The following is a 66,536-nucleotide window of genomic DNA, read 5'->3' as shown; positions in this document are numbered from 1 at the left end:
CGTCGTCACATGCTTCAGGTAGACAAGAGGGCAAATGACTCACTATTTATAGTAGAAAAATTTAGAGACCCTAAAATTCTTACAAGCCTTAAAGGTTTGAAGAGTTATTAAAATAGTTGAGCACGCTTTTCAAGTAGTTGAGCACGCTTTTCAAGTATAAGAAGGCATTAAGTTTACTGTGGCTTGGTTTGGGAAGTAGGTTGGCTTTTTGGCTTTTTGACTTTTTTAGCTATTTTAGCCTGGGTTAAAAAGTTTGGTTTGGGAAGGGCTTTTTGGCTTTTTGGCTTTTTTGACTTTTTTTGTGAGAGAAGAATGTAATGATTATAGGTTGGATGTGATGTTTTGTTTGTTATGGCTAAAATAGCCTATTTTGTTTTTTGTGGCTAAAATAGCCAAAAAAGCCTGAAAATCAACTTGCCAAACAGAGGCTGTGTATCTTTGTTTTCACTTATAAGTTTTTATTTATTTATTTATTTATTACATTCTATCTTATGTTAGTTAGGTAAGAAAAGTTTCACTTCATTCCTATCACATTTGAAAACCATGAGAGTTTAGTTCAAGATGAACAATATTGTTACTTATAGCCAACCTAGGATATAGACTCCAAATTGAACACCAAGTTAATGAAGTCATACACATGACCTTAATTTTATTGTTTAATGACATGTTTAAGACTAAGGCCAAGTTTGGAAAGACTAAAAAAGTGTACTTTTTGTCTTTTTGGACTAAAAAATTGAGGTTAAAAATATGGATGTTTGGGTTAACTTTTTGAATTTTTATTGAAAAATGTGTAATAAAAAATTGTAAAAATTGATTTGTATGGAAAAATTTGAATTGGGAGTTGTGCAGCCGTAATTGTTGACTTTTGGTGAATAGTGTTAACTTTTTAGCTTTTTGAGTAACTTTTTGGCTTTTTAGCTTTTTTGGATCTTCCCAAACTTAGCCTAAATGCAATTATATGTATTGCTAATTGAACTCTTAGCAGTAGTTACTAGTGTCATATATGTGGCCCATATGACCTAGAGACTGGGACCTTGAGTAGGCCAAGAGGGTGAAATTGACCCCCATTGAATTATCTTGAATTGCCTTTTCTGTTTTGTATCTTTGTTTTTGGTTTCACAAAATTGTATATATCTTGTTCTTCTCAGAATTTGTTTAGCAGTGAATGTATGATTTCCAATTTTATGGGTATGAATATACATACATGTGAAAGGTATGTAATCTTTTTACTTTAAATTTCTGTCTCATTACATTCATAATCGTTAGATTATGTTTCAAATTTTTTGTAACTTATGACGCATCATCCTATAATTAGAAATGTATTAGAACAAAGAAATAAAAAAGTTTAGAAATAAAGAATCTTGACCCATGTGGAAAGCCTAACAATGCTGAAATAGTCGAGGTGCGCGTAAGTTGGTCCGGACACCCTGAGTTATAAAAAAAAAAATAGAATGCAATACTTTTTTCATTTCATTTCATTTCATTTTATTTTTATTCTTATTTTTATTTTTACAAATTTAAAATCCAAACATAATATTAACAGCTCAACTAATTTTAATCAACAGTGCCTTCCCAAAAAAATAAAAATAAATATAGAACTCAAGTTATTCTTCACTTCCTCTTTTTTAATTTTGTGCTCCCAATTGTTGTCATTTCCACTTGTCGCCATTTGTAATTCTCTTCTTCTTCTTCTTCTTTTTTTTTTTTTTTGATTTGAAAAATAAATATGTAAATAGGCTACTCAACATGCCCGTTAGAAAGTATTGTTTCTTAGCACTCACAGCACATTTGCAGAGAATTTCACCGCACTTACGTTGAGGCTGAAACTAAGGCCCCCACCCCCGCGTGTTCTGAATACTAAGAAGTATGTTTAATCCCAACAAAAAATTATGAAAACTCAAACCTAGGTTTTGAGTGAGAAATTTGAAGGCTTTACCACTAGACCAACTCCCTATTGGTTCTTTTTTTTTTTTTGTCATTTGGCAGTAGACCAAAAAAAAAAAAACCCCTAAACCTCTAATTCGGGTTGACAATTTAGATTTGGCAGTAGACCAAAAAAAAAAAAACCCCTAAACCTCTAATTCGGGTTGACAATTTAGGGCCTAGCCATAATTAATCAGGATAATTCAATAGATCACTTTTGAAGACTCCTATTTAAGATTTCAAACAAAGAATTATGAAAACTCAAACCCAGGTTTTAAGCGAGAAATTTAAAGGTTTTACCACTGAACCAACTTCTTACTGGTTCTTTTTTTTTTTTTGGTCATTTGGCAGGAGACCCAAAAAAAAAAAAAAAAACCCTAAACCTCTAATTCGGGTTGACAATTTAGGGCCTAGCCATAATTAATCAGGATAATTCAATAGATCACTTTTGAAGACTCCTATTTAAGATTTAAAATTTTTAATTCTTTTCTCTCCATTATAACTTTTTTAAATATTTATTTCCTCCCTTTATAGACTATTTCTTATAAATTGACAAAAAGAAATTGTAATTATGATTTTTTTTTAATATTTATTTCTTTCCTTTATGTACTATTTCTTATAAATTGACAAAAAAAAAACTTGTAATTAAGAATGTAAAGAGTGTCCAATTAAACTAATCCAATTAATTTACTATAATTCTCTCGATTTGAAATTTTATTTATTTATTTAATTGATATTTCACTATCAATCATCCTCATTATTCTTGCAAGGTTTCCTAGAATTCACATTGCCACCAAAAGAAAAATAAATAAATGTTGTTTTTTTCCTTTTCCTTTTTTTTTTTCTAGAAGTTTGAAAAATCAATTTAATCTTTTGAATTGATTGTTGTCGTATTTGTCTCTTGCTCAACGAATGCCAGCCTAGTACATTTGGTTGACTCTTTGTTTAATTGGCTCCAAATATTAAAACAATACTATTGACTTTTAATCAGTTTACTTCCTTACAGTTCACTACCCATAATGACCCTACCTACTATCTAAATATTAATCTGATTTGAACTTGAGTACTATTTTTTTAGATAAATATAATAAAATAAAAAATTATAATTATTAAATTAATTTAAATTTTTTCATAACTAATATATATGTATAACCTTATATAAGATAAATTGTTCGAATCAATGAAAACAAAACTCAAATAACCTTCTCTAATCCAGATTTTGAATTGAAAACAAGGCTAATATTCCTATTAATTAAAGTTGAAGTGGAGTGCTCACTTGAGACAATTATTAATGAATTAAATCAAAATCGATTCATCAAAAATCATTGTTGCATGCTGAAGAGGTCTTTTTCTGTCATAATTTATCTTATTTCAATAGAACTAAATAAATAATAATTATACTGAATGTTAAATAAACTACATCATTATTATTTTTAAAAATAAAATCTCTCAAATTAAGAGAGGAAAAATCATTTTTGTCTTTATTGATTTTTTTTTTACTTTTTTGATATATTTGGACTAGCCAATCTTAAAAATAAAATAAAATAAAAATTCAAAAAATATTATTATCATCTAGTCCGAAATAGACAATCTTATAAGTATTTTTTAAAAATAATATGGCTTATTATTGTCTTTATGGAATTTTTTCAAAATTAATTTAATTTTTTTTAAAATTTAATTCGTTTGGAAAAAGCTAAATAAGTCCAAAAAAAAAAAAAATCAACCTTTTAATTTTAGCCAAATGAAAACTCACCGCAACTAAAAAGATTTAAATCTCTAAACTTTGTATGTCACAAAAAATAAAAATAAAAATTCTCAATAACCTACTAAGTGCTGTTTTGGAAAGAGCACAAAAACGCAATGTTTTTGTTGATGTAAAAAAACGCTGAGTCAGCCGAAAACACAATTGTTGCATTTGGGATGTGATAAAAACGTTGCCCTGTCAAATTACGTAAATACCCTTCATGTTAACAAATTACGTAAAATTCCAAAGTTTGACAAGGATATTTTGATCATTTTATTTTGATTTGACGTCATAAACAAATATTAACCCAAAAATCAAATGTCAACTTTTTACCAACTTCCCAAATCACTTTCTAAAAAAATCAAAAAATTTAATAAAAAATCAAAAATCAACTTTTTACCAACTTTCTAAAGTAGCCTGACCTTATTACTTGTATAGTGGAGAGCTTAAAATTACTCCACTAACTTTTTCTTTTTCTTTTTTTCCTTCTTATTTTAATATAATTTTAGTGACACTCCTTTTATCTCAAAAGTACACGCGGAAATTGACTGTGATTTTCCTAGAGGAAAAAAAAATGCATATATACTATTTCAATTGGTATTTTTCATTATTAAAATTGCATTATTATATGATATATCATGTAAATAAATAAAATTTAAAAACTATATTAATATAAGATGATGAGAAAAACCGGGGGTCTCAATCTCGTTCATCACGAGTCCCAACGGTACCTCACCCAACACACACCCCACCACCCTGGACTATCAACGTTTTGGGCGTGCTACAAGGTCAGTTTTCATCATTTAAATTATTTATTTTATCAAATTATTTATATATATTATTCATGAAAAAAATTAAATTTATTTGTTAATTCTAACATTTTTATTTTATTATATTTTTTTCTAAAAAAATGGATGGTACATATTCAAAAACATACATATTGTTCATTTTTTTAGAAATAAATATAATAAAATGAAAAAAAGTACGATTAAATATAATTTATTTTTTTCATGAATGATATATATGGAAGGCTCTATAAAATGAATGATTTAAATTTTCAAAACGAGACTCGTGGTAAATCATATGCAGGGCTGGCCCTAGGCTAAGGCCAGTGAGGCCTGTGCCTAGGGCCCAAAAAATTAGGCCCAAAAAAGGCCCCCAAATTCATTATCTTGTACTATATTAAAAATTCAAAATGACTCAATTTTGTTTAATTAATTTAGGCTATTTTAAAATGCCTCAAAAGTTTTATTTGGCCCAATTGATAAAAGGCCCAGTTAAAAAATATTTATAAGTGTTAGTTGTTAGCCCAATTAAAAAAATAAAATATAAAATATATGTATATGGGCCCTATTTTTTTTCCTTCTCTTTTTATGGCCTATTTATGTGTTTTTTAGTGTTTTTTCAAATATTTTACGCAATTTTATTTATTTATTTTGTAAATACATCTAACTTAGATACACTTAAAAACTATAATATTTATATTTTTAAAAAAAAAAACAAAAAAAGTTGCCAAATACAAAACATATAAAAAAAACGAATTGCAAACTCAGATAATTATTTTTGAAAATTCTAAACCAAACAGGGTTATTTTTATTTTTATTTTTTATGAATATTTAAAAGGTCTTAAAAAATTATTTTACCTTAGGCTCCCGAAAACTCAGGGCCGGCCCTAATCATACGAGCCCTAACATGATGATCATATTCAGATTTTGAACCTGTGAGAAATCTTAACCTATTTTAATTATCACTTCCTTTTAATAGTTATATATGTAGAATATAGAGAAAATCATTTTATGGACTTCTTCAACATCGGCTATTTAAGTTATGTTTAAATTTTAAATTATAAATAAATTTATGAAAGTAAATTAATGTTACATTCAATTTTTTCTTTTCCTTTTTTTTATGAATTTAATATTTGAAACAATCTTATTGTCCACCACCTTAGTATAACAAGATCCAAAATTTATATTTTTACTTTATCAAAAGTGTAGATTTCAAGCTGACGAAATGGCCAAGCATAAATAAACATGATCAAAATCGAAGAATATATTTTCTAAAGAAAGAATTAAAAGAGTAATAATTAGAAAAATTATAGTCAATAAAAATAATTATAAAAATATGAAAGTGAGAGATTTTACATGCAATTTTATATTTGCCATTATTTATTTATTTATACTTAAAATATATCATCATCATATATATTATTAAAAGTAGTGTTTACTTTCATCTTTTTTTAATGAAAATGTCACATCAATATATCATTTTACCAATTTTTTTTTAAAAATTTAATATTTAAAAAATGTCTACTTAATCTAAATTACCCATAAACAAAACCTAATAGAATTATATATATTAAAAATACTTTACCAATTAATTTTATTATACTTTTTTTAAATAAAATATTAAAATTATTTCTTATTTTTATGTGTATCTTATTTATAATATTAATATTAATTATAATGAATTTCTTAAATAATTAGAATCATTTTTAATTGTATAGCAATTATTTCTAATATCAAGTTATAATTTAATATCATATATATTTATTTAAGTTACATTTTTTAAGTATGAAAGGTTTATCAAATGAATGTTTCTTTTATTGTGCTTATAATATAATTTAAAATTATTATATATATATATATATATATATATATATATATTTAATTTATGTTTTTATAGTACGATAGAGCTAAAATTATTAAAATGTATACAAATAATTTATTTAAAATTATTATATGTGTTGATTTAAATAATATTTTTATAAAACAATAGGATTAAGATTATCAAAATAAATAAAAAATATTATTTACCTTTAACTTTTTTCTCTCTCCTATGTAGCTCATCCTCATTTTTTTTTTTCTTTTTATTAAAATTTCAGATCAATATAACCTTTTCAATTTTTTTCCTAAAATTTAATATTTAAAATACTTCTACTTAATCTAAATTACCCATAAACAAAACTTAATATAATTATGCATACTAAAAAAATATTTACCAATTAATTTTATTCTACTTTTTTCACATTTTTAAAAATTAAATATTAAAAATATTTATTTTTATGAAATTTATTATATATATTTATATAAGTTATATTTTTATAACATGATAAAGCTAAAATTATTAAAATACATATAAATAATTTATTTAAAATTAGTATATGTGTTGATTTAAGAAATACTTTTATAGAACGATACAATTAAAATTATTAAAATAAATAATTTAAATTATTATTTAAAATTTAAATTATTTTTTTCTCCAATTTAATAATTATTTTAAATATTTTATATATTCAAAAATATAAATAATTTAATTAAATTTTATAAAAAAATATATTTTAAAACAAAGTCAAACTATATAAGTGCATTTTTTTGCATAACTACACTTATTTGAATCACATCAATTAATATTTTCTCATTACTTTTATATATATTATTTTATAAAAAATTAAAAAATATAATTATTTAAAATATCTCAAACCAACGCTATATGCAAGTACTAATCACTTTCGGATAATCGCCACGTCATTGAGTAGTTGTAGACGGTGGTTGAAAGAAGGTACGTATGTGTCTCAACTCGTGGCAGCATCTGTTTTTTTAAAGTCAAAATTTGATTTTGTTTTTTTGTTTTTTTGTTTTGTTTTTTTCCCGTAAAACTTCAAAAAAAAAAAAAAAAAAAAGACAAAGTAAAACAGTCGGCACCAAAAATTGAGTTATTTTAGGCTGGCATAACTCTCCCACGTGTCATTCTTTCCGATTTGCCGGGAAAAGATGAGTAATGCTAGAGATATTTATAAATGGAGTATCTACAAAAGTATAGAGTTTATATTTATGTAAGATATTTGATCATTTATTTAATAAAAAAATATAAGATCTATAACATTTTTAGGGAAGATCTCCTCTCTATATCACTATTTTTTAAGGTAAATTTACTGGTTTAATTGGGGTGCGGATTACCTCGTATGTTTCTTTATAATTTGTGAATTGAAATATATAGTTAGAACCGTTAATAATTTAAAAAAAAATTTAAAATATTCCTTTGTATAAATAATTTAAATATTTGAATTATAAATTTTTTCATCATTTTTTTAGAAGTAAAATGTATTTTTACTTTTTATACTTTATTTTACATGTGATTTATCCTTTAAATTTTGAAAATAAGTACACATAACTCTCTTATGTTTAACATGTGTTTTACAGTTACCGTTAAGTTTGACAAATATTTAATACAAGAGGGTTATATGATTATTTCTAAATAAGAGAGTATAATCCGCACATAGATTAAACCATAAGGAGATAAAGTGAAATTTGTCCAATTTTTTATTATCCTCCATACTCCTTCATAATTTATTTTATAGGCTCCACTCTGAATCTATACCGATAATTCAAATCATTCATTTCGTAAATCTTGTAGTGAAAATTATTTATGCAAAAAAATAATTCTATCAAATATTGATTAATAAATGAATAAATCACATTTTATTTTATAAAATGAGCTATTTAAGTTTAAATTCATAATTGATATTTAAGGGTTGTTTGGGATAAACTAAATAAGTGCACTTTTTGTCTTTTTATAAAAAGATGTACAGAAAAATAGAGAGGTGATGTGATGTGATGTGATGAAAAAAAGATAAAAAAATAAAAAGATTGATTATTTTTGAGTTGCCAAACTTGGCCTTAGTTGATTGGCAATATTTTTGGCAAGACACATGTTCATAAAATTTTATTGATAATTTAAACTATTATTTACAAAAGAACAAACCAATAAATTCACGCTCACAGCTAAAAATAAAAAATCATTACACTGATTTGAATTGTGAGGGAAACAAAATAAAGGGTAAATTATAAATAAGTTTTCTGAGATTTACTTAAAATATGAACTTTCTCTGTAATTTTAAAAATTACATCTCATCTCTTAAAATTTCTAATTTCATAACAAATTACACATTTTATTAATAAATTATCAAGTTAATTAACAGTTTTTAATTATGTCAGAAATTTATTTTAATTAATAATTCAAGTAATTTTATTATTGCATAGGAGAGCAGTAGAAAAAAAAAATTCAATTAATTCTGATAAATAAAAATTTCTGATAAGAAGTATTTATAATTTTTCAAATTATAAGAAAATAATTTGTATTTTAAAAAAATTTCAATGGGTGTATTTGTAATTTGTCTTAAAATAAAATATGGGTGTTGAGTATTTTAAGGATACTAACTAACAAAATTCCAAAAAAAAAAAAATAATAATAATTAAACACGCTTTCAATAGGTGGATTTGGATTTTATTTTTCATAGTAGAAAACGATACCGATTACCTTTTAAATGAGTACTTGTTTTGTGGGAAAAGTGAAAATGATCAATTGGATGATTTTTTTTTTTATTTTTTGATTAATAGTAGAAAATGATATCTACTAAGACCATCTCTAACGGTGAATCAAAGTTGATATCAGATTCAAATTTTGATGAAAAAGGCACTTTTTTATGCTCTAACTGTTGCACCAGATTGATATCAAAATGAGATTTCAGCAAAAAAAGTATCAAATTGAGAACGAGACACAAATTTTACCAAATCACTGTTACTGACCGTTGAAAGAGGTACACCGGTCAACCAGCCGGTTGCCTGGCCGGTTGACCAACCGGTCAACCAGTAAAAGATTCAAACAGTTCAGGAAAAAAAGTTCAAACCGTTAAAAAAAAAAAAAAAAAAAATTTGCCTAACCGGTCAACCGGCCGGTCGACCACCTCGGTCGTCCCGAAAAAAGTTCAGAAAGTTCAAAAAAAAGTTTAGACAATTCGCGAAAAAAAAAAAAAAAAAATTTTGCCTAACCGGTTGACCACCCGGTTGTCCCGGGATAGATTTGGTGAAAGGTGAACCGTTGGAGCGAGTAGTATCAAATTTGGTGAAATAAGTCATTTTTGACTCAGATTTGGTGAAAATTTTGAGTCACCGTTGGAGATGCTCTAACTTCTTCTTCTTCTTCTTTTTTTTTTATTTATTTATTTATTATTATTATTTTTTTTTTGGTAGAAATATCGTTTTGACACAGATTAGTCCACCTTTTCAACTTGTTGGTTTTTCGTTTGCCGCAACCTTGTTCACCCGTGTTAACTATGGTGTCACACTTGCATTCTTGACTCAAGTGAAAAAAATGCCGACTTGTGTTAAATATTTATTTTGCAAGTTTTATTTATGTATTTTATTGTGGTTAATAATTAGGGAGAATTGCAAATAAATGAGAAGGTCAAAAAGTAAAAGAATAAATTATCAATAAGCCCTAATAGTTGAACTTAATTTTTATTAAGTTTTATTGAAAATAAGTCTTGGTAAAATTGTAGCTAAAAATAATTTTTTTGTGATATTTTTATATGTCGCTAAAAATTGACAATTAGTGACTTTTTTTTGTCATGATTTTTTTAAATTATCGCTAAAACTTACAAATAGTGACGTTTTTTATAACAAATTTTTCTCATAGGACCTATTAGACAATAAGTTCACTTATTAGGATCTACACATAACTACCCCAAAGTAAAAAAAGTTGGGAGTCAAAAAATAATTGCAATATACCTAGAAGGATGCAAATAATTACAAAATTGTTTTAAAATAATTATAAAATTACTAAAATACCCTCTATTTTGTCCCTCTAATCTTCTTTTTGCTCTCTTCCTCACATACTTGCGAACTCAAGTTAATCCACTACTAGCCAATGCCTCCCTCACCTTTCTTCGCTCTCCCAGCCTCTACCCCAACCATCTCTTCTTGTAAATCCATCTCCTCTCCAGATCGTAAGATTGCAATTCGATTTAAGATATGTAGATTTCATGAACGATTTAATTTAGGATTTGTAGATCTTGTAATATGAAAATGATATGTATAGAAAAATGGGTGAGAGAAATGCAACCGAACAATTTTATCAACTGTAAAATAGTTTTTATGAATTTTAAATTCTTTTTAAAATTTTTAAAAAATAAAGTAAATTACTTTTCACCTTGCTATAAGGACATTTTGCAGGTTTTTCTATGTACGTTACTAAGGCTTGGTTTGACAAATTTTAAAAAAATTAAAAAGTTAAAAAGTCACTATCCTATTTAAGTCACATTATCTTATTTAAATCATATCATTTATCTAACACATCACTTTAAATCCAACCCAAATTCAACTCATATTTCATAAAAAGTCAAAAAATACACTTATTTAGATCATTCCAAACAACCCTTAAAGGTTAATAATTGTTTTCTAAAAATAAATAAATAAAAGTTGAATAACCACGTCACAATAAATTATGCGGTGAATGACGTAAGCATGAGACCAATGCTTATGTGCCCACTGTTGTTGATCAAAACAATGCTTATGTGCCCCCCTTGGCGGGTTTTCCCCCTCTATATATATCTCCTCTCTCTCCTTTTATGCTCTCAAAATTCCTAAAGCAAATACTTATCATCCTCCCCCTACTCTCTCTCTCTCTCATCACCTCCAAAACTCTCTCTCTCTCTAAAAATGGAATGCAGTGACAGGACAACCACCATCACAGTGTCCACAAGCTCTTTCTTCACATCATCATCATCCCCTCCTCGTTCAACATCTTCCTCTCCAACCCAGTCTAGTGGTGGTGGTGGTGGTGGTGCTCCTCCCTCTCCTCCTCCGCCGGCGGTGGTTGTTATGAGCCCATGTGCAGCATGCAAAATTCTCCGACGCCGCTGCGCAGAGAAATGTGTTCTGGCGCCATACTTTCCGCCTACTGATCCACTCCGGTTCACCATTGCTCATAGAGTTTTTGGAGCTAGCAATATCATCAAATTGTTGCAGGTAAAAATAAATAAATAAAGAATAAAAAATTGTATTTGTATGCTCATTGAGCTTTCTTGGAGCCTTCATTGAGTTCAATGTAAACATATTAAGTTAGATTCTTGGGTCGTGTTTGGATTGGAAGTCACTTCTAGGAAAAAATGAATGTAGTTGGTTTTGTCATGGTTGACTTCCACATAAAAAATAAAAATAAAAAATAAAAAAAAGGGAAAGAAAAAGAAAGAAAATACTATTCACTTACTGGGTTAGTTTTTAAAATTTTTTTTTGGGCTCCATCTTTTTAAAAATAATTTGGTGAAAAAAAATTACTTTGTTGTTTACTTTCTTTAAAATTGGTGTTTTTTTTTTTGGAAGAAAAAATAATTTTTAGAAATTTGAAAATACTTTGTTGTTACTTTCATTAAACTGGTTTAAATTTTTAAAAAAAGAAAACATATTTTAAAACCTCAACCAATTATTTTATAGGATCACATTTCTACAATTAAATGTCGCTTTAATAGATATTTTATTTTCAAGTGATAAATTTCAATATAACTATATCCTTTTATATACAAATTATGTATTCTTTTTATATTTATATGTCATTGTCAAAATTTATATATATATAATTGGGTTTTCTTCTTTTTTTTTTTTTTTCTTCTTTAGATTATCACCTTCAATAAAGCAGGTAATACTTTTAATTAATTTCAAAAACAGTTTTGAACTTGATTAGCCAAGCACTTCTTTATTCGGTGAATGGGGCTCCACGTCTTGTCATGTATGGCTTCAAAAAGTTGACATTGTCATTCTCTCTCACAAGAAATTTTTTTTTAAATAAATTTTACATGTGGTCCCTATATTTTATTTCTTGTATTATTTTAAGCCATACACTTTTCAGTGACTCAATTTTAATTCTTAATTTTAGATTTTATTTTAATTTGGTCCAATTAATAATATCATTAGTATTTTTTAAGAAAAATTATCCCTAAATTGGTTGAGATTAATTAACTGAGCTAAATAAATTTATAATTTTGCCCTTAAAAATATCATACGTGACACTTAAGTATGTATTTTCATAAAAAAAATAATAAGAGTTGTAATTAATTAGACCAAATTAAGATAAAATTATAAATTTACTGTCAAAATCGAGTCAGTTAAAAATATAAGGGCTAAAATAACATAAGAAGTATAGTTCAGGGATCACCATTATAATTTGTTTATATTTTTTTGAACTAGAAGGCGAGGAGGAGTTGTTGCTCTCAACTTGAGTCAAGTCTTATTTAACAAATTTTAAATTCATCAATTACCTACTAGAAGTCATTGCATGCTTCAAATTTCAAAGCATGTTTGAGGTTTTCTATCAACCATTCATTCCAATCAATCACCATTGAATACATTTCTCAATAGGGTACTCTTGTAAATTATTCTAAGGTTATGTTTGATTCATAAGATTGATAATGAAATATTAATAATTCTATTAAATTAGTGTGGTATTCATTATTCAATGGGATTAATAATCCCACCCCTACCCCATTACTAATAATCCTACAAATTTGTTGGATTAATTATCTATTGGATTAATAATCCTAAACTAAAGTGTTAAAACAAATATAGGATAATTGGACCCACGGATTAATAATTCTAATTCCATACTCTAATCCACTCAATCAAACATGTCCTAATTATATTGCGATCAGTAATGCTATATGCATACAAAAGTGTAGACGAAAAAGTACATAAAAATCAATGTACCTTTCAGATCTGTTATTTTTTTCCCGCGTAGCATTATTGAACTATTCAATTTTCATTTCAAAATGGCCATGCACTTGGACTTAGTGGAATGAAGATGCCATTTTTTTCAACTTCAAACATTGACATAAACCAAACTAGTAATACTAATTATGCTGTATGTCGGAATTCTTTATAGGAACTTCCCGAGTCTCAGAGAGCAGATGCAGTGAGCAGCATGGTTTACGAAGCGAATGCTAGGATTAGGGACCCGGTTTATGGTTGCGCTGGCGCAATTTTCCAGCTTCAAAAGCAAGTTAGTGAGCTCCAAGCAGAATTGGCTAAGACACAAGCAGAGGTTGTTAACATGCAGTGTCAACAAGCTAATTTGGTGGCTTTGCTTTGCATGGAAATGTCACAATCTGAAGAACCTATCTTCCAACATGAACAAGCATTGTATGATGATAATGCAAGCTTGTCTCTTGATGATGGAAGTTTTGCCCCAGCTTGGGAAACTCTTTGGGCATGAACTTGAAGAAAGTTTGAGGCTTAAATGTCTTATGACATTGATGAATGACAATAACCTAGAAGAAAAAAAAAGGTGTAATAAAGAGATCAATTGTAGTATTGCAGCTTCAATATACTAGGCAAAAGAAAATACTCCAGTCTTTGGGACTTTCCTACCTTGTAATTTTCAGAAGAAGCACGTAAGATTACACGCAATTTAGTTCCTACTAGACAGGGAATAAGTCTATAAAGACAAAATCAATTACAGAATATAAATGGATATATAAGATTTTTCAAAATTTGTCAACTTTTGTCCAAGTCATATTTATTTTGTGTCATTTCTCTGATCAATTTTTATATTTATAATAGAACTAATTCGATGCTTTCTTTGAAGTAAAGAGAATAAAAATACACATAAAATTGCAAGCAGTTTACTTTAAACACAAAATCAGTCACAGATCTAAATACAGAATATAAATAGATATATAAAATTTTTCAATACTTAGTCATATTTATTTTGTGTCATGTTCTACGATCAATGTTTGTATTTTTAACGGAATTAATTCGATGCTTTCTTTGAGGAAGCAAATGCAACAAAAAAGAAAAAAGAACATAAGGGAGCTATCACTAGTGTACCGAATTTGTGCTTATTCTTGCATTAATCCAATTTATGGGTGACCTAATTTTATCTTTCTAAAGTGATTTTACATGGGTTCCTTGTCAAACTTGCCCTTTGACTAGTTTTCTCTTTTATGTTTCACTTTTCTTTGATATTAGATTTTCTAGTTAGTGAGATAAGGACTATTTAAGTGTTTTAGTGGGATGCTTTTTTCCTTTTTTATTCAAAATATGAGGCAGCTTTCTTGAGGAAGTGCAAGTATTATTCACACAAAGCACTTTAATTAAGGGCATTGAGTCACATCATTAGGCTCCAAAAGCCACTGATAATTGTGTGCCACTTATGCTAATAATCTGAAATAAAGATCAGGATTCCATGTGAGATTTGCTTGAATGTTAGGGGACACGCTTGTGGAAAAATTGAATTTAACAATGATATCGCTGATACGTTGTATTTTCATCTATTGATAAATCATTATGTGGATACAACAAATTTTTTGTAGACATACAGTAATATCATATATAAATGGTGTGTACCATTCTTATATTTAATTTTTACTTGCACTTTTAAATTTTTTATTTAATATGCGAAGGTTAGCCCAAATTTACAAAAATAACTAATTATAAATCAAATTTTCTAACTCAACATATAATCTTTTGTATGTATCAAGTTCATCAATATTTTTCTCAATTAATTTATATAATATCTTATAATTAGTTCAGTTAAGAAAACAATATCCTTTTTGACAATTTCAACCGACATTCCCCCCTCCCCCTCCCATTTGACCTCTAGAACTTGATCATTCATCTTCAAACTAACATATTGCTTGAATTTTATTATTCACATATAGAAATTTCAAAAAATAAATAAAATTCTTAAAAAAAAATTAAAAGATTACATGCTTTTATCGGCTAGACAGATAAATTAATTAATTAGATACCCTATCAATTATTGGAACAATAATCAAACCAATAATGAGTTATCCTTAAATTGATTTGCATTTATGTGTACTTGTAGATATATGGAGAAGGGAATGGTGCTGTCACAGCACCTCAGGCTTGTATCGATTTTATTTTGATAATCCGTTTATGTTATAGAATTCGTTAAGTATATCATTCATATAAAAAATAAAGTTAATTAAACATGTGTAGTCCCATGATCGGACCATAATCGTTTTAAAAAAATTATTAAAATTATGCTAACCGTTTATTTATTTTAAATGTAAATGTGATCTTGTTATTCATTACAGATATTTAATTAATTTGATTTTTTTCATGAATAAGTTACGCGACGAATCCTATAATATGAACAGATCGAATCAACAAAATATATTTGAAAATAAACCCCACGAGCTCACAACATAGTGGAGCACCCTCACAGATTCCATAGATACGTAGACAGAAATTTGGTTATTCTTTTTTAGGAATGATTAGGAAACTTTTCAAATGAAATGAGTAAAGAAAGATATGTAATGATTGAGACAATGAAGATTATGAAGAGACATAACACCCATATACTATCAAGATATATAATGGTTGAGCTTTCTTAGTTTATTGAGAAGCATGTTTGGCCTTGACGCAAGGATAATGATGTATTATTGGCCTGTTTGGTAGGGTTTATTTCTACTTTATTTCAGTTTTTAGCTTAATTTAAGCTATTTTGATGTGTTTGGTTCAGCTTAACAATACAGCTTATACCTTTTTGTAAGTAAAAAATCAACTTATTCTTTCAGTGGGGGAGGAGAAACTTAATTTAGAAGTAAAAAATCAGCTTATGTTCACAGTTATAAGCTATAAACTGTTAAGGTATAAGTTATAATCACTTTTTCAAAATTTTACCAAACGAGGCTATTGTAATAGTTACAAGTACTTATTCAAAAAAAATATCGATTGAGAAACATGTTTGGCTTTAGTGCAACGATAGTAATACTCTATTGTATCATCTTGTTAATTTTATTATCTGGTTTGACTTCAATATATGATTAATTTGGTATTTATGCCGACTAATTAGTAGATAAATTTTTCATCGCCATCGTACTTTTTTGCTACTATCTTTGTTTTATTCGTATTTCCTATTGTACTGGTTCTCAACTTCAAAATAATAAAAATAAAATAAAATAAAATAAAAAATAAAAGAATTTGCCTATCAAAATAATTTGATAATGATGCTCTATTGTAGTATGGTATGGATGTCTCATGGGTTAGGAAAATAGTTTCCTCGCACGTGGGATCAAGTTGCATTTGTTGTCATTAGGAAATTCTATAAATTAGGAAAACAAACTTAGGAGATGTTCGGAATCTCAGATCTATCAAATTTATGGTGTATATTTAGGACAGAGTTATGCTACAGACCCCCACTTGGGATGGCCTCACCACCCCCCACATACACGTGGGGGTCAAAGAGGGGAGAACAAAAAAAAAAAAAAAAAAAAAAAGAAGAAAAGGACTAATCAGCATTCACTGGGGTATTGGGGGTCTCACTCATTTTTTATGTAGGACATGGTTTGCTTGTTTAATGGTACAAACGTGATTGAGACCCCCCCCTTTCTCCTACCCCCACACATATGTGGAGGTTGGCGATTGAAGAAGAAAAAAAAAAAAAAAAATTCTGGCCAATCACACCCCACTAGGGGTCTTGGGGTTCTGAAACATTTTTCTTTGTGGTATGGGTTCGAATGGAGATTTGTTTTGGATTTATTTTACTAATTTGAGCTATTCATATTACAAAATTCGTTGAATATATCATTTATAAACAAAAAAATCAAGAGAATTAGACATGTGTAATCTAATGATCAAGTCTTAACTGTTTTGTAATAAATTATCAAAATTATTTTAATCATATATTTTTTAAAAACAAATGTAGTTGTATCTTGAAATTATAGATATTCAATTAATTTAATTTTTTTTATAAATAATTTATTTGATAAACCTTGCACTACGAACGATTTGATCAACAACATAGGCCGAAGATAAAACTCACAGGCCCTCGTAGCCCTGTGCTATAGCACGTTCCCAAGTTATACATTTAAAGTTGTTATTGTGGGCACCTCATTAATAAAATCTTTGTTATTGATTTCAAATTTTGGACCGTTTTCTAGTTCTTAGAACTGCTCCTCATTATATTTTCACACAAAAAAGTTAAACCACTATAATTTAAAAAATATATATTCTTTCAAAATGATGGGACAATGATACACAAAAAAAAAAAAAAAAAAAAAAAGTTAAACCACTATAATTTAAAAAAAATATATTCTTTCAAAATGATGGGACAATGATACACAAAAAAAAAAAAAAAAAGTTAAACCACTATAATTTAAAAAAAAATATATTCTTTCAAAATGATGGGACAATGATACACACAAAAAAAAAAAAAAATTAACTTTTTAATTTTTTTTTAAATGTACAAAAAAAAAAGAAAAAAGAAAGAAAGATAGAAGTGATATGACGTAAATAAATCAATAAACCAATAAATTAGTTTTTTTTTTAATTATCAAAACAAGCCTTAAGACTCATTGTGACAAGTTCATGTTTTTACATGAAAGGACCGTTTTCAATACTTCATATCATTTTGTATAATCATTTTTGGGTAAATTACACTAACGCCCTTGAGATTTAATCTGATTACATCCCATTTTCTGATGTTAGAAAAAATATATTCTCACCCTTGTAGTTTTTTTGAACTGAAAAAAAAACTACAAGGGTGAGAATATAAAAGGATTAATAGTCTTATTTCACAAACTCTCCTACTTGTATAAAAGGTAACAACTCTTAGTAAAAAAAAATATATATTGGAAAAAAAAACCCCAGAAAAAGTGAAGCAAAGCAAGAAAAGAGAAAATGCATGAATTTAATTTCTTTTTGATACCAACGTTAATTCCGTCTAGATAATTACATTGATGGGGGGTTAGTGTAATTTTGCAAACATCAGGAGATAATATGTATTAAATCTAAACTTCAGAAGATATAAATGTAATTTACCCATGATTTTTTTTTCCTTTTTCTTTTTTTAACACTGCACTTTTTCATAATCTTAAAAAATGGATCAAAAACTTGACATAAATGAATGTTATATAGCTAGTTTATTTATTTATTTTTATTTTTTATGATCAGGTGTTTGGATCAATTTATACGCATTTTGACTAATTTCATGACTCATGCAAAATATCCCTTCCATATGAATCGGACAAATCTCAAGCGGAAATTAATTTTAGTTATTGGAAATTTGTAGTCCTTCGCAACACACTTTCAAAACGGGTTAAGAAATTACTTTTTTTTAAACATTTTTCTTTTACTTCTTCGTCTTTAATAAATTTATTTTTTTTAATTCAAATAAAAATTTACTTTTTACTCCTACCAGAATAAACAAACAGACACACACAAAAATCCTCTTAGAGGAAAAAAGAAACTTTTTTATTTCTTTTTCTTTAGTAATTTTATTTATTTTTTAGGGATTTTTCAAAAAAAAATTACATTTGAGATCTTTTTTAAGCTAGACAGACATAAAAAAATACTAAAAATGAACAAAAATCACAACTGCAAATATGTGTATATATGTTAGCTTTTGTTCAGGCATATGTTAAGAAGACATTAAATGATCAAATTTCTTCTTAACATATGTCTTACATAGGTGTGGGGTCTATAATTTTGTGGACCCCAAATATTAAGTCATTTGTTTGGTAAAAAATTTGAGACCTATAGCATTTTCCTTAAAAGTTAGCTAAAATTTTTTGAGTAATGTTACGCACTCCAAATGTTTTACCAAATGTCTCACATGGGTGTGAGATTCACATGATGTAGATCTCATACCCATGTGAGACATTTAGTAAAATATTTGAGATCCTTAACATTTTTAAAATTTTTTTTATATTTATAATGAGACCAAAATATCCTTTTTTTGCTTTGCTACCTTCTCATCCCGTATTTTTTTTAGTCTCTTCGCTTTCCTTCAAATTTGATGTTTTATATTATTTTTCTTTAAAAAAATAAAATTTATTTGGGTGAAATTTTTTTTAAAAAATCAAATACTAATTATTTTCATATGATTTTTTTTGGAACATAAAATAATATTTAAAATTCACATATATATTTATATTCATTTTTTCCAAACTAATTTATAATTTTTTAAAAATAAATTCTAAATACAAATTTTAAAAATTTTGTCTTGTAAAAACAAGGATACTTATGAAAAAAAAAAAAACTCTACAAAAAATCATAATTAATTTTCCTTCTACTCTTACATTTTCCATGCAACTGGAGATTATTAAAAGTCATTTATTATTTTTTTAATATGTGTTTTTATGACACGTTTTAACATGACCTATATATATTAGGCATACAAGTGAACCTTAAAATACCGTATAAGTCAGGAAAACTAAAAAAAACTTTTGTAAGCCTAACTTTGTTGAGTTGTCGATTTTTTCTTATTAATTTCAACATCGACGTGTCATGAATAATAACTGCATTAGAAGCCAGGAAAACTAGAAAACCTTTTGTAAGCCTAACTTTGTTGAGCTGCCAATTTTTTCTCATTAATTTCAACATCGATGTATCATGAATAATAACTGCATTATATTTTGTTAGTAGATTTTTTAATATTATATGTGTTATAGGTTTAATTTTCTTTTCTTTCCCTCCCAGTTTTCATTATCTTTCTCTATAAGTCTCCAAGTCTTTCAAGGAAGTTGCTTACCAATTTCCTTTCCTATTCTTATCCTCCAAGTCTTTGCCTAGTCAAGTCTCCTTCAAGTCTTCCAAGAGTCAAGTCTTCATACTTATTCTCCAAGCAACTTCCAAGAAGGATCCTCCAAGAAACTTGTCCACCAAGTTTCATCTTCTATAAATTGAGCTAATCTCCTATCTTGGAACATACGAGAAGAAGCTTTTGTTGCTTTGTCGTGCTTTGTGTGAGATTATCAGGCAAATAAAAAAAGGTGTATGTGATAAAGCTTTGGGTTCAACCAATTGTGCAGTATTGGTTAACCATACGACTTAGTCGGGCTGTTGTATCCTAAGGGGGGACAAATCAAGATTTTTTCTACTGTATCGGTGTGAGACTTTGCCTAACCGCAGAGGGTTTGAATCTCCTTAAAAAGAGCGAATTTCCCGCGCTTCAGCCCTTACAATAGTTATTGTAATTTTTATTATTTGTATTTTCTGATGTTTTATTTGTAATTATCACCAACATATTCCAAACTATTGAATACAATTTTATAATGTTAGAGACCTAAATATATATATATATATATTTTTTTTTATAATCGGGTGTCTGGCCCAACTTAAGTGCATCTCGATTAATCCTGGAGACCAATCCCACCCCCCACTTACGGAGTCCCATTTAAAGTCAAGGTGAATGCTCTGTATGGACATGGCCCGCCTAACTTACGCATACCTTGACTAATTTTGAGGGACCAATCCTCAATCCCACTGTCCACTTGCGGGAACCCATGTAAAGCCAAGGCAAATGCCCTGTACGGACATGGCCCCAAGGAGTTTATTGCTATTAGTGGATATTAAACCTAAAACCTATATAAAGCACTCATATCCAAGTTCATTTTATCTACTAAGCTGTTACGACCTAAACCCGCCCCTATGGGTTTAGCACCGTAACCGGCCAATAATCCAAGATTACCGAAGGCCTGCTTAACAGTAATACAGTAATACAGAGTACAGGGGCATGGCGGAAGCCAAAACAGTAAGTCAACAGTGTCCAATGAGCTGTGACAGTCTGTATGTAAAAAGACTTTTCATACATATATACAATCAGTGCAAAACAGTTTGTACAACATTTACAATCATCCAGGTCAGGGACTTAATCCCTATTAAGACAGTACAATACAGTGTTATCAGTCTATACAACATTACAAAACAGATACAGAGACAGACAGGGGAAATTAAAACACCCCTAAGCCATAGCTTGGTAGGCTCGAAACCTCGCAGTGAGGCACATAGGTTGGCTTGACAAAACTGGAGTATACCTCGACGCTTCTAGCAACGGTCCGGTGCCTGTACACCTACATATATATATATATGAGCAGTGAGCTAAAGCCCAGTGAATAACATAATGCGCAGAGAGGTTAAGAATGAATGTCCTTACAGTACTGAAAACAATCATTTCAATCAGTATATCAGTTATTCAGTCATTACAGTCATATGTGGTACATCCAGTAGCAAAATAGTACAATAGGTCTTATCAGACCGAACAGTCAGTTGATGGCCATCATATCAGTGAACAATAGTGGTTCCAACATGAGAACCGACAGAGATCTCTGTAACAGTAGCAGTAGCAGTAACAGTAATAGTAACAGTAACAGTAGTTGCTAAGGATGCCACAATACAGTTCACAATTAGGACATCATTCATTTAGTAACAGTATCATTTCAGAAAACAGTACAGTTCAATTGTTCAGAAGATAATCATATTTGAACATATCTTTACACAGTTGTTACTCACAGAGTTCTAGGCTACAGTTAAGCTAGAGCGCGTCCTCAAATGCCAACCCTACATAGTTACAGTGATACCCCTATTCCGTAATATGCTAATTGGTCCTTAATTTGAATATGATTATGTGTTTAACATGATTTTGTATGCCATTATGTGAATGTATGTGATTTTGGGTTTCTATCTGTTCACTGTAGGAATATCTGTCTGAATAATCTGCTTTAGAAATTAAATTGAAGGCCTTATCGGCCACGGAACCCAAAATTGATTACGCCATTGTGAATAGCGTAAATTTTAGGGCCTACAGTGAAGTTTAATTGAAAAATTGATTCGGACCAGATTAAGCTGATTAAATTGATGAATTAGTGCCCAATTACTCTATATTATTTATATTATGATTTAGTGGGGCACTATACACTCAAATACCCTCTTTGTTATTCTTCTTGGTTGAATTAAACTCAAGAAATAGAGAAGGAAGTCGGCTAGAGAGAGGAAAAAGAGGAGAGTTGGGTGTTTGGCTCAAATTTGTGAAGAATTAGAGGATTAAACTCAAGAAATTGCTATAGTTTGGAAGATTGAGCCTCTAGGTAAGCAATTGGTCTTGAATTCATAAGTTTGAAATTGTGATCTTGTAAGTTCAAGGGTTGTTTGTGATCAAGAGCATGCAATGAGTTGATTTTGTTAAGTTTGAAGTCTTAGAACTCATGCATGTAGGAAATTACTTTGAATTTGCATGTTTGAGCTTGAAATACATGATTTATGTAGAGTTTTGGTTGAAACTCATGTTTTGATCACCATTTGTGTTGTCTAAGTTGAGAATGTGGCAATTCATCACATGCATGTACAATTTATGAAGATATGAACTTGAATGTATGAATTTGTTATGTTAGAATGAGTTTGATGGGAGATTGGGGCATGCTTGTGAATTATTTGTGAATTGAGCTCCATTGGGTTGTGATTTGGGGTTTACATCATGTTAGTATGATTATATTTGAGAATTGGGCCATAACATGCATGATTTGTTGGCTAAAAATCGAATTGGAGCTCAAGAACTTAATCTGGAAAACCCAGATTTTTTATGTCCGCTCGAGCGGGGTGACTGCCGCTCGAGCGGGAAAATCGTGCTCCCAGCACTTTTTGCAGAGTTGGATGTCTGCTCGAGCGGGATATTTCACGTTCGAGCGGGGAGCTTTTGTAGACAGGCCTTCCGCTCGAGCGCCCTAAATCACGCTCGAGCGTAATTTTGAAGTAACCAGTACTTTTGCAGGCCTCTTGGGTCCGCTCGAGCGGGGAAGTCCACGCTCGAGCGGGGACCCTATTTTCTGAAATTTTGTATGCTCATTCTGTGTTTCGTTTTCGTTCTCTTTCACTTGTAAGCACTCTTAGGCATGTGTTAAACATTGTAAATGAGTTAATGAGATAAGAATAAAGCCTAAAGAGGAATATGTGAATTAAAGAACGGATTGAACTGTTAGTGACCCTTTTGTATTCATGAAATGTGTAGGGTCAAGCTCCAGGGCAAATCTGCAAGCCGATCACTGTGAGTAATATCAATATTCCAAAGCTTGTCAATGTCCAATTGTTTATTCCCTTATAAACTTTATGAGTTGCTAATTGGGATTGTGGACAAAAGTCTGACATAAATAAATGAATGGACCGAAGGTTGTTTTGACAGAAATGAATGGACTGAAGGTCGTTTTGATAGAAATGAATGGACCGAAGGTCGTTTTGACAGAAATAAATGGACCGAAGGTCGTTTTGATAGAAATGAGTGGACCGAAGGTCGTTTTGACATATATGAATGGACCTAAGGTCGTTTTGACATGAATGAGTGGGCTGAAGGCCGTTTTGACGTGAACGAGTGGGCCAAAGTCCGTTTTGACATAAATGAATGGGCCGAAGGCCATTTTGACAGAAATGAGTGAGCCGAAGGCCATTTTGACATAAGTGAATGGGCCGAAGGCCGTTTTGTCATGAATGAAAATCCGAATGGGCCAAAGGCCAGAATGTTTGGAACTACAGTCACTTGATTTGAATTTCGTATAGTTATATATTTGTTAAATAGAAGTATGAATTAGGCCCAAGGCTGTTTGGAGCATGTTGTTCTACATATTATTACGTAACTTCTGTATTTGATATTATTCACCGGGCTATCGCTCACGCTCATTCATGTGTTTGTAGGTGAGCCAAGAGAAGTCTAAACCCAGCCCCAGTGAAGTCTGTCAGGAACAACAAAAGTTTTGGAGGGTCAGCCCTTGTGTCTCACGCACGAGACCCATCCTTGCCACTTTGTTATGTATTTATATTTTGTCTTGTTGGCAAGGACTTTGTGTATATCTGTATATGGTTTTGTTATGGGTTGACTCGGTTTGGATGATCCTGTCTGTAAAGGATTTTGTGGTAATGTATTTTGATGTGGGTTATTAACATACATGTGTATGATTTGTTTTAAAGTGCATATAAGCGCGGCTCTATGGACAAAGGTTTTAATTATTGCTTCCGTTTGGCCCCTTTACTCTGTTGAGTTATGTCTGATTTTGGTTTGAGGCCGTAGGTAATCTCAGGATTACTGGCCGGTTTGTCCTTAACCCATAGGGGCGGATTCGGGTCATGATAGAGTGATATCAGAGCACGAGTTAATAACTCACACACTTATCCAAAAAGAGCAATAAGCGTCTAGAAAAGATCTACGATACTTCATGTGATAAATATGAATTAGGAAGCATTGATTATATGCTTAAATGTTTTGATATGAACAATTATATGTGTAAGTTGTGAACTACTTGCATTGCAAATTATCTGGAAATATGTGCTTCTTAGTGTATGCATACTTGTGTACCTTTTGTATGAAATATAATGCAAGTTTAATCAGATGATGAGAACCAGAGGTGATGAGATAGAGGAATCTTCTACTGCCAGACTGGACAGAATGGAAAGACTGATTTAGGAAATGGCAGAGGCTTTGAGACAGCAACAGGAGTGGCAACAACAGTGGCAGCAACCACACCCGCCACCTCCACCCTCGGCACCACTCGTGCCAGATAATCAAAATGATGACCGGATAATAGCTCACACTAAGGAATTCAAGAAAATGAAACCACCACAGTTACATGGGGGATTAGATCCGTTGAAAGCCGAAGCGTGGGTCCTCGACATTGAGAAATTATTTGAAGTGTTCCCCTGTTCAGAGACACAAAAGGTGCTTCTAGCCACTTTTATGCTAGAAGAGGAGGCCCGAAAATGGTGGATGCTAATGCGTGAGAATCATAAAGAGGTGGACTGGGTAAAATTTCTGGAGATCTTTTATGACAAGTACTTCCCGCAATGTGTTCGGGATAGGAAGGTAGCCGAGTTCATAGAACTCAAGCAAGACAGCATGACTGTAGCTGAGTATGAGGCCAAATTCACTAAATTGGCCAGGTTTGCACCACATGTAATTGACACTGATTATAAGAAGGCAAGACATTTTAAGGGTGGGCTCCGAAGTGACATCCTAGAGAGAGTGAATGTCCTGAAGTTGGAGACCTACATTGGGGTGCTTGACAGGGCCGTTATATCAGAGGCTAACATAGCTAGACAAGCTAAGCCAACAACAGAATGAAAAGGCAACAAAAGGCAAGGCTTCTTTTCGAAGAAGAAATTTCTGAAAAAGTAAAACACGGGCTCCTCAACTACTTCAAGTTCTTCCCGAGACACAGCTCCCATGTGCAACATTTGTAGCAAAAGGCACCGTGGAGTCTGTTACCGTGCATCAGGAGCCTGTTTCAAATGTGGAAAGCAAGGGCACATAGCCCGAGAATGTAATCAGAACAGTGGGAAACTAGCAGCTAGTTCAACTGCATCAGTTCCAAAGTCAGAAAATACTTTGAGATCTGCTACTACTAGGGATACAGTGAGACAGGGGAGAGTTTTTGCGCTTGTTCCGGGCGATACACGGAATGCCAATGCCGTTGTCTCAGGTACTATTTCAATATGTAATCAGGATGCCTTTGTTTTAATTGACTCTAGATCAACACACTCATTTGTGACATGTACATTTGCATCTAGACTAAATAGATCCCTAGAATTATTGCCATATTTGCTATGTGTATCCGCTCTATCGGGGGAATCTGTGTTGTGTGAATCCATATACCGGTTTTGTGAAATACGTGTTGAGGATGCTATCTTGTATGTAGATTTGTTACCCTTGAATTTTAGACATTTTGATGTAATTTTGGACATGGATTGGTTAACCAAGTATTGTGCCACCATTGATTGTGTAACAAAACGGGTCGTGTTTAAACCACCAGAACATAAGGAGATTGTGTTTGTGGGCAATGGGGTAGTGCCTCCACCTTATTTGATATCTGCAATGAAAGCATGTAAACTGATTAGGAAAGGGTGCCAGGGTTATTTGTGTTATGTGTTGTCTGAACAATGTGAGAATGTTGAATTGAATAATATTCCTATTGGTAGAGAATTTCCGGATGTGTTCCCAAAGGATTTACCAGGGGAATTGGTAGACATGGAGATAGAGTTTACCATTGAAATTGTGTTGGGCACCCAGCCTATTTCTAAAAGCCCCTACAGAATGGCTACTGCTGAAATGAAGGAATTGAAAGAACAGTTACAAGACCTGCTTGATAAGGGGTTTATCCGACCTATCACTTCGCCTTGGGGTGCACCAGTACTATTTGTGAAAAGAATGATGGTACTTTGCGCTTGTGCATCGATTATCGGGAATTGAATAAGGTAACAGTAAAGAACAAATACCCCATACCCCGTATTGATGATTTATTTGACCAGTTACAGGGATCACAGGTGTTTTCTAAGATTGATTTGAAATCCGGGTATCATCAGCTGAAAGTTAAGGCAGAGGATGTTGAGAAAACCGCCTTCAGAATGAGGTATGGTCATTTTGAGTTTCTTGTTATGCCATTTGGAGTGACTAATTCTCCGGCAGCATTTATGGACTTAATGAATAGAATTTTTAAAACCTATCTTGATGAGTTTGTTGTAGTCTTCATCGACGATATTTTGATATACTCTAAAGATAGACTTGAACATGAACATCACTTAAGAACTATTTTACAAATACTTCGGGAAAGGAAATTATTTGCTATGCTAAAGAAATGTGAGTTTTGGTTGGATGAAGTTGTTTTCTTAGGGCATGTGATCAACAAGGAAGGAATTTCAGTGGACCCGCAGAAAATAGAGGCAATTGTGAATTGGCTTACACCAACTAATGTGACAGAAGTTCACAATTTCATGGGCTTGGTTGGGTACTACAGGAGGTTTGTGAAGGACTTTTCGAAATTAGTTGTGCCTCTTACCCAATTGACACGTAAAAGGCAACCATTTGAGTGGAATGGTGAAAGAGAATCAGCCTTTCATGAATTGAAGACGAGATTGACTACTGCACCAATTTTGACATTACCTTCAGGTACAGAAAATTTCGTAATTTTCAGTGATGCATCTTATAAAGGTTTGGGTTGTGTGTTAATGCAGAACGGAAAAGTTATTGCTTACGCCTCCAGGCAGTTGAGGCCACACGAGAAGAACTATCCAACACATGACCTAGAATTGGCCGCAGTTGTTTTTGCTTTGAAAATCTGGCGGCATTATTTGTATGGGGCAAAGTGTGAAGTCTACACGGATCATAAGAGCCTGAAATACTTCTTCACGCAGAAAGAGTTGAACATGCGTCAAAGAAGATGACTGGAACTGATAAAAGATTGCGATCTAGAGATTCAGTATCACCCCGAGAAAGCTAATACAGTGGCTGATGCCTTGAGAAAAAAATCAACGGGGAGTATGGCTTGTTTACTTACCGAAGAGAAAGAGATCTTGCAAGATTTTGAGAAGTCTGAAATTGAAGTGGTAATGTGTGAACAGGGCGGATTGATAGCCGCTATTACAGCCGAGCCGGCAATTGTTAATGAAATCAAGCAGAAACAGAAAAAGGATGAGTTCCTCAGAAAGGTAATGGATGAATTTGAGACGAGTTCAAAAGCAGAATTTAGCGTTGAGAATGAAATGTTGAAATTCCGAAACCGAATATGTGTTCCTGATATCCTGGAACTAAAGAAGAGGGTCTTAGATGAAGTCCACAGATCCGTATTTGCTATGCATCCGGGCAACAATAAAATGTACCGGGATTTGAAACAGACCTATTGGTGGTCTAAAATGAAGAAAGAGATTGCAGAATATGTGTCCAAGTGCCTTCAGTGTTAGCAAGTTAAGGCTGAACATCAGAAACCAGGCAGTCTACTTCAACCTCTTCCTATTCCTGAATGGAAGTGAGAACATGTGACTATGGATTTCGTTGTTTGCCTACCTCGGACTTCTCGAGGTATGGATTCTGTTTGGGTTATAGTTGATAGACTGACTAAATCTGCACACTTTCTGCCTGTCAAAACTATATTTACTGCTTATAGATTGGCTACTATTTATGTTGATGAAATTGTCCGTTTACACGGAGTTCCGGTATCTATTGTGTCGGATAGAGATCCGAAATTTGTATCTAGATTGTGGAAAAGTTTGCAGGAAGCTATGGGAATAGAACTAAGGTTCAGTACTACGTTCCACCCACAGACAGATGGGCAGTCAGAACGAACGATACAAACTTTGGAAGATATGCTTCGCATGTGTGCTTTGGATTTTCAGGGGAGTTGGGAGGATTATTTGCCACTTGCAGAATTTGCTTATAATAACAGCTTCCACTCCAGCATCGGTATGGCACCATACGAGGCTTTGTATGGTAGGAGGTGTAGATCACCTATTTGCTGGACAGAGGTTGGGGATAGAGCTTTGCTTGGGCTAGAAATTGTGCAAGACACTTCTGAGAAAATCAAGACTATTCGTCAAAGGCTCAAAACAGCTCAGGACCGACAAAAGAATTATGCAGACGGTCGGAGAAGACCTCTTGAGTATAAGGTTGGTGACCATGTGTTCATCCGTGTTTCTCCGACGAAAGGCCAAGTGTAGACGTCTCGCGGAGGGGGAGGGCCTTATGCTACTACAGTTCGGACTCACGATTTTGTTGTCGCGGTTCTTAATCTGAACCAAAGAGTCCAAATCTGGCAAATCGTTTTGAGAAACAGATTTTTGAAAAAAAGTGCCAAAAATGGACTGCTTTGCCAGATACAGAGTCGCCACCTAAATATTTTTAAAATGGGGAAATTTAGGAAACCCTGACTCGGTGCCGAAGGCCACATGTCCGTCATCACCGGAGTTGTCTCGGCTCGGGAGCTTGGGTACGATCGGGGAAGGTCAGCTATGAGCACCCCCTTTCGCCCGGTCCGAAGACCGGCCTCTACTAACCATGATATCCGATTTTGAAAACATTACATGTTCTTATTCCATTTATTAGCCTAGAATTACTATGTTATGCGCGCAGCAAACAAGTATAGACTAGATTGCCTAACTTGGAAATAAGCATTGCATATCCGTTTGTTTTGAAAAATGTTTTGGATTTGCTACTCGCAAGTAGGCTAAAATGCGGATTTCAACAGTCTTTCCAACTCAAACAATCCAACCTTCACCCACAGGCATTCAAACAATTTAACACATAAGCACTTAGCTGCATGGCAGGCATACTGTCATGGCAACACTCACACGCATGCGGGATGCTAAAGCATAAATACTTACATCGTACTCCGTGCCAAAACAGTAAACTAGTTAGCAAACATGCATGTCCTAGTTCATGTTAAAAATGGCTAATGCATCACATGCAAAAATGCAATCTAGGCAGGCTCGGCTAACCCTAAACATGGCATGTGAAATGCGATCAACTACCACATATTCAATTTGGAAATTGAAGTACAGATGCAGTTAGCATGATGTACCGAGCCTAATGTATGTAATACAAATGTATGAATGCACACATGCATAGCATAAGGTATGCTAAATTAAACGTGCCCTAATACTAACCATCAAAGCAGGTAAGTAAAAGGGAAGAAAGAAGTGGGGATTGGAAGACATACACACCACTCACACACACTTATTACATATTTGCCCTCACTCGGAGGGACCGAATAAATATTACAAATTAATTAACTACGCAAGCTAATTAAATATTACAAATTGCTTAATCAACTAAGTAAATTTAATTAAACTAAGAAAACAGTAAATCGCCTCGGGAAATGCGCCGCCATGCATGAACTGCCTCTGTCTTCCTTCCTTCACCCCTCTGGAGGTTGCCAAAACCTCAGGACTGCTTCCTTGGGCAATGGGGATCACCACCGGCTGACTGGAATTGCCACCGGCAGTGTGATATGGCCACCGGCACAAAATGAAGCTGTCGGCAGAGAAATGATTGCCGGTCGGCACCTTACACTGCCGGTCGGCAGAGTGTTCCTGCAGAATCTGCAAATGACAGCAACAGAGAGCAAGGCAAAGCATGGCAGCACAATTCAAGGCATATATGCACCAACCATGTCCCTTATCATGATAATGACTCAAAGGGGCATGTGCCTCGATTCTCGGACCACCAATCACGCATTTCCATGCATGATGGCCCAAAGAACCAAGTATGCAACTTTGATTTCAAATGCATGCAAACCAAATCAAACCAAAGTCCTAATCCCTATCACCAAATCAAGGGGCAAGGAATGCATGTTGATGCAATGCAACCTAAGCATGTTATCATTCATGCAACATGAACAATGCAATGTACTTATGCAAAGCATACAAGCAAACATGCAAGGTAAGCATGCAAACCAAATAGAGGATGGACTAAAGCATGAATTAGGCAGCCCTAAATGGTCCTAAAACAGTGGCCAAAATGCCCAAAAATGGAGGCTAAACACACATGCACACATACACATGTTAAGGCCCGACACTTTGGCACAAATTGAACAACTTTCAAACACACTTGAAAGGGGGAATCATGGGCTAATTAGCATGCATTATAAGCTTTGGAAACATGTAGGAGATCATGCCAAATTAACCTACTCATGCAAGCTATACATGCAATGAGGCCCAAGGACCTAAAGCATGATCATAAGACTCATGAAGTAAATGACCAAATTGAGGCAAAACAGTCCCAAATCATACAAAAACAAACCTCAAAAATCACTTAAATGGCATCTAAGCAACCTAATCCTAGAGGTATACATCATGGCACAAATATGAAGCATAGAGTACCAACTCTTGAAGCAACAAAAGGACCACAAAATGCAAACATTTAGGCATGCTAAAAGGACTGAAATGACATGGTGGGTGGTTCCAAACCACCAAAATGATGCAAGAAACACATTCTACACATTCACATACTTGAAGCATACAAACTCAAATGCAAAGGAGCTATACTATGCATGCCAAGATCAACCCAAACGACTATGGACAGAGCTAAAACATGGCAAAGTGAGCACAAAACCTTCACAAATATAAGCCTAAAACATGCTAGAAACGAAGGCACACGACCTAAGACATGTTAAGGAATCACAAGGCATTACATGGCAACTATGCTAAGCATGCATGGAGTACCAAAACCAATTTAAAATCATGTTATATTATGGAAATATAAGCATGAAAAACAGCCTATACATGCTCAACACACACTCAAACATAGGCTCCCTTTAGAGGCCAAAACATGCCCTTTTCAAGGACAACAAGGAGAGGGGGTGGCCCTCTCCCTTTAGAGACTTCAAGGCACTATCTCCACCATTGAAATACCTCAAGATTTCAGTGGTGAAGAGGCCCAAACACCAAAGTCCCGAAACTAGCACAAAATAGCACAAAATAAGGCCTTTCAAGGCCTAAGAGGGGTCAAACACCCTCAAATCACAAAACACCCTTAATAAACAACCAAGAGGGTCTAAAAACAGAACTTTTTTGTATTATACACCAAGCTCAAAAACAAATTTAAGACAGGTAGAAATAAGGTGCAAAAATGGAGAATAAAGGGGTGAGATTCTTACCCTTGAAGCCTTCTTCAACAATGATGCTCCAATGGCCTTCTTTGGTTTGAAGTCAGCTCCAAAACCTCAAAACAAACCCCTTAGAACCTCAGTAGCTAGACAAAGGTGAAACACTAGGTGTTTGTGTGCAATAGTAAGACACAAAACACCTAGAGCACAAAGAGAGGGAAGGAGAGATAGGAGTGTATATTTAACCCTAACACTAAAACTAGAGCTTAACAATGGCTGTCTAAGCTCTCAAAATATCTCAAGTTTCCAACCCCTTGCAACAAGAGAGAGACCCTTCCTCTATGGAACTTCTTGTCTTGTAAAGCTTACAAGACAAGCTTCATAAGAGGGAGATCCCTCCATACACGTGTATGGAAGGGAGCAAAAGGCAATACAGCTGTCTTAAAATATCTGCAAAAGCAGATGCACAGTAGTCGGCCGGCCAAAAATGCCATTTTGGCAAAAAAATAGTGCCGGCCGGCAACAAATAGTGCCGACCGGCAATAAAATGTGCCGATGGCAGCAAAAACCAGCCGGTGACCTCTAGCCACTGCCGGTGGTGTGTGGGGATGCCTCACAAGGCATTCCCTGCCCCTCCAAGGCAAAATACAAGTGTTTGGTGTAAAACCAGACACTAAACAGTCAAGTTCGGAGATCCTGAGGCAAGGCGCGCGAGCCGAGACCTCCAGGAACTCCAAACGAACACAAACATGGATAATCACCGAGTGTTCAAATGGTGACGTCCAAGTCTTGAGGACGGTCAAAAATGGGGTGTCTACACCAAGTTAGATTTGGGAAAAAGGGCAAGTTGTCGCCCCGTTACATTGGGTCGTTCCAGATTTTGGAGAGGCTCAGTCCAGTTGCCTACAGAGTTACGTTGCCGTCGGGATTCGAGCAAATCCATAATGTGTTTCATGTGTCGATGCTGAGGGGTTACCTCCGAGACCCATTTCATGTGATTGATTATTACCGGGTAGCTATTGATGAGAATATGGAGTATGCTGAATGGCCAGAAAGAATTATTAACCGGCAAGTGAAACAGTTGAGAAGCAAGTCCATCCCAATGGTGAAAGTGGAATGGAAAGAATACTATGGGACGGATGCCACGTGGGAAAAAGAGGAGGAAATGCGACTACGCTATCCAAATTTGTTTCCCGACGAAAGTAACTTAAGTTTAGAGGACCAAACTTCCTAAAGGGGGGAAGACTGTGATACCCCTGTTCCGTAATATGCTAATTGGTCCTTAATTTGAATATGATTATGTGTTTAACATGATTTTGTATGCCATTATGTGAATGTATGTGATTTTGGATTTCTATCTGTTCACCGTAGGAATATCTGTCTGAATAATCTGCTTTAGAAATTAAATTGAAGGCCTTATCGGCCACGGAACCCGAAATTGATTACGCCATTGTGAATAGCGTAAATTTTAGAGCTTACGGTGAAGTTTAATTGAAAAATTGATTCGGACAAGATTAAGCTGATTAAATTGATGAATTAGTGCCCAATTACTCTATATTATTTATATTATGCCTTAGTGGGGCACTATATACTCAAATACCCTCTTTGTTATTCTTCTTGGCTGAATTAAACTCAAGAAATAGAGAAGGAAGTCGACTAGAGAGAGGGAAAAGAGGAGAGTTGGGTGTTTGGCTCAAATTTGTGAAGAATTGGAGGATTAAACTCAAGAAATTGGTATAGTTTGGAAGATTGAGCCTCTAGGTAAGCATTTGGTCTTGAATTCATAAGTTTGAAATTGTGATCTTGTAAGTTCAAGGGTTGTTTGTGATCAATAGCATGCAATTAGTTGATTTTGTTAAGTTTGAAGTCTTAGAACTCATGCATGTAAGAAATTACTTTGAATTTGCATGTTTGAGCTTGAAACACATGATTTATGTAGGGTTTTGGTTGAAACTCATGTTTTGATCACCATTTGTGTTGTCTAAGTTAAGAATGTGGCAATTCATCACATGCATGTACAATTTATGAAGATATGAACTTGAATGTATGAATTTGTTATGTTAGAATGAGTTTGATGGGAGATTGGGGCATGTATGTGAATTATTTGTGAATTGAGCTCCATTGGGTTGTGATTTGGGGTTTACATCATGTTAGTATGATTATATTTGAGAATTAGGCCATAACATGCATGATTTGTTGGTTAAAAATCGAATTGGAGCTCAAGAACTTAATCTGGAAAACCCAGATTTTTTATGTCCACTCGAGCGGGGTGACTGCCGCTCGAGCGGGAAAATCGTGCTCCCAGCACTTTTTGCAGAGTTGGATGTCCGCTCAAGCGGGATATTTCACGCTCGAGCGGGGAGCTTTTGTAGACAGGCCTTCCACTTGAGCGCCCTAAATCACGCTCGAGCGTAATTTTGAAGTAACCAGTACTTTTGCAGGCCTCTTAGGTCCGCTCGAGCAGGAAAGTCCACGCTCGAGCGGGGACCCTGTTTTCTAAAATTTTGTATGCTCGTTCTGTGTTTCGTTTTCCGTTCTCTTTCACTTGTAAGCACTCTTAGGCATGTGTTAAACATTGTAAATGAGTTAATGAGATAAGAATAAAGCCTAAAGAGGAATATGTGAATTAAAGAACGGATTGAACTGTTAGTGACCCTTTTGTGTTCATGAAATGTGTAGGGTCAAGCTGAGCCGATCATTGTGAGTAATATCAATATTCCAAAGCTTGTCAATGTCTAATTGTTTATTCCCTAATAAACTTTATGAGTTGCTAATTGGGATTATGGACAAAAGTCTGACATGAATAAATGAATGGACCGAAGGTTATTTTGATAGAAATGAATGGACCGAAGGTCGTTTTGATAGAAATGAGTGGACCGAAAGTCGTTTTGACATATATGAATGGACCGAAGGTCGTTTTGACATATATGAATGGACCTAAGGTCGTTTTGACATGAATGAGTGAGCCGAAGGCCGTTTTGACATGAACAAGTGGGCCAAAGTCCGTTTTGACATAAATGAATGGGCCGAAGGCCATTTTGACAGAAATGAGTGGGTTGAAGGCCGTTTTGACATAAGTGAATGGGCCGAAGGCCGTTTTTTCATGAATGGAAATCTAAATGGGCCAAAGGCCAGAATGTTTGGAACTACAGTCACTTGATTTGAATTTCGTATAGTTATATATCTGTTAAATAGAAGTATAAATTGGGCCCAAGGCCGTTTGGAGCATGTTGTTCTACATATTATTATGTAACCTCTGTATTTGATATTATTCACTGGGCTATCGCTCACGCTCATTCATGTGTTTGTAGGTGAGCCAAGAGAAGTCCAAACCCAGCCCCAGTGAAGTCTGTCAGGAACAACAAAAGTTTTGGAGGGTCAGCCCTTGTGTCTCACGCACGAGACCCATCATTGCCACTTTGTTATGTATTTATATTTTGTCTTGTTGGCAAGGACTTTGTGTATATCTGTATATGGTTTTGTTATGGGTTGACTCGGTTTGGATGATCCTGTCTGTAAAGGATTTTATGGTAATGTATTTTGATGTGGGTTATTAACGTGCATGTGTATGATTTGTTTTAAAGTGCATATAAGCACGGCTCCATGGACAAAGTTTTTAATTATTGCTTCCGTTTGGCCCTTTTACTCTATTAAGTTATGTCTTATTTTGGTTTGAGGCCGTAGGTAATCTCAGGATTACTGGACGGTTATGTCCTTAACCCATAGGGGCGGGTTCGGGTCATGACAGTTACAGAGTGAACACACACTAAGTTCACAGTTTGGAAAATAATAAATTAATCCCTATCTTGACTCGGTGTGGTTCTACATCTATATCCTCATTAAGATGCCTTAAACTAGGCCTAAGAATGCCTAGGATGAAATGAGGATGCAAAGATGCACTTTAAAAGCATTTTCAGAAATTTCAGAAAATAGGGGTCCCGCTCGAGCGTAAGACACAATGTCCCGCTCGAGCGTAAATTACCCCACTCGAGCTGACTTAAAAACAGAACAAAATGCTGGAAGCACGATTTCCACGCTCGAGCGCCTGTCACCCCGCTCGAGCGTGAGTTCAAAATCTAGAATTCCCAGATTTGAACCTCAAGCTCAAATTCAACTTTTAAAACATGAATTTTGATCCTCTTGGGCTAATTTGCTAGAAAACATTTGTAAACTCATAGAACAACATGTTTCAAAGGTCAATTGTAAAACCAAAGTCCCAAAGGAAGATCAATTCAACTCAATTTTAAACCAAATTTCAAGAACACAACTTCAATTGAACATGCAAGACTTTAAACAACTATCAAGCTTCAAATAATTGCTCTAATGAGCCAATTGTTCCAAAAAAAAGATGAATTCATGAACCTTAGCTAGACCTTGGACATACAAGTAACAATTTTCCATGAAAACAACTCAAATTTCAACAATGGAAGCATACATGCATGAAATGAGCTTCAATTCAACATATAAGGACCAATTCTAGGCTTAAATCACTAGAGGCTCAAGAACCATGCAAGAATCAATTCAAAAACAAGTTCAAGAAGGTGGATGTTCTACCTTAAGTCTTGTATTCAAGGTCTAGGAGCTCAATTGATCACAAACTCTTCCAATCTTCCCAATTTCCAAGCAATACAAGATGAATTCGCTCCAACTCCCTATCTCACTCTCTCTAGTCGGCAATAACAAGGAAAGAGGCTGATGAAATGTTTTGATCAAGTGTGTATGAGGCTCAAAGTGTTTAGTTAGTGGGTCACTAGACATGGCGAAGTTGTAATTAAGTCCAAGTTTGCAATTTATCAATAAATAATCTAATTTAAACATACCAAATCACATTTCAATTAAATATGCCATAAAATCACATTAATTCTAATTATCATAAATCATCAATCAATTTCAGATTCGGCCGCCGATAAGGCCTTCAATTTGCAGTTTAAACATAAAATATGAACAGATAATTAAACAGTCAAACAGATAGACATGCGTTTAAACTAGTGCATTCAATCAGTCAGTTCAGTATTTCTGTCGATTCAATTACTTTTCATAATCAGTCTCAGTTTAGCAGTAATTAGTAGGGTTATCAATAATCAGTGGTGAGGGTTATTACAGTCTCCCCTCCTTAAAAAGAGTTTGGTCTTCCAAACTCGAATTACCTTCATTCTGGAAGAAAACAGGATTCAGTGGGAACAGTTTAGGATATCTCTTGGCCATGTCGTCTTCCCTTTCCCAGGTGGCATACACACCACCATGGTTTTGCCAGTCAATCTTCACTAATGGGATCTCTTTGTTTCTCAACTTCTTGATCCGTCTGTTTACAATCTAAACAGGCCGTTCCTCGTAAGTGTAGTCATCACTCAACACTACACGAGTAGGCTCTATCACATGAAAAGGATCCCGGAGGTAATTTCTCAACATAGAAATGTGGAAGACATTATGCATATGCTCCATTTCAGGAGGAAGCACTACTTGATACGCCACTGGATTGATTTTCTCAATAATCTCATACGGTCTGACATATCTCGGTGCTAGCTTACCCTTGACTCCAAAACGAGTCTGGCCTTTCATCGGTGTCACTTTCACAAAAACGTGATCACCTACTTCATACTCTCTGTCTCGCCTTCGGACATCTGCATAACTTTTCTGTCGGCTCTGTACGGTTTTCAGTCTCTATTGTATCAGTTTTACTTTCTCAGTCATTTCATACACAATCTCAGGCCCAAGCAAAGGCCCATCTCCAACTTCTGCCCAGCAGATCGGAGATCTACATTTTCTGCCATACAATGCCTCGAAAGGCGCTATACCAATACTTGAGTGATAACTGTTGTTGTAGGCGAATTTAGCCAATGGCAAATGGCTTTCCCAATTTCCTTGAAAATCAAGGACACACATTCTCAGTAAATCCTCCAAAGTCTGGATGGTCCTTTCTGACTGGCCATCTGTCTGAGGATGATAGGCACTACTCAGCCTCAGTTCAGTGCCCAATGTAGTCTCTAAGCTTTGCCAGAATCTCGATGTAAACTTCGAGTCCCTATCAGAAACAATGGACACAGGCACTCCATGCAATCTAACAATCTCATCAATATAGAGTATAGCCAATTTGTCCACATTATATATTGTTTTGATAGGTAAGAAGTGAGCAGATTTAGTCATTCTATCAACTATAACCCAAATTGAGTCCATACCTTTACTGGAGCAAGGTAAACCAACAATGAAATCCATGGTGATATTTTCTCATTTTCACTCCGGTATAGGTAAGGGCTGCAGTAAACCTGCGGGTCATTGATGTTCGGCTTTGACTTGTTGGCAATGAAGACATTTCGATACAAAATCAGCAATTTCTTTCTTCATTCCCGGCCACCAGAAATTCAGTTTCAAGTCTTGATACATTTTTGTATTTCCTGGGTGGATAGACAGTTTCGAATTATGGCCTTCTTACAGAATTCTTCTTTTCAGTTCAGAGTTATTCGGTACACATAATCTTCCCTGGAATTTCAACACATTATTCTCAAGTTTGAAATCTGGCCTCGGTTTGGATTCTAGTTCATCGATGATCTTCTTCAAGAAGTCATCCTGTTGTTGCCTCTCTTTAATCTCTTCAATCAGTACCGGTTGAGCAGAAATAACAACTATTGTTCCGTCTTGTTCTCGCAAAACAATCTCAATTTCAGATTTCACAAGGTCACAAAGCAACTCTTTCTGTCCAGTGAGTAAACAGGCTAAGTTCCCAATCGATTTCCGACTCAATGCATCGGCAACGGTGTTGGCTTTTCCCGGATGGTACAAAATCTGTAGGTCATAATCTTTAATCAATTCTAGCCATCTCCGCTATCTCATGTTCAGTTCTTTCTGTGTGAAGAAATATTTCAAACTCTTGTGGTCGGTATATACTTCACATATAGCCCCATAAAGGTAGTGACGCCAGATTTTCAATGCAAATACTACTATAGCAAGTTCTAGATCATGGGTCAGGTAGTTCTTTTCATGCGGTCTCAGTTGTCGGGAAGCATAGGTAATAACTCTCCCATTCTGCATTAAAACACATCCCAAACCCTTATGAGAAGCATCACTAAAAATGGTAAAACCATTCGTACCTGAAGGTAGGGTAAGAACCAGTGCAGTCACAAGTCGAGTTTTCAACTCTCGCAATGCTGATTCCCTTTGGTCAGTCCAGCGAAATGATATCCCCTTTTGAGTCAATTGAGTCAACGGTAAGGCAATTTTGGAGAAATCTTTGACAAATCTTCTGTAATATCCAGCTAATCCCAAAAGGCTTCGGACTTCTGTAACGTTGGTTGGTCTAGGCCAATTCACTACTGCTTCAACTTTCTATGGATCAACTGAAATTCCATCCTTACTAATAACATGTCCTAAAAACATAACATGATCAAGCCAAAATTCACATTTAGACAGTTTAGCAAAAAGTTTCTGTTCTCTTAGGGTCTGTAGGGCAAGTCTCAGATGATGTTCATGTTCTTCTCTACTCGTGGAATAAATCAAAATGTCGTCAATGAATACAACAATAAAGTCATCGAGGAATGGTTTAAAGATTCTGTTCATGAGGTCCATAAATGCAGCAGGTGCATTGGTAACTTCGAAAGGCATAACTAAAAATTCGTAATGTCCATACCTCGTTCGAAAAGCAGTCTTTTTAATGTCTTCCGGTTTAACTTTCAGCTGATGATATCTGGATCTGAGATCAATCTTAGAGAACACTTGAGCACCTTGTAACTGATCAAATAAGTCATCAATACGCGGCAATGGGTATTTATTTTTCACAGTTACCTTGTTCAATTCACGGTAGTCAATACAGAGTCTCAGTGAGCTGTCTTTCTTTTTCACAAATAAGATAGGTGCGCCCCACGATGAAGTACTAGGCTTGATGAACTTTTTGTCTAACAGCTATTATAGCTGAACTTTCAGTTCTTTCAATTCGGCAGGTGTCATTCTGTATGGAGCTTTAGATACTGGCTGTATACCCGGAATTACCTCAACAGTGAACTCAATCTCCCTATCAATCAAATCCCTAGGTAGACTATCTGGGAAAACATCTGGGAATTCTTTGACTATAGGAATATTGTTTACATTAGCATTATCATCAGTAGGTACAGTTAATACATAACACAGATACCCTTTACACCCCTTCTTAATCAATTTACAGGCTTTCATGAATGAAATCAAATACGGGGGAGGTACTACTCCAACCCCATTAAACACAAATTCGGGTAAGCCAGGTGAACAGAAAATCACTTGTTTAGTTACATAGTCAATAGTAGCATGATATTTTTGTAACCAGTCCATCCCTAATATTACATCAAAATGGTCAATATTCAATGGCAGTAAGTCAATATACAGATGCATATCCCCAACAATAATTTCACATGCAGGGTACATATAAGCACAAGTCATAGATCCCCCAACAGGTGAAGATACAGCTAACAGATAATTCATGGGTTCCAATGGTCTATTCAATTTTCACGAAAAGGTATGCGACACGTATGAATGTGTAGATCCCGAATCAATCAGTACATAAGCATTTTGGGTACAAATAGAGAGGATACCTGACACGATGGTCTCGATATTTTGTACGTCTCCCGGTACGAGTGCGAACACTCGGCCTTGCCTCATAGGCTCTTTTCCAGTCGCTTTGGGGTCAGGTTTTGGTGGAGCAGTTAATGCTGCGCCGATGGCTGCAGCTTTACTATTGCCCTGAGGAGTAGAGGGCAATCTTTTACCATGTGGCCCACCTTGCCACACCTATAACAAGCACCAGATAATTTATAACAAACCTCTTTGTGTTTCTTACCACATTCGGAGCAGGGCGGTATGGAACCACTTTCCTGACTGGAGCTGGTGGTTGACCCTGAGTTTTGCTTTTTGTTCAGTGGGTTATTCCTGCCTTTCTTGAATTTAAAACCCCGTTTCTTCCCGCGCTACTCAGTTGCGAGTGTTTCAGTCTGTTTCAAAGCTTCGATATTTGCTTCAGCCATAATGGCTCGGTCAAGAACATCTACATATTTGAGCAGTTTCAGTACATTAATCCTGTCGAGTATTTCTACATTAAGGCCACCCTCAAACTTCCTGGCCTTTTTGTAATATGTATCAACCATGTGTGGTGCATAATGGGCAAGTTCTATAAACTTTGTCTCATAGTCTCCCACGGACACGGTACCTTGTTTCAGTTGTTCAAATTTAGTCACCTTTCTGTCCCTGACACACTGAGGGGAGTACTTTTTGAAAAAGGACTCCTTGAACTGAGCCCAAGTTACAACAGTGTTGGTATCACGGACTAGCATCCACCACCTTCTCGGCTCTTCTTGCAAGGTGAAGGTAGCTAACAATACTTTATGTGCTTCAGAGCACGGGAACACTTCAAATAACTTTTCTGTTTCAAGAACCCAGGCTTCAGCTTTTAAGGGTTCAAGGCCTCCCTGAAAGGATGGCGGTTTCATCTTCCTAAATTTCTGTGTCAGAGCTATGATATCATCATTAACAGGTGGCTCTGGTTGTACTGGAGGAGGTGGGGGCTGTTAGTTCTGTTGTTGTTCTAGTCTTGCGGTTAGTAATCCCACCGTTCTTTCCAACCTCGCCATTCTTGCCTTAGAGGATTCAGTTTCATTAGCAGTGCTTGTATTATCCATTTTACTATATGCAACATTATAATTATAAACATACGAAGTTGCATCCTTTAAACATTTAAACATAAACAGTTATATGTTTTAACACATTAACACATATTCATGTCAGGTCCACACACACTTTTCATGCTCATGTGATGCCCTAATTTCTTTCTAGGACACCCTATAGCTCATCTGGACACGTGTGCGCGGTATAACTCGTGGTTAAGTATTGCTCTGATACCACTCTGTCACAACCCAAACCCGCCCCTATGGATTTAGCACCGTAATCGGCCAGTAATCCAAGATTACCGAAGGCCTGCTTAACAGTAATACAGTAATACAGAGTACAGGGGCATGGCGGAAGCCAAAACAGTAAGTAAACAGTGTCCAATGAACTGTGACAGTCTGTATGCAAAAAGACTTTTCATACATATATACAATCAGTGCAAAACAGTTTGTACAACATTTACAATCATCCAGGTCAGGGACTTAATCCCTATTAAGACAGTACAGTACAGTGTTATCAGTCTATACAACATTACAAAGCAGATACAGAGACAGACGGGGAAATTAAAACACCCCTAAGCCATAGCTTGGCAGGCTTGGAACCTCGCAGTGAGGCACATAGGTTGGCTTGACAAAACTGGAGTTTACCCCAACGCTTCTAGCTACGGTCCGGTGCCTGTACACCTACATATATATATATATATATATATATATATATATATATATGAGCAATGAGCTAAAACCCAGTGAATAACATAATGCATAAAAAGGTTAAGAATGAATGTCCTTACAGTACTGAAAACAATCATTTCAATCAGTATATCAGTTATTCAGTCATTACAGTTATATGTGGTACACCCAGTAGCAAAACAGTGCAGTAGGTCTTATCAGACCGAATAGTCAGTTGATGGCCATCATATCAGTAAACAGTAGTGGTTCCAACATGGGAACTGACAGAGATCTCTGTAACAGTAGCAGTAATAGTAACTGTAGTTGCTAAGGATGCCACAATACAGTTCACAATTAGGACATCATTCATTCAGTAACAGTATTATTTCAAAAAATAGTACAGTTCAATTGTTTAGAAGATAATCATATTTGAACATATCTTTACACAGTTGTTACTCACAGAGTTCTGAGCTACAGTTAAGTTAGAGCGCGTCCTCAGATGTCAACCCTACACAGTTACAGAGTGAACACACACTAAGTTCACAGTTGGAAAAATAATAACTTAATCCCTATCTTGACTCGGTGTGGTTCTACATCTATATCCTCATTAAGATACCTTAAACTAGGCCTAAGAATGCCTAGGATGAAATGAGGATGCAAAGATGCACTTTAAAAGCATTTTCAGAATTTTCAGAAAACAGGGGTCCCGCTTGAGCGTAGGTTACTCCGCTCGAGCGGACATGCAGACAAAGGTTTCCGCTCGAGCGTAGACTTACCCGCTCGAGCATACTACAAAACAGTCAAAAGTGCTAGATGTGTGAAAATTACGCTCGATTGGACGTTCGACATCCGCTCGAGCGTAAGACACAATGTCCCGCTCGAGCGTAAATTACCCCGCTCGAGTTGACTTAAAAACAGAACAAAATGCTGGAAGCACGATTTCCACACTCGAGCGCCAGTCACCCCGCTCGAACGTGAGTTCAAAATCTAGAATTCCCAGATTTGAACCTCAAACTCAAATTCAACTTTTAAAACATGAATTTTGATCCTCTTGGGCTAATTTGCTGGAAAACATTTGTAAACTCATAGAACAACATGTTTCAAAGGTCAATTGTAAAACCAAAGTCCCAAAGGAAGATCAATTCAACTCAATTTCAAACCAAATTTCAAGAACACAACTTCAATTGAACATGCAAGACTTTAAACAACTATCAAGCTTCAAATAATTGCTCTAATGAGCCAATTGTTCCAAAAACAAGATGAATTCATGAACCTTAGCTAGACCTTGGACATGCAAGTAACAATTTTCCATGAAAACAACTCAAATTTCAACAATGGAAGCATATATGCATGAAATGAGCTTCAATTCAACATATAAGGACCAATTCTAGGCTTAAATCACTAGAGGCACAAGAACCATGCAAGAATCAATTCAAAAATAAGTTCAAGAAGGTGGATGTTCTACCTTAAGTCTTGTATTCAAGGTCTAGGAGTTCAATTGATCACAAACTCTTCCAATCTTCCCAATTTCCAAGCAATACAAGATGAATTCGCTCCAACTCCCTATCTCACTCTCTCTAGTCGGCAATAACAAGGAAAGAGGCTGATGAAATGTTTTGGTCAAGTGTGTATGAGGCTCAAAGTGTTTAGTTAGTGGGTCACTAGACATGGCAAAGTTGTGATTAAGTCCAAGTTTGCAATTTATCAATAAATAATCTAATTTAAACATACCAAATCACATTTTAATTAAATATGTCATAAAATCACATTAATTCTAATTATCATAAATCATTAATCAATTTCAGATTCGGCCGCCGATAAGGCCTTCAATTTGCAGTTTAAACATAAAACATGAACAGATAATTAAACAGTCAAACAGATAGACATGCATTTAAACTAGTGCATTCAATCAGTCAGTTTAGTATTTCAGTCGATTCAATTACTTTTCATAATCAGTCTCAGTTTAGCAATAATCAGTAAGATTATCAGTAATAAGTGGTGAGGATTATTACATAAGCCAACCCTCTAAAGTTATAACAAGCAATATTATATTACCCACTATGATCGTCACAATATCCACAAATGTCATTCTCATTTCAAACATCAGCAATGGTAGAGGGCCCAAATTTTGTGGCTCAAATGTGGCTCAAATGGCCAAAACGACGTCGTTTTGAGTACAAAACAACATCAAAATGGCCAAAACGACGTCGTTTTGGCCATTTGAGCCATATTTGAGCCACAGAATTAGGCCCCCAAACATTTTTCTTCAAACATTTGTTATGCATTTTGTGTTCATTACTATAATTTAATTTCTACATACGCTAGAGTTGAAATAAATAAATAAATTTATACGGTTTAACCATTGAATAATCCTACAATACAAACGTAACTATCAGATTCAATATTTTTACTAATTTTGTATAGAGCCCTCACCTTATTACAAGTATAGTTTGTGATAAAGAAAGAGGTCTAAAATGACTGCCTAGAGTATAAATCAAAGATTACAAAAATATTAATTATCATTAAATATTATATAATATTTAAATATTATATAATATTTAAGAAAGAGGTATTTTATTAAGTATTAATTTATAATACTTAGGTCAAGTTTGGGAAGACTAAATAAGTGTACTTTTTGACTTTTTTTGTATTCTGTGTAGAAAAAGTAGAGAGAAGATGTTGATTGATGTGACTCAAAAAAGATAAAAAGATGAAATAAGTGCACTTTTTTTTGTTAGCCAAACTTGGCCTTAATTAATGTATAAATCAATGACTGCTTTATTACACTTTCTATTTTTAAACTATCATTAAATTATCTATTTAAATTTAAATTATCGATTGAATCTATTAAATCCATAAATTATATAAATCAAAGTCTATTTTATTCCTAAACTATCGATTGAATCTATTAAATCCCTAAAATATTTAACTCAAACTTATTTACTCCTTAAAAAGATTACAAAAATAAAATATATTATCATAAGTATTATAAATTAATAAAATACCTTCCCAATTAAGATTTTATTACAAAAAAATTTAAATTTTTATTCTATCTGTAGCAGGTGTTTTTATTTCGTCTTGTGTTTAAATTAATATTAGAGTATGATTTTTCAATCTTGTCAATAAATGATATGCAAATTTGATATACTAAAGAATTAGAATTAGATAATTAAATAATAACACTTCATTACAAATAATAAGAGAACAAAATAATACATTAATTAAGTAATAAAAAAAACTTAGCAAAAAATTTTAAAAAATCAATTAAAAATTATAAACGAAATTTGGCATATAATACTAGTAAATGCAAGTACGTAGCTATTGTAGAAGATAAGTAAGAAAATACTATAGATAATTATCCTTACTATTATAAAGGAAATTAACCATAAGGACTGACACCACTTTTTAAAGATAAAATAAATTTTTTTTTAAATTTAGATTAAATTTTAACTAAATTCGGTATTTTACTAATTTATAACAATTATAGACTTATATTTTACTTTTGTAATCATTTTAGGGACTAAATAGATTTGAGTTAAATACTTTAGAAAGTTAATCGATTCAATTGATAATTTAAGAATTAAATAAATTTTAATTTTATATATTTTAAAAATTTAATAGATATAATCGATAATTCAAAAATTAAATAGCGTCTAATAAACCCATAATTATATTCAAACTTAGGGCTATTTTGGGAACTTGGCTAAAAGCCACTTTTTTTTGTTAGTAGCAAAAGCCAAAAGTTGGCTTTTTTGGCTTTTTTTTCATTTGGCAAGTTGGTTTTTAGCCAACGGTGAAATTACAATTTTACCCCTCATGGGTCACAATGTGTTACATAGGTTTAGTTGTAAATATTTTAAATAAATAGGGGTAGTTTAGTCATTTTATTATGATTTGACATCATAAACAAATATTAATCAAAAAAATCAAAAGTCACTTTTTACCAACTTCCCAAATCATTTGTCTAAAAAAGCCAAAAGCTTGATTAAAAGCCAAAAAATCACTTTTAATCATCTTCCCAAAACAACCCTATGACATGCTACCCAATCAGTTCAAGTTATACCACATGATGGCGTGGTAGTCTCTCCCACTAAACATAAGAGGCAGTTTGCGGTTTGCGGCTTGTGGTTTGTTTTTTTTTTTTTTTATTTTGTTTTGTCCCTAGTTTATTTTAAAATTATTATTTTGCCTTTTAGTTTCGTGGTGAAATAATTTGGGTGTAATTATGCAAAATTCTTAGTCAATTATGAAGCTGTTAGCTACATATTTTATATAAGTCAATTTCAACTTAATACGTGGCAAGATGAGGACAATATAGGGAGTTAATTCAAGTCTTCGATCGAAATCAGACATGTGGCAGTTAGCATTGGTAATCATGGATCTGTGTAGCACTAGATCAGTGAAGAAAATACAAGATAACGTGTCCTAACGGTTACTCATATATTTAAATTAAAAAATCAGGAGGGAAGCCAGTGACAACCCTCACCACTGATTAGTGCTAATCTATGATTAAGCATGTTAAGTGACTGATTGACTGAAATTCTGACTGATTGAATGAGTGTATTAGTTTGAATGCATTTCTATCTGTTTGACTGTTAATTGATCTGTTCATGTTTTAAGTTTGAACTGTAAATTGAAGGTCTTATCGGCGGCCGAATCTGAAATCGATTAATGTTTTATGCTAATTAGAATTTATATGATTTTATGGTAGATTTAATTGAAATTTGTTTTGGTATGATTAATTTGGATTAAATAATGTTAAATTGCATTAGTGGGCTTATTTACCAAATTGCCACTTAGTGGACAATTCTAGGACCATTTAGTTGACTCTCATATGCTAGCATTAGCACCTCTTCAGCCATTATTCAAGGCCCAAAACCGTAGGAAAGCGTGAGAGAGGAGAAAACTTGGCTTCAATTGAGATTTGACTTGGAGGCTTAGAAGATTTGGAGGATAATTGCAAAATTTAGCTTCCTTTCTTGAACTTGAAGACTTAAGGTAGAGCTTTTACCTTATTGTTTATGAATTGAGTTGGTTCTTGCATGGTTTAGAAGAATGTTGAAGTCTAGAGCCAAGTTATGGCTTAAAATGTGGAATAGTGAGCTTGAATCATGCATGCATATTTACATTCTTGAATTTGAGGTTGTTTTCATAGAATCCTCACATGCATGTCCATATTTGGGTTATAGTTCATGAATTCATCATGTTTTGGAAGGATTGGCTCATTTGTTCTTGTATTAGAAGCTTTGAAGTTGATTAAATTTATGCATGTTGCATGTACACCATGTTCTTGAAGTTTTGTTTGGAAATGGGTTCAATTGAACTACCTTTGGGCTTTGATTTTGTAAATTGATCTTTGAAACATGTCATATTATGAGTTTTAAAGTGTTTTCCAGAAAATTAGCCCAAAAAGATCGAATTTGATGCTTTAAATGTTAAGTTTCATGCTTGGAGACAAATCTGGAGATTCCAGATTTTGGACCCACGCTCGAGCGAGGAACTTCACGCTCGAGCGTACACTCTGAGTTCATGCAGTCCGCTCGAGCGGGGAAAGTAACGCTCGATCGTGAAATGCGTGTATCTAGTACTTTGCATGTGTTTACAGTCCGCTCAAGCGAGGGAATGCATGCTCGAGCGAGGACTTGTGTCTCACGCTCGAGCGGGGGTCGAGCGCCCATTGAGTGTGAATTTCATGCATCCAGTACCTTTACAGTCCGCTCGAGCGAGGAAAGTCATGCTCAAGCATAGCTCTTTTGTCTGCATGTCCGCTCGAGCGTAGAAAGCCACACTTGAGCGAGACCCCTGTTTTCTGAAAATTTTGAAAAGTGTTTTAAAGTGCATCTTTGCATCCTCATTCCATCCTAGGCATTCCTAAGTCTAGTTTAAGGCATCTTAATGAGGATAATGCTATAGAACCATACCGAGTCAAGATAGGGACTAAGTTATTGTTTTCCAAACGTGCAACTTAGTGTGTGTTCATCCTGTAACTGTGTAGGGTTGGCATCCAAGGACGCTCACTAGCCTATCTGTAGCCTAGAACTCTGTGAGTAACAATGTTGTAAAGATATATTCAAACATGAATATTTTTTGAATGATCAACTGTACTGCTTTCTGAAATGATATTTCTTATTGAATGAATACTTGTCCTATTTGTGAACTGTATTCGTGGCATCCATAGCAATTTACTGTTACTGTACTGTACTGCTACTGTCACAAAGATCTCTGTCGGTTCTCATGTTTGGAACCACTACTGTTTACTGATATGATGGCCATCAACTAACTGTTTGGTCTGTTAAGACCTACTGTACTGTTTGCTATTGGATATACCACTTATGACTGCTATGATCGAATAACTGATATACTGTTCAAATGACTGTTTTAAATACTGGAAAGACATTCATTCCTAACCTCTTTACGCATATGTTATTCACTGGGCTTTAGCTCACCGTTTATATATATATGTAGGCGTCCAGGCACCGGATCAGAGCCAGGAGCGTTGGGTTAAACTCCCTTTTTGTCAAGCCAACCAACGTGCCTCACTGCGAGGTTCCAAGTGTGTTCAAGCTTAGGCTTTTTGGGGTGTCTCAGTTCGCCATTCTGTCTCTATTTTGTAATACTGTATAGACTTGTACTGTACTGTTCTAATAGGGATTAGGTCCCTGTCCTGGATGATTGTATATGTATGTATATACTGTTTTGGTTCTGAATGTGAATATGTATGAAAAGTCTTTTTTGCATACAAATTGTCACAGCCCATTGGAAATCTTTTATTACTGTTATGGCTTCCGTCAGCCCCTGTACTCTGTATTACTGTCTTTACTGTTAAGCAGGCCTTCGGTAATCACGGATTACTGGTCAGTTACGGTGCTAAACCCATAAGGACGGGTTTGGGTCGTGACAAAGCCTAACTGCAAGAAGTGACGTAGTGGGATTAACTGAGAGTGAACATGTTCAGCAATCATGGAGAGCATTTTGACTGTTGAAAACCCACTTCGACGGTTATTAATAAAAAGTATAAATAGCAAAAAAGACCCCAGAATGAAGGGCCCAGACTCAGATCAAAAAATTAGTTTATTTATTTTGTTTTTCCTTCTAGTTTTTACAGTTCTTTACATTTCTGTATTTCAATTCCTGTACTGTACTTCATTCTTAGGAGTAGTTTCAAATAGCTTGTTACTGTAAACCTCTATGAGGCTGGGTCATATCATTGTAAGTTTTTCATTTTACTTAATGAAATTTTGAAATTATTCTTCACTTGTTGTTATTTACCAAATTCTCCTAAATAAGCCACCAGTAAAAGTCCTCTTCATTGAGACGGAGAGAATTGAAATACAATCGTTTGATAATTGGTTGGCAATTAATCTTCTGTAAGGACTAATTGATCCTTTCTAGCATGCTTAAAATTACAATATTAACCTTTGAAAGCCAAAAAAGCCAACATATATTTTTGGCACGCCTAGTGAGACTAATTAAAATGGCTAGACGTAGGAGACAAGGAGAAAATGAACGCCTGGAAGAAGGTGTGGAATGAGAGGTAGAAGTTCCTGATCCAAAGGATAATGTGATAACACATCCTATGGAAGCACCTATCTCATTAGAACCTATAGTCGAACAGAGCAGCAATTCAAAATATCCACCATATGTTCAAAATATTGGACGAGGCCATGGAATTGGACCATCCACTGTTCCATTTACTCAGGCAATGAATCCATAGAGAGGCTTGGTAGATGCTATGGGACAGCAGTTAATGAACACAATGGAAAGATGGGCAATATCATTTATGGATCGAATGAATTCCCATTAACCAACTAGCACAAGACATATGGAGGAAAATTGAAATGTTCCTCAACAAAGATTGACTACAGATAAACAGCCTATGCAAAGTAATGGACATACTAATGGTCAGACTAGTAATCAAAATTATGAAAGACCATCACTTATACCTCAGTCATGGTATGAGCGTCTTTTGAGGCCTGTGATAAATCAAAATGCCTCATTACCTAACAGCGAAGCCATACAAATTAGTGGATCTAGGCCAACACAAGAAAATGGCATGAGAATGTTTCCAAATCCCATGTTCGAAGCCATACCTGACACAAGGAGGTTCACTAATCCTCTGTTCGAATTCACACCCTGGGGGTTAGAAGGTTTTTCTGCGGCTGGGAGAAAAACAACACATTTTCCTCCTATTGTAGCCCCTTTCGCAGGACAAGCTTAGAGAGGTCAACCATACCCTTAACAGCAACCAGTACCACAGGGACAATCAGTCCCAAATATACCTCCCTATGAACTAAGAGGATCCTATGTTTGTTCCTCTAGTGGTAGTCCAACAAGCACAAAATATGGTTCCTAAGGACCAAATCGCTGATATTGTCAAAGAAATGTGTGAACCTATGGCTCGGGGGGTTCAAACTTCTATGTATAGAAATCCATACCCAGAATGGGTGGATAGGGTGCATGAATACCTGAGAGGGTTTAGAATACCAGACTTTGCTCTCTTTTATGAGAATGAAAACCAGTCAACAGTAGAACACATTGCTAAGTTCGCAGCCCAATGCAGTGAATTTACTAATAATGATTACATGAATTTAAGACTTTTTCCAAATTCTCTAATTGGGGCAGCTTTTGAATAGTCTATTAACCTTACATCTGGCTCTATCTGTCACGACCCAAACCCGGCCCTATGGGTTTAGTACCGTAACCGGCCAGTAATCCGAGATTACCGAAGGCCTGCAGAACAGTAATACAGTAAAACAGAGTACAGGGCCTGGCGGAAGCCAATACAGTAAATAAATAGTGTCCATTGAGCTGTGACAGTCTGTATGCAAAAAGGGTTTTCACACATTTATACATAAACAGTACGTACAATATTGACATTCATTCAATCTAGGGACTCAACCCTAGATAGCGGTACAGAAAACATTCCGTCTGTACAACACAGTATACAAAATTAACAGTCACACAGTACAGGGACCTAATCCCTGTATAACAGTACAGTAAACAGTCAGTCTATACAAAACAGTGAAACAGTACAAAAAGGGGGAAATTCTAAAGCACCCCTAAGCCTTAACAGTAGGCTCGGAACCTCGCAGTGAGGCACAAAGGCTGGCTTGACAAAACTGGAGTTACCCTGACGCTCCTAGCTCCGTTCTAGTGCCTGTACACCTACATATATATATGAGCAGTGAGCTAAAGCCCAGTGAATAACATAAAGCGTAAAGGGGTTTAGAATGAATGTCCTTACAGTAATGAAAACAGTTCATTTCAATCAGTAATTCAGTTGCTCAGTACAGTAAACAGTCATATGTGGTACATCCATTAGCATAACAGTAACAGTAGGTCTTAAAAGACCGAACAGTAATGATGGCCATCAGTCAGTAAACAGTAGTGGTTCCACAAGGAAACCGACAGAGATCTCTGTGACAGTAACAGTAACAGTAAACCGTAGATACTAAGGATGCCACAGTACAGTTCAGAAATAAAGGACATACATTCATTCAGTAAATAATACCAGTTCAGTAAACAGTTCAGTTCAGTATTCAGAAGATAATCAGTTGAACATATCTTTACACAATTGTTACTCACAGAGTTCTGGGCTACAGTATGCTAGAGCGTGTCTCCCCAGTTGCCAACCCTACACAGTTTACAGGTTGAACACACACTAAGCTACACAGTTGGGAAATCTTATAACTTAATCCCTAATTTGCCTTGGTGTGTTCTACAACGATATCCTCATCTAAATGTCTTAAACTAGGCCTAAGAATGCCTAGGATGGGATGAGGATGGAAAAATGTACATTTAAAAGCATTTTCAGGATTTTCAGAAAAACAGAGTCCCGCTCGAGCGCAGGTTTCCCCGCTCGAGCGTACAGGCAAACAAAGGTACACGCTCGAGCGTAAACTTTCCCGCTCGAGCGTACTGTAAAAGTACTGGATGGGTGAAATCCCCGCTCGACGCCCGCTCGAGCTTGAGACAAGACTCCGCTCGAGCGCCCAATCCTCCGCTCGAGCGGACTGCCAAACAGTGCAGAGAGATGCTGGTTGCTCGAATTCTACGCTCGAGCGGCACTTCCTCCGCTCGAGCGGAAGTGCGAAATCTGGAAAATCCAGATTCGAGCTCCAGGTTCAAAACCAAGCTCAAAAGCATCAAAACCAATCCTCTTGGGCCCATTTTCTGGAAAACATTTATAAACACATAGAATATCATGTTTCAAAGCTCAATTTGAGAAATCAAAGCCCAAGGGTGTTTAATTCAAACCCAATTTCAAATCATTTTCAAGAACAATCTTCAAACATGACATGCATGATCTTAAATCATTTTCAAAGCTTCAATGCTGTTTCAAAAGAGCTCAAACCTTCAAAAACAAGATGAACTCATGGACTTAGACATAGTTGTGAACATGCATGTAACATTTTGCCATGACTCAACTCCAAATTCAACCAAGAACACATGCATGCAAGAATTGAGCTTCATTTAACAACAATATGAGCATGCATGCACTAATGTCTATGTAATCAACCTCAAATTGCAACAATACCAACATGCATGCAAGAAATGATCTTCAATCCATCATTTATGGACCAAATCATGACTTAGCTCTACAAATTAACATGAATCATGCAAGAACTAGCTCAAACACATCAATAAAGGTTGAGTTCTCTTACCTAGAGCCTCAATTACTAGTGTAGGACCACAAAGCAACAATCAACCTTCAATTCTCTAAGTTGTTTAAGCCAAATCCCAAGAACTACACAAACTCTCACTCTCTCTCTCTCTAAGTCGGCAAAGCAAGGAGAAAGGCTGATGAAATGTTTATGTATGAGTGTAATGAGATGAGCCAAGTAGTGGGCCACTTAAGTGGCATTTAGGTAATTACGGCAAACTTTGCAATTAACTCATTTTAATCTAATTTAATCATACCTAATCAGTTTTCAGATAATTATACCATAAAATCATATTAATTATGAGGGTCACGGAACATCAATCGGTTTCTAATTCGGCCGCCGATAAGGCCTTCAATTAGCAGTTTAAACATATAAACATGAACAGATAATCAGACAATCAAACAGATAGAATGCAATTAACTAACATATACTCAGTTAATTCAGATTCCAATTTCAATCAGTCAGTTCAGTATTCACTCAGTTCAATTATCAGTCAGTTATCAGTCATTATCCGTTTCGTTTAACAGTAATCGGTGATTATCGGTAATCAATCAGTCCCTAATCAGTAAACAGTATGAGGGTTGTTACACTATCTAAACTTGGCAGTAAATGGATGAGGCATTTTATGCCCAATTCTTCCAAACAGAGCTAGAAGTTTCCATGGTAGACTTAGCAAGGTTGAGTCAAAGGCCTGATGAGAAGGCTGTTCAATTTATTGCCAGATTCAAAAGAGCACGAAACAAGTGTAAGGTTATTCTACCAGAACCTGAATTTGTAAGATTGGCTCAAAATGGTTTAGAGTTTAGGCTTTGAAAGAAGTTCGACTCAACTGAGTTTCGAGACTTAATGAAATTAACCTATAAGGTGTTTAGATATGAATCATTACTTGAAGAAGAACAAGATCGAAGTAATGCATCATACAAGACTTATTATAGAGACCCTAATTACGAGATTGATGCAGCAGAGATCATAGGGAAAGAGCCTATGACCTGTGAGACATTAATTCATAAGGACACTACAACAGACCATCAGTTTAAAAAGAAAGACCTTTAGAAGAAATACTCTTTTGATTTAACAAAGGCATATGACATTTTTGATCATTTGCTTGTAGCAAATTTCCTAAAGTTATCAAAGGAGTTAAAATTCCTTCCCTAGAAGAACTTAGAGGGAAAATGTATTGTAAATGGCATAATTCTTGGTCTCATTCAACTAAAAACTGTATTATTTTTCAGGACAGGATCCAAGAACAGATTTGAAAAAAAAAAGTTTAAAATTCCCAGCCAAAGCAGAGAAAGCTATGGGGATTGACACTAATCCATTCCTAGAGATTGGGGAAGTTGCAGCCAATGTTAATGTGCCACACTTCCAAAACCTATCCTTGAAGGAATTGGAGGAGGTTAACATGCAGATGCATAGCCAGACTACTGTCAAGAAAGATACCAGAAGTTCAACAGCGAATGGGCAGAGCTTTGCAGACCAAATGGAGGACTCTAGTGAGAAGGCACTGGATGATGACTCTCTAGAGGCAGCTGTTATGCGAAGGATGTGTCCCAGATGCAGGTTAAGTTACAAATGGTTGAAATGGCTCCCAAATGATGGGAAACAGTATTACAAGGATGTGCAGAGACGTCCTAAACCAACCAGTACCTACAACAAGAGGTCATACCTAACTAGTTCTAGACAACAGCCATTCTTAGTTGGACCACTAGCCACTGGGGTGCATTTCAAAGGGTAATAGACCTCTGCATGAGTTCAGAACACCTAACTATTACAAGATAGAAGGCAATTATCCTGAGAGGAGGCCTGAAGTGGGCTCAAGTTATGGAATCAGAGCCAAATATTGGCCTCCAAGATCAGCCTCAAACAAAATGGAAGGTAACTGCGCTGATAGAAGGCTTGAATTAGGCTCAAGATAGGGGATCAGGGCCAGGCAGTGGCCTTCACAAGCAGCTTCAAAGTTGGCTTCAAAGGTAGAAAGAGTTTAGTTCAGCAACTAAACTAGTAAGTTCATGCGTACCTGGGGTTCTAGATTGGTTTGTTATGCAAAACAAACCTAAGAAAATGCCTGCCCAAAGAAGTGTTTTTGGAAACCAGGGTAGAATGGTTAAACCTCCCTTGGTAGCTCCAAATAATTGGATATTACTAAAGAATCCAAAAACAAAGGAACCAAATATGGTTTCAGTAATTTCCAGGTCTCAAAGGAGGAAGATCCAGCGAATGTATACTCAGTACTAGAAGGATCTGAAGGAAAGTGAAGAAAGTTCTTCATTGGCCCAGTCAAAAGGCTAGATAGAGGAAAGTCCAAAATTGGCTCCTCAGAACAACAGAAGCGTCAGCAGAGAGCAGTTGGCTAAAGTTCACACTGAACTGAAAGCCAAGGAAAGATCCACCTTAGTAGGTATTGAAAAGGCTTTGATGGAAAGTGATAGTGAGATGGAGGGAGAAATTGAACTAGGCCAAAAGAAAGAAATGGCTGAGGATGAGATGTTTGAAGCCTTCATGTCTGAACAGGCATTTTTGGTCGTTAAACTAGTAGGAACAAATCATTCAAAAGAAGTCACTAATACTGAAGTACCAGAGTGCAGCATGGAAGATACTTCTGAAATAACTGAACAAGTTAGCCTGGAAAAAAAACAAGTGCAGCCAGCAGCTCAGTTTGGCTCATTTCCTCCAGTGCCAGTAAATATGGTGCATATACTGCCACAGGAGTTTCAAGCTAAAAATGGAAACCAAGAAGGTTAGGAGATTGACCCCATTCCAGTTTCCAGTGAAGATTCATAAGTCAGCATAGTTCAAGATGAGTTTGAAGTGGCCACACCAATGGAAACTAAAGATAAGAGTGAAGAAGTGAGTATTAATCTCTCATATCTTTTTGAGTATCCTACAACATCCATGACTCAGCATATCAAGTCCTTGTATATCAAGGCTTTTTTCGATGGGATACAAATGAACAGGGTATTGGTCGATAATAGGGCCGTAGTGAACCTGCTTCCTAAGTCTTCCTTGAAGAAATTGGGGAAAATAAACCCCAGATTAATCCCAACCAGCATAACCATTGCTAGCTTCACTGGGGACAAGCAGATGGCTCAAGGTATCCTGTCCATCAATTTGAGTGTGAAAACTAGAGATTGCATGACGTCATTTTTTGTTATAGATAGTAATGCCAAGTATAATGCCTTACTTGGCAGGGATTGGATCCACACTAACACATGTGTGCCTTCGTCTCTACATTAGAAAATAATGATGGCCCTATGCAATGGAGAGACAAAGGAGATCAATGCAGACCCTCAACCCTTTGTTGCTTGTGCTGACTTTGTAGAGGCCAAGTTAGATACTGAAGGAGTGACACCACTCAGTATATTGAGAAAACCTAATGGTTCAGCTGAAGTGACGGCTGATGAGGAAGTAACACCTGAAGCATTTAGTGTAAAAGAGTGCTGATGAAGAATTCGTCATCAATGATGATAATGATGCCTGGTTGTAGGCAATGAAATGAAACCCAAGAAGCCAGAACCTTGGCTTTAGTCAAGTTTTCAACATTGGACTTAAAATCAATAGTCCAAAAAGTTCAGGAACAAGAGAAAGAAGCCATGGTAGTTGGCTATAAGCAAGAACAACAACAGGTCCGGCCTTTGATCTTTGATAAGTACTGTGCATTGGACATCGAAATAAAAGTCTAGGAAATACAGGAAGAGGAAGCCTTATGGACAAACTTTGTCTATGAGGAAGAAGGCAAAACTGTTGAACCAGAGAAAGTGGGAGCAGAACAAAACCAAGAAGTTGTTTCGAAGGCAAAGGAAGTCAAGAGAGAAGCATTAGTAAGTGCTCAAGTACAAGACCCCTTGGAAGAAGTCAATTTAGGGGAAGGTTCTGCACAGCAACCCACTTATATCAGTGCTTGGTTAAGTTCTTTTGACAAGAACCAGTTGTTGGTTGTCTTAAAGAATTATAAGGATTGTTTTGTATAGTCTTATAATGAACTGTCAGGATTGGATAGGTCATTGGTAGAACATAGGCTCCCTATGAAGTCTAACTTCAAACCACACAAGCAGAAACAAAGACGGATAAGCCTTGAAGTGGTTCAGAAAGTGAAGAAGGAAATTCTCAGGCTCCTTAAAGCAAGCTTTATTAGAACAGCCAAGTATGTCGAATTGTTGTCTAACATTGTGCCTGTAGTTAAAAAGAATGGCAAAATGAAAGTATGCATTGACTTTAGAAATCTAAATTTGGTAACTCCAAAAGATGAGTACCCCATGCCCATAGTAGATCTATTGGTAGATAGTTTAGCAGGATACGAGATTTTGTCTATGATGGATGGGCATTTTGGTTATAATCAGATTTGCATTGCAAATGAAGATGTTCACAAGACAACATTCAGATGTCCTTGTAATATTGGCACCTTCGAATGGGTAAAAATGTCATTTGGTTTAAAGAATGCTAGGGCAACGTATCAGAGGGCAATGAATACCATCTTCCATGATCTCATTAGAGGATAGTTGGAGTGTTACATTGATGATATTGTTGTGAAGTCCTAGTCTATGGAGGTGCATCTGGCTCATTTAACAGTAGCTTTTGAGAGAATGAAAAAGCTCAAATTGAAGCTTAATCCTCTCAAATGTGCTTTTGGTGTATCAGCTGAAAACTTCTTGGGATATGTAGTGCACAAGAAGGGAATACAGATTGATCAGAATAATGCCAAAGCCATCATAGAAGCCAAGCCTCCATCAACTGAGAAATGAAGAAGAATTTGTGTGGACAGTAGAACATCAAGCTGCGTTTGAAGGAATTAAAGCCTACTTGGCCAAGCCTCCAATGTTGTTACCACCAAAGAGTGACAAGCCCTTGAAGTTGTACATTGCTGTAGCAGAAGATTCATTGGTAGTTTTCTTAGCCCAGGACAATGAAGAAGGCAATGAGCAAGTAATTTATTACTTTAGTAGGTTTTTAAATTCTTGTGAATATAAATATTTAGCTGTAGAAAAGTTGTGCCTTGCATTGTATTTTGCAGCAATGAAATTAAGATACTATCTTTTGCCTACAGTTGTCTTGGTAATCGCAACCACGGATTTGGTTAAGTATATGTTATCTAGACCTATGTTGAGAGGAATAATTAGCAAATGGATACTAGCCTTATCAGAATTTCACGTAGAATATATCTCCTAAAAAGTAGTAAAAGAACAAGTTTTGGCTAACTTCTTGGCAGACCATCCATGTCAAACAAAAAGCTAGGAGATAATAAATCTTGGTATGATCAATATTGAACCATGGCAAATGTGGTTCGATGGATCAAAAGCCAATGGTCTGATTGGAATTGGTGTGGTGATTAAGTCACCACAGGGGGTAGAAACCACCTATGGTTTCAAAGTTGATGAAGTTACTTGTTCCAATAATCAAGCTGAACATGAAGCTTTAATAATGGGACTAGAAATGCTAATTGGATTACAAGCTCATGCAATTGACATATTTGGAGATTCTCAATTGGTGGTCAACCAAGTGAAAGGAATTTTCAAATGTCAAAGTTCAAGCATGTTGCCATATTATGTTGTTGCATTACATTTGTTTTCTCAGTTTTAGATAGCAAATATGACTTATATCCCAAGGTTTATGAATAATAAAACCAATGATGTAGCTTAGAAGGCTATGCATTTCAGAAGAAGGGATGACACTCAATTAAACATAAGTCAAGCAACATATCAGAAATTGATACCACCCCTAGCTAAAAGAAATGTTGTGTTGGAAGTCAATCATAATGATTTACAAGATCAAGATTAGAGGCATCCAATCATGCAGTACTTAATTGGCCCATCTTCAAGGGCCAGCAGAAAAATTAAGTTACAATCTATGCAATACATAGTGCATGATAATGCTCTTTACAAAAGGGGAGCAGATGAGTTGTTATTGGAATGTCTAGGCCAAAGGAGGCATTGACAGCCATGGCTGAAGTTCATGAAAGCATCTGTGGTGCTCATCAGCCTGGTGTGAAGATGAGATGGTTATTTCAAAGGCATTCCAACTATTGGCCCACCATCCTTAAAGATTGTATAGAATATGTTAGAGGCTGTCAGGCATGCCAAAAGCATGGCATGGTAAGACATGTACCAATAACTGATTTGTATGCAGATGTGAAACCTTGGCTATTTAGAGGTTGGGCTATGGATATGATAGGGAAAATACATCCATCCTCTTCGAAGCTCTATTGTTTCATCTTAGTGGCCACTCGTTACTTCACTAAGTGGGTCGAAGCTAAACCATATAAGGTTGTAGACCAAACTGAAGTTATTAGATTTATTAAAGATCTGATTCACAGGTTTGGCATCCCACAGACCATAACTGTGGATAATAAGACTATATTTGATGGAAAGATAGTAAAGTCTTTTGCGACAGAGTTTGGAATTAGTCTTGTTAATTCCACCGCTTATTATGCACAAGCAAATGGTCAGGCAGAATCATCCAATAAGTCTTTAGAAAAAGGAATACAGAGAGTTGTGGAAGATAATTCTAGGGATTGGCATAACTTGTTATTGGATGTATTATGGGCTTATAGAACTTCTCCAAGATCAAGTGCACGAGTTACTCTTTATGCCTTAGTATATGGGCATGATGCAGTGTTACCCGTAGAGATTAACATTAAGTCCTTAAGGGTGAGATGCCAGGACTAGTTAGCTCCTAAGTAGTACCATCAGAGCATGTTCTTGGAATTAGAAAATGTGGATAAAGCTAGAATTTTGGCATTAGATAGAATTCTCTTCCAAAAGAAGAAAGTAGCCAAAAACTATAATAAGAAAGTCAAGCACACTAGCTTTGATGGAGGTGATTTAGTATAGAAGACAATACATCCAATAGGAATGAAAAGCCATAAGTTTGGCAAATGGTCACCTAATTGGAAAGGACCATATCAAGTTCATAGAGTCTTGCCTAGGAGAGCATACCATTTAAGAAATTTGAATGGGTATGTACACCCTAAAAAAATTAATGGCAGATACTTGAAACCTTATTATCCAACTGTATGGGAAACACAAGGAGTGTAGAAAATGCTAAACAAGAGAAGTATGAAAACACTCAAATAGTAAATAAAGATTTCATTTCATAAAGAGTTAAGTACATGCAGCCATAGATTGGCCCAAAAGTCAGTACAATGTTTCAGTTGTTCCCTTACAATTGATTCTCTACTCCTAAGGGATGGAAACAACTGAATGGCTGCAGCCATGTCCTGCCGTCAATCAGCCAGTCCTAGATTGGTGATTTGCAACTTTGTAGCCGTTCAATCCAAAGCTAGATTAACTGCTGATAACTCCTCTTCTAATTGAGCCTTTTTCTCCAAACGCTGGGTTTGAAATTGAGAAATAGAGGAATGTTGTCCCTTTAATTTAGACACCTCGGCATGTATATGGGAAACAAATTCCAGGTCTTTCAACAATTTCTCCTCTACAGCTTTAGCAACATGGCAGATGTTAACATAAAAATCTATGGTAGCTGCTGCCTGGGACAAGTGACTTGAAATAGCCATGTTAGATTGCTCAATGACCTTGCAGCACTGGAGGAAACCATTCTTAATAATAGGTCTTTACAAGGCTTCGAATGGGATCCTCGAGAATAATGTCAGCAATTCCAAACAGATGCCCAAGTCTAGTGAAGGTAAGGAAGCCCTACTGATGGTTGAAAAGCTTTCAAAAATTTTCAAGAGAGAGTCAACCAGAACTAATGGCTCAGCTTCATTACTAGCTACTAGAATGGTAAAAGGCATGTCAAAAAGGCTAGCAGGCCTAGCTTCAAAAATGTCCATTTTTTCCACTGACATTGGTGGCGCAGAAAGGGTTCTAGTGGAAAGAAGAGATGGCTGCATAGGGATAGGAGAGGAGGATGGAGTGTCCCTAGCAGTTTCCATAGTCCTGGACACTAGTAAGTTAAGAGAAGAAGGACTGGAGCTGGATAGTGATGGTGGATAAAGAATTGGTGAGCTACCAGTATCTTCTCTAGAAGTATCAACTATCACTAAAGATGAAGTGATAACTGGGATCTCTTTAGGTGGAGAAGGAGCAGCCAAGATTGAAGGATGGGTAAATTTGGCTGAGGTAAAGGTTAGATGAGAAAAATATGGAATTAAGCCAAAGGATAAGGATATAGGAATACCCTGCCTCAAAAAAAGGTATAGAGAATGTAGAGCTGGGGAGTGGAAGTATTATTTGGATGGGCTCTACATTTAAGGGCACATTAGTGTCGACCTTCTTCCTCCTTTTTAAGGCTGCCTCTAATGGTTTTTTAACTTCAAATAAGAATGAGGAAACCTTTGTCGAAGGAGAAAGTGGAATAACTATTGCTGCAAATCAGAAAGTAAGAAGCAATGGTAAGTTTTATTGTTAAAACAAAGGGAATTATCAAAACAAAACAAAAACTGAAGGACATTACCAGCCTCGAAAGTAGTAGTGATAATGGTTGGAGAACTGCGAAGAGTATAGTGTTCAGCAGTTTGTTGCCTCCTTGCAGTTTCTTTTTGAAGTGCATCCGCAGCAGCTGTCTCATTCCTTATTATCTGCTGCTGTCTCCTTTTCTCGGACCTTTAAAAAACCACCAATTCTTTGGATTGCTCTTTCTCGACTGACTTGGCAACCGCTTGATGAGCAGGGTCATCATTGAAATCTGATGGGAGATTGTTATTTTCTTCTTCCTCTTAAGTGGTGGTTCTTCAAATACTTCCTCCTGTTCAGGTATTTCCTCCTCTTCAAGACTAAACACAAGTTTTCTCTTTTTTTGCTGTTGTTGCTTGTCCTTAAGAATGTTTAGGGCTTGAGCCCTTTGAGGAGAATCTACTTGTGAAACTCCTGCATGAAAAAGAAAGCTATAAATAAAAAAGTTAAGCATTATAAAGAGAAGGGAAAAGAAAGATAAGGAATGCATGCTTTTCTTCGAAGCAGCCCTAGTAACTCTAAGAGAAGGAGGAGAGGCAGGATGAACTCTTTTTGTGGCAGCAACAGAAACTGAGATGGCAGGAGCTGTAGAATGAGTGATAAGCCTAGTCCCCTTAGGTTGGACCTGAGAAGGCAAGTCTAGACCAACCAATAGATCTTGAGGGGGAACAACCAAGTGTACCTCCATATTTGCTGACCACCAATTCTGGTACCTTTTGAGGACAGTGCCTTGTGAGATGAAGGAAATAAATTGAAATTCTGAATTAATTTGGAGGTTGCCTCCTCTAACCTGGGTCTTTGCACCTTCAGTTCTCTGGTGGTAAGATTGGGGTTGGTTTGACTGTAGAGAGGAATAGGATCCCTTGGGTAAGCCCAAATTGCCTCGCAAATTGAGCAGGGCAATAGGCTTCTGCTATGCACTTGTAGGCTCTAGGATTTAAAGTGCCAATGAAAAGCTCTCTAGGAGTTAAAATAGAAGCCCACATATCCCTGTGCTGAGACTGGGAACAGTTTCCAGCAGCGAAGAAAGTCCTCAACTAAGCTGGGCTAATGTTGGCTTCAAAGGGATAGAAGAAGGTGTGAGAATGAGGGGAAGCTGGGAGTTGATGGAAGAAAGTAAAGTAATAGGCAAAAGTGGGGGGATAAAGTGAAACTCTGGCATATTTTATTCCATAAGAAGTAGGGTTTGATAGCAAAAATCTCAAACACCTATAATGCAAAGCAGTGAAATAAGCAAAAAGCCAGAGCTGTAATATCCAGAGTGGCCCCTCTTGATTGGCATCTAAAGGTTTTTCACAAAACTGGGAGCAAGCTTTATACACATGGCTTAGAATATATGGAGCTAATGTTATTTTCTTCCCCAAGCCAGAGCCTTAGCAAGGGGAGCAAACTCGAGCATAATTCTCTGAGAAGAAATACAAAACAAGAATTTACAAAGCCAATACAAAAGAAAGGAGAAGAACTCTCTGTCTGACATAGGGCCTTCCCTGGGGTTTTCAGAGTGTACAAAATCACTAAAGGAGGAGTTCAAAGGAGGAATGGAAAAAGGCACGGTAACGTCAGGGTAGTCAAGACCAAAAAGAGTGCCAATGGGGGATAACTCTAAGAGATGGCATATACCTAGAATGGTAGAGGCCATCATACCAAATCGAAATTGAAAAAAATTAAAATAAGAATTCCAAAAACATAATGTAGCAGGTATGAGGAAAGGGTCTTCAAGAATAAGAAACCTGGCCAGTCGAAGAGCATAAAGGAGGCAGAGTTCCTGAAGGTCAAGTGTCCTAGCGGGGACAACTCGATCATACCATTCTTCTCATTCAAGTCTCATTGTGGGCCAGCAGCGGTGGGGTCGATTCAACATCCAGTTTTCCCAGTCAAGGCCCCTCTCGTAGAGTAAGCAATGATCCTCCAGACGAGAGTATAAGGCAGGAAGCTGAGCAGGGGCCTCCCTGAAAATGGGTCCAAGTACATACTCTCCTTGAGCATAACGGCGAGGAATAAGAATGTGCCAATCAACAACATACTGTTCACCAGCTTTGTACTTTTTACATTCTTCATTGATGAGTGTTCTTAAAGCTACAGAGGGACTCCCACGCTCAACGGTTTGCACTTTCAGAGAAGCCATTACTGAAGGGGTGAAAAAAGAAGGTGAATAAGAAGTGAAAGTTGCAGACAAGTTCAAAAGGGAGAGAAAGGAAATTTTAGGCAAGTAGATAGGTGGAATACGAAGGAAAGAGATTTTTAAACCTTTCTGTCTAGAAGTTACCTGAACAAGTTGAGTGGGTCAGGTAGATCCGAAATGATTATTTTATGATTTAGGTCCATGTGAAATTAAAACCCTTATTTTAAAATATGGAGGGTCCCAAGTTTAAAATGAAAAAAGTTTCTGGAGCAATTGACTTCGAAACAAGAATCATTTCCCAAATTCAAGAGTGATTGGGATTAATTTGGTTTGAAATACTTAAAAGCATGCTTTTAGGTTTTCAATGAAGGATGAAGTCGTTCGAAGGAGCCTTTTGTAGGAACATGGTTCATGCTTGATATTTTGAACTTCGAGATAAACAAACATTACAAAACTAGTATTTGGTCAGGTAGTGAAAAAACTCAAAAGAAGCTTTTTCTTTAAAGTAAGCGGGTAAGGAAAATTTTATACTTCGAACCACGTAGATTGTGTTTCGAAGCAAAGTTGGTTAATTCGAAACTGTTAGTTAAACAAAGACAAACTATGTTAGCCATATAATTGGAACGTAAAACAAAGGTTACCCTTCTTAAGAGAAAATTCCATACTTTGGAAGTTTTTAAGTGAGGCTTCAGAGCAAAATTGGTTTATTTGAAACTTCTTTGAACATAATGAGAAGTTAATTCACAACAACCATATAAATCAAGCATACAATTGGAATATAAAACCAGACCATGTCGAATGAAGAAAGAAAAACTTAGCTTTATTGATATAGAAATAATTACATTGGAAAGCCTTCTTGGCTACAAATTCAATCTCATAAAAATAAGGAATAGAAAGAATAACAAGCTAATGAAATTTGCCCCAACAGTGGTCAATGAATTTATGTTCCTTCTTTATTCTGTCCTCTGTCCTGTCCAAGCTGGGTTACTGTAGTTGATATGTTCTTATTTGATGGAAAAGCTGTTCAGCTTTCATTTCGAACTCCATTTCCTTCAATTTTTTATTCCATTTTATCCATATCTAGATCATCCCAGTATGCAAAATCCTTATTCTTGAAATCATTATATTCGTCAATGAGATTCTCTGCTTCGTACTGGGTTTGAATTCGATTGGCCAAGATTTTGTCCAAAGAATTAGTGGTAGCCAAAGAAATTTGGTACCAATGGAGAAGAAGCGGGAGTTGATCCAAAAATATCTGAAGTTATGCTTGAGCAATGGGGTTGAGGACATGACCCCGAGTCATAATATCACAAGACCATCGAAAGTTCCTAGGAGGAATATCATATCTAAGAACATTGAAGGGCAAGTGAGAAAAGGCTGCAAGCAAAAGTTGAGCTTGGTATCTCTCAAATGTAGTGGGAAGATCTGGAGGTTGGTAGGAAGGAAGAAACTAATTCTCGAAGAGAGTAAGTTTCAGTTCCCCCATCCAGTGAGGATTCTGAAGAAAAGGAGGCGCAGGAGGGTCCATCCCAAAGGAAGAAGGGAACTGAGGTTTATTCACACATTCAAGCCAGTCAAAAGAGCAAAATTTTGCCTTCATGGCTAAGAATGACGGATTGTATCCTTGTGCTTCCTCTGGACGAGGAGTTGCTCGCATGAATGTCCTCCAGACTGTGTCGGTGATCAATGGGTACGTGGGGGTAAACTACAGAGCTCCGAGCAAAATGAGGTATAGACAAAGGATCAACAAATTCAACAAATCGATGGTGAATTCGCTCTCTTAGTTTAGATTCATCAGGTTCTGGCCAGCTTTCCCAGCCAGTGGACCTGGAGAAAGAAGAAGCAGCTGTGTCCCATGCAGAGGGTGGTGGGGCAAAAGAAGAAGCAACTGTGTTCCATTTTTCCAAGATTCATTTTTGCAAATGCTTGATCCAAGGGTTCGTAGTTAACAAACTTTTGGTCTAAAGGTTGGTAAGTTGCAAAAGCTTTCATAACTTGCATAAATGGAGGCAAATAAGTGTAACCAATAAATGTATTGAGATTCTTTCGAGGCTTATAATCATCTTTCATAGACTCCTCGTATGCTCGATCAATGTAGGAGAAAGTGTGATTGGCCATTGGGGATGTACCAGTCTTTTCGTCTACTCAAAGAATAGAAGTGCAAGATACAAGGATTTAATGAAGTTCAATGCCTCATTATTCAAAAACGGTTATGCTACCAGAATACACAGAGTCCATGCACGTCTTAGAACGTAGGTGGATTACACTAGTTCACTAATATCACCAAGTATTGGGAATATTAGTGCGGGGAGTAATGTTGGCTACATATTTTGTATAAGCCAATCACAGCTTAACTCGTGGAAAGATAAGGACAATATGGGGAGTTAATTCAAGTCTTCGATCGAAATCAGACACGTGGTAGTTAGCATTGGTAATCATGGATCTGCGTAGCACTGGATCAGTGGAGAAAATACAAGAGGATGTGGCCTAACGGTTACTTATATATTTAAATTCAAAAATCATGAGGGAAGCCTAACTGCAAGAAGTGGCGTAGTGGGACTGACTGAGAGGAAACATGTTCAGCAATCATGGAGAGCATTTCGACTGTTGAAAACCCACTTCGACGGTTATTAATGAAAAGTATAAATAGCAGAGAAGGCCCCAGAATGAAAGACCTAGACTCAGATCAAAAAACCAGTTTATTTACTTTGTTTTCCCTTCCAGCTTTTACAGTTCTTTACATTTCTGTACTTCAATTCCTATACTGCACTTCATTCCTAGAAGTAGTTTCAAATAGTTTATTGCTGTAAACCTCTACGAGGCTGGGTCAGATCATTGTAAGTTTTTCATTTTACTTAATGAAATTTTGAAATTATTCTTCACTTGTTGTTATTTAGCAAATTCTCCTAAACAAGCCACTAGTAAAAGTCCTCTTTATTGAGAGTGAGAGAACTAAAATACAATCGTCTGATAATTGCTTGGTAATTAATCTTCTGTAAGGGCTAATTGATCCTTACTGGCACGCTTAAAATTACATTATTAACATTCGAAAGCCAAAAAAGCCAACAGAAACATAAATATTTTATTTTTTAATAAATTACAAATACACCCATAAGGTTTGTTTAAAATATAAATCAGTCCTATAATACTAGAAATTACAACTATCGTTTGTTATAAATTTTAATTTAACACAATACTTAAGGGGGGAAAAAAAAACTATTCTCCAATGCAATAATAAATTATCAGAATTATTTATTGAAAAATATTTCTCATATCATTAAAAACTAATAATTGACTTAATGATTTATTTATTAACAAAATGATTAACTAAAAAACATTTTTCATGTCATTAAAAATTATTAATTTACTTATTAATAAAATTGGTTATTTGTTATGCAAATATGATTTATGTATTGATAAAATTAGTCATTCGTATATAGATATATTTCCTTCTGTTTATTTATTAG

The 66,536-nt window shown here is 35.2% G+C and overlaps 1 protein-coding gene across 1 annotated transcript; it reads left to right on the top strand.

Annotated features, from left to right (window-relative positions):
* The first annotated feature begins 11,082 nt into the window (after window positions 1-11,082).
* Window positions 11,083-13,985, top strand: LOC114299611 (LOB domain-containing protein 1). Its single transcript, XM_028244388.2, has 2 exons — window positions 11,083-11,472; window positions 13,379-13,985. The coding sequence occupies exons 1-2, from the start codon at window positions 11,164-11,166 to the stop codon at window positions 13,706-13,708; spliced, it is 639 nt and encodes a 212-aa protein (XP_028100189.2). The 5' UTR covers window positions 11,083-11,163; the 3' UTR covers window positions 13,709-13,985.
* The last annotated feature ends 52,551 nt before the right edge of the window (window positions 13,986-66,536 follow it).

Source organism: Camellia sinensis, chromosome 1 (assembly GCF_055761805.1).
Source record: "Camellia sinensis isolate YWXY chromosome 1, ASM5576180v1, whole genome shotgun sequence".
In the NCBI taxonomy this organism is placed as follows: domain Eukaryota; kingdom Viridiplantae; phylum Streptophyta; class Magnoliopsida; order Ericales; family Theaceae; genus Camellia; species Camellia sinensis.
Note: the sequence above shows the minus strand (reverse complement) of the source record. Positions and strands in the feature narration are given on the sequence as shown.

Bases quoted from the DNA above. Each gene is read 5' to 3' on its own strand.
- LOC114299611 (XM_028244388.2), top strand. From the start codon at position 11,164: ATGGAATGCAGTGACAGGACAACCACCATCACAGTGTCCACAAGCTCT. The intron at 11,473-13,378 runs GTAAAAATAAAT...AATTCTTTATAG, and splicing joins ATATCATCAAATTGTTGCAG to GAACTTCCCGAGTCTCAGAG.